This window comes from Cupressus sempervirens, chromosome 10, assembly GCF_028749045.1.
Source record: "Cupressus sempervirens isolate cs-2001-9-10 chromosome 10, ASM2874904v1, whole genome shotgun sequence".
Lineage (NCBI taxonomy): Eukaryota > Viridiplantae > Streptophyta > Pinopsida > Cupressales > Cupressaceae > Cupressus > Cupressus sempervirens.
Genome location: NC_143127.1, coordinates 586392585 through 586464673, shown reverse-complemented (window position 1 = coordinate 586464673; position 72089 = coordinate 586392585).

Genomic DNA, 72089 nt, shown 5'->3' with positions numbered 1-72089 from the left:
GTTGGGGGATACAAGATCAACCCGCAGAGAGTTCACATGGAAGAAGCCGAAAACAACAACTATTCTTCAAAAAAACATATAAGCAAATCCCTTAGGCCACAAGAGCAGTGCCAACCGAAAGGGGATCATTATGATCATTACAACCTCAAGAATCACTGAGATTGACAAGTAGACTAGGAACAGTCTAGCCACCAACGACATCCATTGAACACAATAATTCAAAAGTTGTTATTGATTATTCTCCCTTTATGTCACAATCGCTATCTCTTTCTCAAATTTTCTTTCCAATGGCTATAATTCCTCATAGCAATATTACAATATGAAGTATGCAACATAATGATTATGTGGGCTGAATATGCAAAGGCCACATGCCCACAACTTCTATGATTAGTCATTTTCTACTTCAGTGTGCCATGAAATGACATATATCAGTCCAGCTCTTTGCTTGTCGCTATAGCTGGACAAGGAGAGATGGCTAAATGTAAGAACCGAATTCTCTAACATTTCCACATGTGCAAAACAACCATAAAATGTGAAAAACTAAAATTGAAAAGTCAAATGTCAACTACTTTTGCATAAGCACTTATTCCCATTTCATCAAAGTTGAAGAAAATTAATTAGAATGATGTTTAAACAAGTCACAAAGAAGAAACATGTCATCATAAATATCATAATTTGGACATAATGTGAGGCCTCACCCAATCCATCGTAGTATAGATGACATAATTGCATTGTGGTACTTTTAATTTGATGTTTTGATATAGTTTTGAGACTATAGGGTTATGCCATTTTAATATCAACATTTTGATGATTCACACTTATTAGAACCTAATTGTTATATTTAATTATTTCATTTCATGTTCTAAGCTATTTCAATTGCTTTAATGGAAACTGAATTACATAAATACTTGAATGTCAAATTGTAATGTTCAAATGAAAATTAGCACCAAAGGATAGATTTAGATATGCAAATGAACCCAACTCACATGCCTTGTAACTTAATAGTCATGAATTTAATATTTCATCACTATGATAGAGAATAGGTTATGAGGTTGTTCAGAATGTTAATTTGATCATGTTACATAAGAACCTATTATTTTGTATGAAATGATTGAACACATATGGATACAGTTTTATGACCTGATACTATTAGATTTTGATGCGATGCGAAACGTTAATTATATTATGATGATTTATGATTTTTAGATAAACGTTAATTTGATTATGATGCTTTATAAGATGAAGGATTATGATATGCAGATAAATGTAAATGAGGAAAACAAGGCATATGGTTACATTTGAAAATTGGTTTTATATTATGATGACATAATTATGGAAACATTCTAATAGTCTAAGGAATTAACCCTAGAAACTCACACACAAACCCCTTGTTATGTGATGAAGCGATATTCCTAGGAATGTCATTATCCTTAACCTGATTGAAAAGATACCAGTAAACAAGTCTATATATTAGTGATTTCCATTTAAATACATATACTAGGATCCATTTATTTTCTTAAATGATTTAATAGTTATGACCTTAGTGTTCATGGTTATGATAGACAAGTATTATGATAGTGTATAGAATGGTAATTTCATTATGATAAGAAAGATAAATGTTGTGATATTGAAATTTTTTGAATAGTTTATGGAAATAATTAGATGGAAGTTAATTGAATAAGTTAGTGTGGATTAAGTGATATTGGATTATTCTGCACTTATCTACATGTATTTTTATATTATTTCATTGGACTACTGACATTGAGCTAAGTGTGCAGGAAAGTGGAACCATGGAAATTCTCGGGGAAACAAGTTCCAAACCTTGTGAACATAGTTTAACCAAGGCGAATCTTTGGAAGATTCAAAAGCCTCGTTGTGAAAGTATTTTTCTTCATAATTGTATGGTTGCTTGCTTGTGAATATGTTTAATCGTATATTAGATGCATTAAAGGCATGCCAAGGAAAATGTAATGTATTTTTATGTGTGTCACTTGACACTTGTATAGTCTATGTGTTGATGACATGTCACCTATAGTGTTGGTCTCAAGGTTACTCAATCTTGGTCCTCTTCCTTCTTTTCAAATTAATGCTTGAGTACACCCATTTGGGAGAGAGTGTTTGGATGGGTCACATCATGTTGCAATTCGAATTCAAACTTGACAAGGAGTTTAGGGAGTCTAAATGGGATCCTAAGGTGTTATTTTATTGTTAAAAAAGCCACCCTAATGGTAGTATAGTAGGTTAGGGGCCTAAATTTAAGTATTTTAATGTTTTCCTAGCTTTGGGAACCCCTTAAACAAAGCCAACTTGAACCAATTCGAAATTTGAGTTTTTCTATGATAGAACCCTCTCAACCCCAATTGGTCAACCTTCTTATTTTGGAGGAGCAACAATATAAGATAGGGAGGCTTGATGTTTCTTACTAAAAAGGGTTAGTGGAGAGTCTTTTAAGGGGGAAGTGACAAGTTAGTGGGTTGTTCACCCACTCTCTAATTTTAGAGACAACTAAGTTTTGGAGGGAGATTAAGGGGGCTCTACTACAACTATCCTTACCCTAGCTTGGACCAAGGTTGGTGGCTCAAACATGTTCTTTTGTTCTTTTCTTAGTATGGATAAGAAAATCTGAAAAGTGTGAAGAGTTATCTATGGATTATGCATTGCATTGTGAATCTAGTGTTATGATCTTTGTCATTGTGTTGTGGAGATGTGAATGTGTTTTGTGCCTTTGGAAATCCTTTCATGGTTTTGTTTTGTTGTTCTTCATTTGTTTTGTTGTTGTTTCTTGTTTGAATGTGAGAGTTGATTGTGATTATGGGTGTGAAGGCTTCACTCAACCTTGGGAGGGCAGAGAAGCCTTGGGTGAAGGGCACAAGTTGGGCTTGACATTGCAGGTGAGAAAATATTTTTTTTTTACCTCATAATGAGGTTTGTTATTATCATGGAGCATGGGCTCCATCATGGCCATTAATCTTGTTGTTTGGGAGGTATAAGGAGGTTTGGTGGATGAGGAGAAGATGGTTGTTTTTGAAGGCCTTGAGAGGCAATGTCGTGGCAATATGTTGTTTATGTTGTGGTGGCCTTGAGAGGCAAAATGCATTGGCAATATGATATTTATGTTGTTAGAATTTCTCCTCCTTGAAGAGCCCACCTTCACCCAACGTTTTATGATTCCAATGGTGAATCATTGTGCAAGCCATGGAAGGGTGTTGATTTGTGTTTGTGTTGTGTATTCATGCAAAATTTTGTAATGTATGTGTGTAACCTGTTTGGTTCTTGTTTCCCCTGCTCGGTGGGTGGCTTCACAAAAGCCTAGGTTGGGAGGTGAGCCTCCATGGTTCCCATTTTGTGTGTTTTGTGCAGGTTGTGAAGATTCATGCTATGAAGAAATAGGGTTTTACCTTTGTCAAAGTCGAGAAGATCCAAATGTGTTAAGAAGGCTCAATGTATATGTGTCTTTATATCCATGTTATGTTCAATGTTCATGTGTCTCAATATTCATGATTTCAATGATCATGTTGTTCAGCATTTATGCTACGCATTGTTCATGTCCTTTAATGTTCATGTTCCTTATGATTTTGGAAGGCTTCTTGGTTGTCTCATTGTGATGAAAGAAGATTGTGTCATTGTCACCATGTGAATAGGAGAGGAAGAATTTGAGTATAATGTATATGCATGTCTCTTTGTCAAAGAAATGATCATTCAAAGTTTATGAGTAGTGAAAGAGTTAATATGTAATGTAGAATGTAATGGCATCCTGATTACTATTTCAAGATTTTGGAAGGAGTGATGAAAACGTTGTATGCATATAGTGTTATTTGTATAAAATCTTCTATGTTAAGCTTCATTGTATTACAAATTAGATTTTTATGTTCTTTCTCTTCTCTGATGTAATAGAAAATATGTATTTCATAAATGACATGAAAAGGAATGTTATGAATAGAATGGATTGATTCAAAATGTATCAGATGCAATGAAAAAATATATATATATATATATACTATGCATTCATAACTCAAAATAAAATTTTGAAGTGATAATTTCATCATACAAGTATTATGCATTTAGTTCTTAAGTCCTAGGATGATAAAATCATACTACTAACCATTATGTACATTTAAAGAATAGAGAAAGTTCTTGAGGAATGAAATGGAGTTGTATATGAGTATAGAAATTGTGAAACTTCAAACTAGCTATAGCTCTACATTTTCCTCTCTAGAAAATCTATGAGGAAGGAAAATAAATCCTTTCCCTAATACAGAGTAATAAAATATTATAAGAATATTCTCCAGATTCTAGACCATCCCAAAAATAAAATTTAAAAAATAGCATATAGAAAACTAATGAATATCTTAGACTAATATTTCCTGACAATACCTATCCTAAGTGACATAATAGTACACATTAGAATCATGTGACCTCTAAGTCACATCCACACTCAAACATATAATAATAATTAAATAAATGAATTAAGACATATAAGTACTCTGGTTAGAAAGTATGGACAAACTTAACAATAAAAACGTTAAATCTCAAAATAAAAATAAAATAAAACTTACTATCTCCTTGGATTCCTAGCGTCTACACTCATGACATTGTAAGTTTTTTAAATTTAAAAAAAATAGGGGCCAAGATTCGACCTCTGACGCCCACTTACCTATTAACCCATCATTTCAACTTACCTCTTAACCCATCGTTTCTCCTTGGTGTATGGCCCTTAAAAGCTGACATTTTGTCATGTCAGAATCAGCTAACGCAAGACAAAACACATGCCTCCAGATTTGGATGGAGGGCTTACCTTCTTGTAAAAGGCACATAGGGAAGTGGGATATGTCCCATCTTCTAGCAAAGACTATAGGCGACCAATCCTAGTATTGGTGGAGTATTTAGAATAAGCACATGATTTCATGCATGGTCGACTTGGGAAAAAAAAAGAAAGAAAGAGTGGAAGTGGGTTAGTATTCCAATGTGGGATGTGACTTTTTAAGCAAACCATACTTATTATTAACTAGAACCATTTACATGAGATAGGTAATTTGGAGTATGATTTTTAAGAGATGTCCGAGGAATTGAATTAATCAAATATTCTGTTAACTCACGACCCACGTGAGACCTTGTGGGATCCACGTGTAAGAAGGAAAAGTGGCCCTAATGACAATTAGGGGATGTTGGGATTTAGTGTAGTTAGAAGATTCACTTTTCAATTTGTTCTTCCTAGCTAATTGTTAATTTATTTCCAAGTCTTGAGTATATGGTAATGGCACTTAGTGTATGGGAGCTTGTTACTACAACATGGTCATACGTAGGATTCATTAAGGGTATTATTTATATCAAGAGACTCAATTAAGAACGTGATTAACAATTAAACCATATGGTAGTGGAAAGGTTTAATATGAAAGAAATAGGAACTATGGTAAGATTAATGATATCAGATTGTAATATAATTAGGAAATAAAGAAAACGATATCAAACTAATTGTAATAAAATAGGTATTATTGAACAAGTCCATATATTGTATGAAGCCATATGTTGCATCTAAAAAAACAACTCTATTCCACATTATTAGGTGTATGAAATGAATACATCAAATTGTCAGGGAACACGTAGCATAAATTTTAAATGATGATTTTAATAATAATTCAAATATATATGTATATATGTATGTATGTATGTATGTATGTATGTATGTATATATATATATATATACATACATACATACATATATATATATATATATATATATGTATGTATGTATGTATGTATATATATATATATATATATATATATATATATATATATATATATATATATATATATATATATATATATATGTATGTATGTATATATATATATGTATGTATGTATGTATATATATATATATATATATATATATATATATATATATGTATGTATGTATGTATATATATATGTATGTATATATGTATGTATGTATGTATATATATATATATATGTGTATGTATATATATATATGTATGTATGTATGTGTGTGTGTGGATATATATATATAATAGGGATAATAAATAAAATAAGTAAATAAATAAATTTACAAAAATGCATATTAGCAATCAAGTCGTTTAATATTTAGAAAAGATGAAAGCATGAAATAAAGTACAATAGTCATGCAAGAATTCCTACTTATATTAGTTTTGTTAGAAATTAAAAATATATATTAAAAAAAAAAATTTGGTTGTGTTTTATCTCATAAATTTTAGGCATGACACATAATTAATGTCGTTTGTGTCTAATACAAGCCGACCACATGTGAAAACTACAAAAACATAAGATACGGATATATACATATAACACATCGATCTTATGTCATGACTATGTCGTGTAATGCCTACCCCTACTTGACTTTTCTAATTTTTTTTGAATAGATTCTTTTAGGCCTATTCTATTATTATGTTTTATGATTAGTAGTGTTGGATTATTAGAATTAATTAGTTGTATTTCATATTCAGTTGATATATATATATATATATATATATATATGTTGAGGTACTTAGTGCCAGTTATTTCAATTATTGAATGATGTTAGGTAGACGAACGATTTTTATGTGGTTTCTAGGGATACTCACCTCATACTTGCATGTGTATGGTGTGCGTGTATGTTTTCTTTATGTTTGATGTTTCTGATGTGGTTGAGGAAGGGAGTCATAGTCACTTGCTAGTCAGGATCCACACAATGAACCACTTCCTGCCATTGCTTGTTTAGTTTAGAATATGTGTTTGTATATGCATGGATTTTATGCAGATTGCAGGTACCGGGTATCAACTTCCCTGAATTGCCAGGATGAGCGTACCCTATTGCAATATTTAAGTGGTATAAGTGGGGAGATAACTCTTGAGTCCAAATCCTAAACCCTAAGCCAATTGTCCTAGAAAATAGGACAAGTATTTGAGTTAGTTTACCCATCTAAATTCATTAAGTGACATGAATATGTGATTTTGACCCTAGAGTTTGATTATGTTCTTTGCCTTCAGTTGAGTTGTCACTTTTGGTTTTGTGGGTGTGTGGTGATTTTCTATTATAATTAAATCAAATTAAAAGATAATTGAATGATTTAATTTAATAGAAATTCTATAAAGAAATCTGATATTTAATTATATTTAATTAATTGAGAAATTAATTAAATAAAAGAATTAAATTTAAAGATTTTATTAAAGTTTTATTTTGACATATTTATATTTATTTAATTTAATGATAATTATTTAGGAGTTTTACCTTAATAATAAACTCTAAATAATGTTATTAATTAAGTTAATAAATATATTATTATAAATGTCTCATGAATTAATTAAATAAAATAATTAAATTTAAAGATTTGATTAAAGTTCTACTTTTGACATATTTATATTTACTTAATTTAATGATTATTATTTAGAATTTTAATTTTAATAATAAACTCTCAATAATGCTATTAATTAAGTTAATAAATATATATCAAATTTTTTTGGTGAATTACTTAAATAAAAGAATAAAATTTAAAGATAAAGTTATAGTTCTAATTTTGGCATATTTATAATTATTTATTTTAATAATAATTTATTTAGGAGTTTTATTTTAATTAATAAACTCTAAATAATATTATTAGTTAAATTAATAAATATGATATTAAAAATATCTCATGATTAATTAAATTGAGAAAGAAAATTAAATTAATAAATATATTTTAATTTAAATTGCTTAAAGTTGCATGAAAATTGTATATAGAAAATTCAATATTTAATTATAATTAATTAATTGAAAATTAAATAAATAAAAGAATTAAATTTAAAAGATTAAATTAAAGTTCTAATTTTAGCATATTTATATTTATTTAATTTAATAATAATTATTTAAGGGTTTTATTTTAATAATAAATTTTAAATAATATTATTAGTTGAGTAAAAAATATTATTTGATCAAAAAAAAAATATTAAAATATGTGAATATTTGATTAATTAAAAACTAATTAAATTTATGCTTTAAACAAAAAGTCTAAGTTTAGAAGTCTAAATTAGAGGTCTAAATTTAGAAGATTGGTTAAAGAAATATTAGAATATGATGTTATTTAATTCATTAGAAATTAATTAAATACGTACTACACTTTAAAATATTTATTTTAAAAGTCTAATTTAAGAAGTTGGATAAAAATGAATTAAAATATTAAAAGATTAAAGATTTAATATTGTTTTATTATGATTATTTACATCATCTAAATTGTTGTGTTGGGACTTATAATTTCCCTTTCATGAATTGAAAATTTTCCACTATTTGAGTCATTTGTATAATATATATCCCAAATTTGACCATGGTTGTACTCCAAATATTCCAACACTATACCTAAATCTCATACTTCCCTTAACCATGTCCCTTATTTTAGTGTAACATTTAACCACTTATTAACCCTAACCATAACATCGAGTCTCATATAAATGAAATTTTAAACCTTGGATCCTAACTCTAACTCTTACTCTACATATAACCATACTAATCATTTATTAAATTATATAACTTAACCTAATCCTATATATACTAGTAATTAGAATATATATATATGCAAAGAGAGGGAGAGAGAGATAGAGAACATACCTGTAGACAAAAGTGAACTCATATTATGTTTCTTATAGAGACATGTTTTATGGAGAGAGATAGAGAGAGAGAGAGAGAGAGAGAGAGAGAGAGAGAGAGAGAGAGAGAGAGAGAGATTAGGAGTATCTAGAGAGTAGGGTAAGAGAGATAAGTGGTTGTATGTAGAGATTAGAGAGAGGGATTTGGGGGGCATATTTAGAGACTAGAGAGAGGGAGATTAGAGGGTATATTTAGACAGTGGGGGGAGATATTACTAGGTGTATATATATATATATATATATATATATATAGAGAGAGAGAGAGAGAGAGAGAGAGAGAGAGAGGGGGCGGGGGGGGGGGGAGGGATTACATTATTAAAAAGGTTAATAACTTGTATCACAATAGCACTAATCATGGGCACTATAATAGAACTAACCCACATTAAAATTAAACCTATCAGTTTTGCTAACACCATGGTAAAGTGTAATAATAACACTACCATAAGCTATAATATGATTAGCAACCCAAAACTAACATTAACCACAATAATAACACAAACCCTAACTCTAACTCTATCTCTAATTATAACCATAATCCTATTTCTAATTCTAACCCTAACCCTAACTCTAACTCTAATTCTCCCCTAACTTGAACTGTAATGTCCCTGGTTAGGACATTAGGATTACAAAACCCAACTGTGCATGTATTTCCATTTTTTCTCCCTCTTGATCCTTACAACAATGTTACTATTATGTATATATAAATTTTATAGTGTAAGAGTTACATCCCTTCAAAATAATTATATTATATTTATAATAATATAATTATATTAATTATATATTTATAAGCTTAGTTTATATTAAAATATATTATATTTATATTTATATTATAATATATATTAATTTAATAATATATCAACTATATTTATTATTAGATTATAATACTTTATTAATATAGCACGTTGCTACATTAAAATATATCTTAATCTTAATTATATTAGATTATTATTATTATTATACGATATATATGATATCATTATATGATTATAATATAATATTACTTTATAAAATATTATTATTTAATATCACTGTTAATATTACTATATATATAATATTTATTTATTATTTAAATTATATGCTAAAATGGGGATATCACAGTCCTCCCCTCTCAAATTTGCTTGTCCTCAAGCAATTGATTTGATCCTCATTAATTCATAGTCTAGATTCATTCTCTTTCTTGCATATGTGTTAGATACTTGCAAAGTAAATATGTTAGTATATAATAGCATTTACAAGAACATATGTATAAAGACACAAAGTAGACACATTAATGCATGAAGACGTGATGCAAACATGATGTAGACAAATGAATACAGGAAGATACAAAGCAAACACATTGATGCATGAAGACATGATGTAGACACATAGTATACATGTTAAAACCTTGCTTACAAATTGAAATAAGAAAAAGTAAGGATATGTTTTACCACCTTGATCATGAATGTCTTGCTCCTTTCCCTTGTCTCAAAATCAAAAGTTAGATTAGAAATGCATATTTTCTATAGCTAGTACTATAATAGGGTGTATCATTCCATAGTGGATGGAAGATTTATTGTGGCTCTGAGTTTGGACACGCTCAGCTTGGGGCTCCCTCAGATTTTTAATCCATATTGGGATTCTTGTGCCCCAACGCGACTGATTTACTCCTCCCCCTATGCACACTCCCTACCCACTAGGAACATACTTAATTTTTGATGTGGATGGAAGATTTATTGCTACTCTGAGTTTGGACATGTTCAGCTTGGGGCTCCCTTAGATCTTAAAATCCATATTAGGATTCTTGTGCCTCAACGCAACCAATTTACTCCTTCCCTTGTGCACACTCCCTACCCACTAGAAACATACTTAATTTTTGACGTGGATGGAAGGTTTACTACTGCTTTGAGTTTGGACACACTTAGCTTGGGGCTCCCTCAGATCTTAAAATCCATATTGGGATTCTTTCACCCTAATGCGACCGCTTTACTCCTCCCCTTGTTCACACTCCCTACCCACTATGAATTTAAACAAAAGAATTGAATAATATCCTATAATTCCAAATTTTTGTTCCTCAATGTCATAACTTATAACATTCCTTTAATTTGATCCTTGATTCAACTTCGCAATATTTGATGAATATTTTCTTAAGACAATATTCTTCCAATGAACCATTTTTGATAATGTGTTATTCACATTTTCAAATGTTACTCCTTTTTGTTTTCTTTTTCACTCTTGTGAAAACTAATGTTGATCTTATAAAGATGGGATACCATTATTTGTTTCTTTATTACCAAATTTTCTTTTTCCTTAATATTACAATGGTCTTTGTTATTATTATTAATGGTAGTCATTATTATACTTTGATGCTAAGCTTTATTATCTCAATGTAGTATTGGTCGACATTTATATGAATCTTTATAACCTCATGGATATTTTTTATCATATACTCTCATTCTTGTTAATTACCATAAACTACATTTGGATCTTTAGCCTCATAGGACTCAAAAACTCGCAGTATATGTTCTGCATGTCTTTATTACCAAATATTTTCTTTTTATTTCTATATCTCTCTTTATTTATGTGCATATCTAATATCTTTGTATCTGCCATAACTTCTATGTTGTTTTCTTTGGTATCTTCCATAAATTCTAGGCATCATATAATACTTCTTCTATCCAAACCTTTGTGGAGCTTCATCCAAAGAGGGTCGATAACTCTAGTCCATTGTCAATGATTGCATTTCCTTATAAATTGACCCAAAAGATTGAAAGATGCACTGGAAAAATGTCAGACAATCATTATAAAGCCCTGCAGTGTGCCCATTTAATAAATTCATTGATGGGCTTCACATTTCAAAAACTTTCTTATCAAATTGTTACAGTGGTATTGTCATATCAACTCAACGTCACTTTGGCATGGGCTGATTAGATAAAGATAGAATTTTACTTGAACAATTGATGCTTGAATTCATTCTCTACCCTTTGCTCTATCAAAAACATTTTGCATGAGGGACATCTTGCATTTTAATTCTTTGAGCAATACCATCTTTACCAATCATACTATGGTTGTGGCAACCAAGAATTGATTCTTTCTTTTATCACTGTTGATTTCAATAATTGGTATTGATTTATGACTTATGTAGATTCGTTTTCCTAACTAAAAATATTAACCACTACCACTAGGTTTTGAATTAGGGACATGACATAACAATTAGATGGCCTTCAATCATTGTTAAATGTAGACACTTGAATAATGTTTTGAGGTTTATTCTTAGATTTCCTATGCATGGAAAAAAAATTCTTTGCAAGTGACATGGAGGAGTCAGGCATAGTTGGATCAACAAAATACATAGGAATCTTCAACCTTCTTTTCCCTCTCATGGGTTCTTTCTTTTTCAATACCTATAAAGCTCATGGCTATCACATAGATAGAAAAAGTGAGTTTTCCAATCTTTTGGCAAAAGAAATAGAGGAAAAAATGTTGCTCATTGAACCTGCTCAAGCACATCATTTCATGACATTTCTGGCATCAATGAGGCCACAAAACGATGAAAGAGCATTAACAATCTCATACAACTCAAACATTGGAAATTTTGGAGGATTGCTTCTTATTCTCTACTCATTTCTTTGGAGAAGCCTAGAAAATCTCGGATATGGAAGCTCAATTCGAGTGATAGATTCTCCCTTCTCAATTTCATCTTTCAGTTTTGATTCATTGTCAATGTAAGCCAATCATGCACTAAAGTTCACCTACAATTGGATAATGTCACATGTGATGTGCTTCCATACAAGGAAATTAGGGTTTCTACTAGTAATATTGATTCAATTGAAAAACACTTTCCACCTAAGATCTATTTGCAATATTGTCCACATGATGGCAAGATTATGCTCTGATACCATTTATAATGTCCTTGGCTAGGACATTAGGATTTAAAAGCCCAATTGTGCATATATTTCCATTTTTTCTCCCTCTTGATCCTTACAACAATGTTACTATTATGTATATATAAATTTTATAGTGTAAGAGTCACATCCCTTCAAAATAATTATATTATATTTATAATTATATAATTATATTAATTTATATATTTATAAGCTTAGTTTATATTAAAATGTATTATATTTATATTTATATTATAATATATATTAATTTAATAATATCTCAACTATATTTATTATTAGATTATAATACTTTATTAATATAGCATGTTGCTACATTAAAATATATCTTAATCTTAATTATATTAGATTATTATTATTATTATATGATATATATGATATCATTATATGATTATAATATAATATTACTTTATAAAATATTATTATTTTATTATCACTATTAATGTTACTTTATATATAATATTTATTTATTATTTAAATTATATTCTAAAATGGGGATATCACATGAACCTTACCCCTTTATAACCGTAGCTCTAATGTCAACTCTTACCCTAACCCTAATTATAGCCCTAACTCTAAGCCTTACTATAACTCTAATCCTAACTCTAATTCTAACTCTAAGGCTAATTCTAAGCCTGAATCTAACCTTAATTTCAACCCATATTCTAACTCTAACCCTAACTCTAACTCCAACTCTATCTCTAACCCTAACCCCAACCCTACCCCTAATTCTAACCCTAACTCTAAATCTAACTCTCTAACCCTAACTATAAGTATAACTCTAATTGTAACCCTAACCCTAACCCTAACCCTAACTCTAACCCTAACTATACCCCTAATCCTAATCCTAACACTATATATAATGATAATCCTAACCTTAACACTATATGTAACTCTAACTCTAACCCTAACCCTAATTCTAATCCTAACTCTAACTCTAACTACAACCCTAATTCTAACCTTAACCCTAACTCTAACCCTAAATCCAACCCTAACCACAAATCTAACCCTGACCCCACCTCTATCTCCAACTTTAACTCTAAATCTAACTTGATCCCTAAGTCTAACTCTAATTCTAACCCTTACCCTAACCCTAGCCTCAATTCTAACCCCAATTCTAACCCTAACACTAACACTAACACTAACACTAATTATAACCCTAACCCTAATGCTAACCCTAACTCTTATTGTAATCCTTGTACTAACCCTAACCCTAACCCTAATTCTAACCCTAACTCTCTCTAACTCTTGTTCAGACTCCAATCCTAACTCTAACTTTGACTCAAATCCTTACCCTAAATCTAACCCTAACCATAATTCTAACCCTAACTATATTTGTAACCCTAATTCTAGCCCTAACCCTAATTTTTAACCCAATTTGTAACCCTAATTATATTTGTAACCCTAATTCTAACCCTAACCCTACTCCTAACTCTAACTCTAATTGTAACTCTAATTCTATCCCTAATCTTAACCCTAACCTATATAACCCTAACTCTAACCCTAATTCTAACCCTAGCCCCAATTCTAGTTCTAACCTTAACCTAATTCTAACCCTAACTATAACTCTAATCCTAACTCTAATTCTCACCCTAACCCTAACCATAACCATAACCCTAATTCTAACCCTAACTCTAACTCTAATGCCAATTATAATCCTAACTCTAATTCTAACCTTGATTCTTACCCTAAGTCTAGCTCTAACTCTAACTCCAACCCTAACTCTAACTCTAACTTTATCTCTAATTCTAACTCTAGCCCTAATTCTAACCCTAACTCTAACTCTAACTCTAATTGTAACCCTAACCCTAAGCTTAACCCTAACCTTAACTCTGACTATAAACCTACCCCTAATCCTAACTCTAACACTATATATAACTCTAACTCTAACCCTAACCCTAATTCTAATCCTAATCCCAACCCTAACTCTTACCCTAACCCTAAATCTAACCAAGTAACTTTAACCCTAACCCTAAATCTAACCCTAACCCCAATTCTATCTCTAACTTTAACTCTAACTCTTACTTGAACCCTAACTCTAACTCAAATTCTAACACTAACCCTAACCCTAATTCTATCCCCAATTGTGATCCTAACTCTAACTCTAATTCTAACTCTAACTCTCATACTAACACTAACACTAACACTAACACTAACACTACCTCTAATTTTAACTCTAACTCTAATTGTAACCCTAACCCTAATGCTAACCCTAACCATATCCCTGACATTAACCCTAATCCTAACTCTAACCCTAATTCTAATCCTAACCTTAATTCTAACCCTAAATATAACCCTAACTCTAAGTCTAACTCTAACCCTTTTTCTAACTCTGATTCTAACTCTAACTCTAACTCTAACTTTATCTCTAACTCTAACTCTAACTCTAACTCTATCTCTAACTCTAACTCTAACTCTTATTCTAAACCTAACCCTATCCCTAACTATATGTGTAACCCTAATTCTAACCCTCGCCCTAATTCTTACCCTTATCCTAACCCTAACTCTAACTCTAAGTATAACTATATTTGTAACCCTCATTCTAACCCTAACCCTAATCCTAACTTTAACTCTAATTCTAAACCTAACCCTAACACTAACCCTAATTGTAACTCTAACCCTGACCCTAACTCTAGCTCTAATTGTAAACCTAACTCTAACAATAACCCTAACTCTAATTCAAACCCTATCCCTCACCCTATTTTTCATCCTAATGCTAACCCTAACTCTAATTCAAACCCTAACATTAACACTAACCCTAACTCTAATTCTAACATTAACCTTGACCTTAACTCTAACTCTAACCCTAACCATAAACTTAACACTAACCTTAACCATAAACATAAATCTACCCCTAACTTTAGCCCTAAATCTAACTCTACCATAATTGGACTCTAACCATAACCCTAACCCTAACTTTAATCCTCACTCAAAACCTAACCCTAACCATAACTCCAACCTTAACCCTTACTCAAGCCCTACTATAACCCTAACCCTAACCCTAACCATAACTCTAACCCTAACCTTAACCATGAACATAACTCTAACCCTAACCTTAACCATAAACATAACTCTATCCCTAAATCTAACTCTACCATAATTAGACTCTAACCCTAACCCTAACCCTAACTTTAATCCTGACTCAAACCCTAACCCTAATCCTAACTCTAATCTTAACCATGACTCAACCCTAATCCTTTCCCTAACCCTAGCCCTACAATAACCTTAACCCTAACCCTAACTATAACCATAACTCTAACCCTAACATTAACCATGAGCAAATTCTAATCCTAAACTTAACCATAAACATAACTCTACCCTTAACTCTAACCCTAAATCTAACTCTACCATAACTGGACTCTAACCCTAACCCTAACCCTAACTTTAGTCCTGACTCAAACCATAACCCTAACTCTAACCTTAACCCTGACTCAAACCCTGACTCTAGCCTTACTATAACCCTAACCCTAACCATAACCATAACTCTAACCCTAACCTTAACCATGACCATAACTCTAACCCTGATCTTAACCATAAACATAACTCTAATCCGAACCTTAACCATATCTGTAACAATAACCATAACCACAACTCTAACCCTAACTCCAACCCTAACTATAATGCTAACCCTAACTCTTATTCTATCCCTAAGGTTAACATTAACTGTAATGGTAACTTTGTCCCTAACCATGTATCTATGTTTGACTATAACATTTTACATTACAATATCCCAAAAATAAAACTACTTTTTTTTTAATTAAAATTAAAATCCATGTATTAAATTTAAAAAAAAATGTTTTGAAGCATAATTTTATAGTAACTTTATACAACTCTAATTAACCATTTTATAATACCCTTATCAAAATACAAATAAAAAGAAAATGTTTTTCCTATTGTGCCATGACTGCCACTAGCTTTTATATATATATATATATATATATATATATATATATATATATATATATATATATATATATATAAAATGCCGAGAGTAATCGTTCTTGAGGCACCTATTTTTATTTTCATAAATCAAACCTGTGATTAAAATAACCTTGGGATTAAATAAAAATAGATGCCTCGAGAAGATTACTCTCGGCATAATATACATATAAGAGCTAGTTTTTAATTGATTTATATTTTTGTAAGTCTTATTTAATTGACCTAAACTAGATAAACTAAGAATTTTTTAATCTTAGTTTAGAACTGTACATATTCCTCAAATGTGAGAGTAACAGAGACAAATTTAAACTAAAAGGAAGCTTCTAGTATGAACAAGCCTTTCTACATCGGTGAGCCTGATTTTCTAAGCGATATTGGCTAAATGTCCCTTCCAAACTAATAAAAAATAGGGAAAAACAATAATGCACCATTGTCTAGTTTTAAAATGATTAAAATTTGTGGTCAAATGTACATTCTAATCATGCACAGACAGTGCACATATCAATATATAATCAATAGATTTCTTTATAAGATTTTAATTAAATTTAGCACCCAATGTTTAATAAAGTAAATATCGTGGACATGGAGTGGTATTACTAGTTTCCAGATTTAAAAAAAGTAAGATATGCAACTTGTGGTAGAGGAAGTCAAATCTTGAACCAGACAGTGTAACATGCCAACTAATACAGTTGTTTATCTGAGGGAGCCTAAGATGTTGTGCATAAAGTTAAAAGTCATGAAGGCAATCTATCTCCCCACTTAAATAGCTGCACATTAGGCTTTTGCACGTCAAAAACTCTCTAATCAAACCATTAAATCAGAGGGGTAGATAATATTGACTGGTCAAGACCCATTCCTTTTGAAACAAAAAATTAAAAAAATTGAAACATTAGGGAAGGATCTCTGAAGATTTATATAGGTGCTAAAATTGATACATACAAAGTTAAATTTACCTAGGTAGCAGTAGGAGAAGGGAGAAGGAGAAGCGAGAAGATGTATCCTCCAAAGGGTGGGCAAGAATATCATCAGAATAACTTTCCCTCTGTAAGATTTTCAGCTAAGTCTGAAAATAAAAAGAAGAATCTTGATAGAAGAAAGAAGACAAATTGTATAGATAAAAAGAAAAAATAGAGTTATTGTATTGAACAGAGCAAAGCTCAAAATTACATATACTGTACGTTTTCAGTAGCTCTTATTATTAAAACTAAAAACCAAACAAACCCCTGCATGTATGCTACAGTCAACAATGCACTGACAGTTTTCAAATAGTAAATCAACATGAGTTGGAATTAGTTGGAACTAATCATGCCACTGGAGTCCTATTCTACCGCAAGAGAATTAAAGTTGGAATTAATCACCAACACCCCCCCTTAATTCTAACTAAGAAAAAAAGAAAAATCTAAGAAGAGGAAAGAGGGAAAACCCAATACGAATAAAACCCCCCCTCAAAATAGATGCTAATAAAGCAATAAAACTACCATACTACAATTTCTTTGACCCCAAGAAGATCTCAAGAAAGTGAAATGGAAGAGAAGATAGATCCCTCCACAATGTGTAGTGTATGGTAGATGCTCGACACTGTGTGCAGAAGGTGGTAAATGATCTTCAAACAATGTTCTTCCCTTTAGGAAGAAACATAATTGAAGATGTATGAATGAAGTCTCCCCAATCCTGAAAGGAATATGAAGGAAGAGATCTAAAGATGTATGATGCCTCTGACAACTACTCCATGGTCTCTGTATAGATCTTGAAATGGCTATAATATTTTAGAAACTGTTGTAGAACATAATCAAAAGACACATTTTCACCTCAAAAGGCAAATAGATCTCCTCAAAATATTGCGCAAATGTATCCAAACTCGTATCAATTTGTGAAGAATGACTATGTAGAGAAGGAAGAAGAGGGCCATGAGGCTCCCTCACAACAAGTAAAGAAGAGTCACCTTCGTCAAAGAGAAGATGAATAAAATCAATGATATCATCTAGATTCAAAATGAGGGATTCTACAAACAAAAATGATATGTCTAGTAGAAATCTATCCCAATGAACTGGATCTGGAACACACAAATGATCCTATTGCAAAGAAACATTGGAAGCTTTCGATGAAGCAACTCTAATCTCTGAAGAAATAATAGAAGCACCAAGATCATCAATAAACTGATCATCTACAAAGGATGTGTTCACACAAGATGAGGCAACTAAAATCTTAGTATCACCCATAGAAGTCTGGTTATCCAAGGAATCATCACTTTCAGATGAAGAATCAACATCTCCATACAACTGTCGAATGATGGTCCAAGCAATGAAAGGGCACTCTGTGTGCTCTATATGATATAAAATATCCTTAGAAATAGTAAGACATATTAGTCCATAGACAATATCATTACTATTAAACCATTCAATTTTCTGTTCATACTCGCCTGGCTTAGAAATGTGTCCAAGGAGATAGGGCATTAGATCTTGCTCAATGCAATGATCCTTTATCCCTTTTTTCCAAGACAGATAATTTTTTGAGGTTAGCTTGACAATAGATGGATGAAAATATATACTAGACATCATTGATCTCCTTAAAAATGGAACTTTATCTCAGTTTGTGATTACAAATAGAAACACATTAACAACCTCCAATGTAATGAAATTTTTTTATTTTAAACAAGCTCTAATTTTCTATACTTGCAACCAAAAATAATACTTCTTCTACCCAACTAGGCTCTGATACCATGTAAGATTTTCAGCTAAGTCTGAAAATAAAAAGAAGAATCTTGATAGAAGAAAAAAGACAAATTGCACAGGGGTATGTGCAGGATCATGGTGTACCAAACTATGGCCTTAAGTGGCAGTGAAAAATCAACAAATCAAGTTTATGTCAACTTGACACATAATTTTGAAGTGGTTATGGATCTTATATCAAAAAGTTGTAAGAAAATAATCTGTAAGAAAATAATCTGTAAGAAATTGAATGTAGTTTCTAAAATACTAGGCCTTATTAGGAGAAAAAAATAATTAATTGGTCAAAAGTTTGAATTTTAATGCAGTACTAAGAAAATTTCAGAGCGAAAATAAAAAGTAGGTGTATGTCTGACCACCTTAATCAAAATCAAATCATAATATTTTTTTAATATAATTATAGATATGAAAATTAAACTCATGCTCGGATGTAACGCATATTTTTTGATATTTTTATTCCAAATAAATAATTAAATATGAATTTTCTACCAAAAATTTTTCGAAAAAAAAAAATCCCGTGTCTGACCACCCTAACTAATAGAAAATTTTACCAAATTAATTTTTTTTTCTTATACTAGCCGAAGTATAGAATGTGACGCAACTTTTAGATTTAAAAAATGCATACCGTTTGAAAGTTATAAGTATTTTTCAATCAATATGTCAATTAGCACTTTACAATTATCTTCATTGATAATTAACTAATAAATACTTATCGAACTCAGAATTTGATAGAAATTATATTGATGGAATCTAGAGAGTGATATTAATTTTTTTTTTGTTTTATTCAATTTCGATCAAAATAACATTGTCAAACGACTACTCGAAGTCTAAGTATCACTAAAACTCTCTATAAACACGTCTTTTGGGTTGATCGGGTAGGCTTGGTAAATACCAAGCCTAATCGGATATCCGATTGTAAATCCGATATCCGATATGTTGCGGGTGGAAAATTTAAAATCTCAACCCATTTTGGAGGGAAAATTGGGTTTAAACATCATAGCTTATTATTTATAAATTATTTCACTTATATTACTATGTAAATACGTATTTTAATATATTATATATATAATAACGTAATGTAAAGATATAAGATATAATCTAGCAATATATAATAATATATTATGTTAATCCTATTACAATCTATAAATATAATTTATATTATTATTATTTTTACTAAATATAATAACGTAATATATATATATATATATATATATATAATAACGTAATATTTTCATTAAATATAATATGTATTATATATTATTATATTAATATGTATAATAATATTATATTTATATATATAATAACCTAATATATTAAATATAAATATATAATATGTATTATATATATTATTATATTAATATGTATGTTATTAATATATATATATATAATAACATAATATTTTCATTAAATATAATAAAGTAATACATATATATGTGTTATTAATATATATAATAACGTAATATTGTATTAAATATAATAACGTAATATATATATTATTATATATTATTATATTAATATGTATGTTATTAATTGATATGTATATTATTAATATATATGAGTCAAAGGGGGTCATAGGTCAACCATTGACCCCCTTTGACGCATTAAATGACGACATATGTCCTTAGGGGTCCTAGGAGCCCTAAGGACATATTACAATGGTTAATATGGGTCAAAGGGGATCATAGGTCACCCTATGACCCTTTTTGACCCATTAAATGATGATATATGTCCCTATGGGTCCTAGGATCCCGATGGACATATTTGAATCGTTTATATGGGTCAAAGGGGGTCATAGGGTGACCTATGACCCCCTTTGACCCATTAAACGACGACATATGTCTTTAGGGGTCCGAGGACCCCTAGGGACATATTTGAATGGGTAATATGGGCCAAAGGGGGTCATAGGTCCCTTTCACCCATTAAATGATGACATATGTCCTTAGGGGTCCTAGAACCCCTAAGGACATATTCGAATGGGTAATATGGATCAAAAGGGGTCATAGGGTGACCTATGACTCTCTTTGACCCATTAAATGATGACATATGTCTCTAGAGGTCCTAGAACCCCTAAGGACATATTCGAATGGGTAATATGGGTCAAAGGGGTTCATAGGGTGACCTATGACCTTCTTTGACCAATTAAATGACGACATATGTCATTAGGGGTCCTCAGACCCCTAAGAACATATTCGAATAAGTCATATGGGTCAAAAGGGGTCATAGGGTGACCTATGACCCCGTTTGACCCATTAAATGATGACATATGTCTCTAGAGATCCTAGAACACCTAGAGACATTTCGAATTGTTCATATGGGTCGTTTGACCCATTAAACGATGACATATGTCTCTGGGAGTCCTATAACCCCTAGGGACATATTCAAATCATTCATATGGATCAAAAAGGGTCATAGGGTGACCTATGACACCCTTTGACCCATTAAACGATGACATATGTCCCTAGGGGTCCTCAGACCCCTGGGGACATATTCAAATCGTTCATATGAGTCAAAAAGGGTCATAGCGTGACCAATGACCCCTTTTGACCCATTAAATGATGACATATGTCCCTAGGGGTCATGGGACCCCCAAGGACCTATTCCAATAGTTCATATGGGTCAAAAGGGGTCATAGGGTGACCTATGACCCCCTTTGACCCATTAAATGACAACATATGTCCCTAGGAGTCCTAGGACTCCTAGAGACATATTCGAATAGGCCATATGCCCTTTGACCCATTGAACGATGACATATGTCCCTAAGGGTCCTAGGAATCCTAGGGACATATTCGAATTGTTCATATGAGTCAAAAGAGGTCATAGGGTGCCCTATGACCCCGTTTGACCCATTAAACGATGACATATGTTCTTAGGGGTCTTAGGACCCATAGCGACATATTCAAATCATTCATATGGGTTAAAAGGGGTCATAGGGTAACCTATGACCCCCTTTGACCCATTAAATGATGACATATGTCCCTAGGGGTCCTAGGACCAATAAGGACATATTCGAATCGTTCATATGGGTCAAAGGGGGTCATAGGGTGACCTATGACCCCCTTTGACCTATTAAATGACATGTCTCTAAGGGTCCTAAGACCCCTAAGGACATATTCGAATGGGTAATATGGGTCAAAGGGGGTCATAGGTCCTTTTGACCCATTAAATGATGATATATGTTCCTAAGGACATATTCGAATGGGTAATATGTGTCAAATGGGGTCATAGCGTGACCTATGACTCTCTTTGACCCATTAAATAATGACATATGTCTCTAGGGGTCTTAGAACCCCTAGGGACATATTCAAATGGGTAATATAGGTCAAAGGGAGTCATAGGGTGACCTATGAGCGTCTTTGACCCATTAAACAATGACATATGTCGCTAGGAGTCCTCAGACCCCTAGGAACATATTTGAATGGGTCATATGGGTTAAAGGGGGTCATAGGGTGACCTATGACCCCCTTGACCCATATGGGCGATTTGAATATGTCTCTAGGGGTCCTAGGACCCCTAGGGACATATTCGAAAAGGGGGTCATAAGTGACCTATGACCCCCTTTGACCCATTAAACGACGACATATGTCTCTTGAGGTCCTAGAACCCCTAAGGACATATTCGAATTGTTCATATAGATCACCCTATGACCCCCTTTGACTCATTAAACGACGACATATGTCTTTGGGGGTCTTATAATCTCTAGAAAAATATTCAAATCATTCATATATGTCAAAGGGGGTCATAGGGTGACCTATGACACCCTTTGACCTATTAAACAATGCTTATGTCCCTAAGGGATATTCGAATCATTCATATGGGTCAAAGGGGGTCATAGGTCACTTTGACCCATTAAACAATGACATATGTCCCCAGGATTTCTGAGACCCCTAAGGACATATTTGAATCGTTCATATGGGTCAAACGGGGTCATAAGGTGCCCTATGACCCCCTTTGACCTATTAAACGATGACATATGTCCCTAAGGGTCCTAGAGACATATTTGAATGACCCATATGGGTCAAAGCGAGTCATAGGGTGACCTATGACCCCCTTTGATCCATTAAACTACAACATATGTCCCTAGGGGTCCTAGGACCCCTAGGGACATATTTGAATCATTCATATAAGTCAAAGGGGGCCATAGGATGTCTTATGACACCCTTTGACCCATTAAACGACGACATATGTTCCTAGGGGTCATAGGACCCATAAGGACATATTTGAATCATTCATATGGGTCAAAGGGGGTCATAGGGTGACCTATGACCCCCTTTGACCCATCAAATGATGACATATGTCCCTAGGGGTCCTAGGACCCCTAGGGATATATTCGAATCGTTTATATGGGTCAAAAGGGGTCATAGGTCACTTTGATCTATTAAACGACGACATATGTCGTTAGGGGTCCTTGGACTCTTAGAGACTTATTCGAATGGGCCATATGGGTCAAAAGAGGTCATAGGGTGACTTATGACCTCTTTTGACCCATTAAACGATGACATATGTCCCTAGGGGTTCTAGTACTCTTAAGGACATATTCGAATCATTCATATGGGTCAAAGGGGGTCAGAGGGTGACCTATGACCCCCTTTGACCAATTAAATGATGACATATGTCCGTAAGAGTCCTAGGACACCTAGGGACATATTCGAATCATTCTTATGGGTTAAAAGGGGTCATAGGGTGACCTATGACTCCCTTTGACCCATTAAACGACGACAAATATTCCTAGGGGTTATAAGACCTCTAAGGACATATTTGAATCGTTCATATTGGTCAAAAGGGGTCATAGGGTGACTTATGTTCCCTTTTGACCCATTAAATGATGACATATGTCCCTAGGGGTCCTAGGACCCATAGGGACATATTCGAATCGTGCATATGGGTCAAAGGGAGTCATAGGGTGACCTATGACCCCCTTTGACCCATTAAACGATGACATATGTCTCTAAGGGTCCTAGAACCCCTAGGGACATATTCAAATGGGTAATATGGGTCAAAGGGGGTCATAGGATGACATATGTTACTAGGGGTCCCCGGACCCTTAGGAACATATTCGAATGGGTCATATGGGTCAAAAGGGGTCATAGGTCATAAGGTGACCAGTGACCCCCTTTGACCCATATGAACGATTCAAATATGTCTCTAGGGGTCCTAAGACCCCTAAGAATATATTTAAATCGTTCATATGGGTCAAGGCGGTCATAGGTGACCTATGACTCCCTTTGACCTATTATACGACGATATATGTCTCTAGGGTTTCTAGAACTCCTAGGGACATATTCGAATTGTTCATATGGGTCAAAGGGGGTCATAGGGTGACCTATGACCCCCTTTGACCCATTAAACAATGACATATGTCTCTAGAGGTCCTAGGACTCATACAGACATATTCGAATGGGTCAAAGGGGATCATAGGGTGACCTATGACACCTTTTGACTCATTAAATGACGACATATGTCCCTAGGGTTCCTAGAACCCCTAGGGACATATTCTAATCGTTCATATGGGTCAAAGGGGGTCATAGGGTGACCTATGACCCCCTTTGACCCATTAAATGATGACATATGTCCCTAGGGGTCCTAGGACCCTTACGGACATATTTGAATCGTTCATATGGGTCAAAAGGGGTCCTGTTTGACCCATTAAACAATGACATATGTCCCTAGGGGTCTTAGGACTCGTAGGGATATATTCGAATCATTCATATGGGTCAAAGGGGGTCATTGGGTTCCTTATGACACCTTTTGACCCATTAAATGATGACATATGTCCCTAGGGGTCCTAGGACCCCTACAGACATATTCGAATCGTTCATATGGGTCAAAGGGGGTCATAGGGTGACCTATGACCCTCTTTAACCCATTAAATGATGACATATGTCCGTAGGAGTCCTAGGACCCTCAAGGACATATTCGAATTGTTCATATGGGTCAAAGGGAGTCATAGGGTGACCTATGACTCCCTTTGACCCATTAAATGATGACATATGTCCCTAGTGGTCCTGGGACCCCTAAGGACATATTTGAATCATTCATATGGGTCAAAGGGGGTTATAGGGTGCCTTATGACCCCCTTTGACCCTTCAAACGATGACATATGTCCCTAGGGGTCCTAGGACCCATAGGGACATATTCAAATCGTTCATATGGGTCAAAGGGGGTCATAGGGTGACCTATGACCCTCTTTGACCCATTAAACAACGACATATGTCCCAAGGGGTCCTAGGACCCCTAGGGACATATTCAAATGATTCATATGGGTCAAAGGGGGTCATAGGGTGCCTTATGACACCCTTTGACCCATTAAACAATGACATATGTCCCTAGGGGTCCTTGGGCCCCTAAGAACATATTCGAATCGTTCATATGGGTGAAAGGGGGTCATAGGGTTCCTTGTGACACCTTTTTACCCATTAAACGATGAGATATGTCCCTAGGGGTCCTAAGACCCATATGGACATATTCAAATCATTCATATGGGTCAAAGGGGGTCATTGGGTGACCTATGACCCCCTTTGACCCATTAAACGATGACATATGTGCCTAGGGGTCCTAGGACCACTAGGTACATATTCAAATCGTTCATATGGGTCAAAGGGGATCATAGGGTGATCTATGACCCCCTTTGACCCTTTAAACGAGGACATATATCTCTAGAGGTCCTAGGACCCCTAGGGACATATTCGAATGGGTAATATGGGTCAAAAGGGATCATAGGGTGACCTATGACACCCTTTTACCCATTAAATAATGACATATGTCCCTAGGGGTCCTAGGACCCATAAGGACATATTCGAATCATTCATATGGGTCAAAGGGGGTCATAGGGTGACCTATGACCCCCTTTGACCCATTAAATGACGACATATGTCCCTAGGGGTCCTAGAACCCTTAGGGACATATTCAAATTGTTTATATGGGTCAAAAGGGGTCATAGAGTGACCTATGACCCCCTTTGACCTATTAAATGATGACATATGTCTCTAGGGGTCCTAAGATCCCTATGGACATATTCGAATGGGTAATATATGTCAAAGGGGATCATAGGGCGACCTATGACACCCTTTAATCCATTAAACGATGACATATGTCCCTAAGGGTCCTAGGACCCCTAGGGACATATTCGAATCGTTCATATGAGTCAAAGAGTGTCACAGGGTGACCTATGACCCTCTTTGACCCATTAAACAATGACATATGTCCCTAGGGGTCCTAAGACCCCTAGGGACATATTCGAATCATTCATATAGGTCAAAGGGGGTCATAGGGTGACATATGACCCTCTTTGACCTATTAAACGACAACATATGTCCCTAGGGGTCCTGGGACCCCTAAGGACATATTCGAATCATTCATATGGGTCAAAGGGGGTCATAGGGTGCCTTATGACTCCCTTTGATCCATTAAATGACGAAATATGTCCCTAGGGGTCCTAGGACCCCTAGGAACATATTCGAATAGTTCATATGGGTCAAAGGGGGTCATGGGGTGCCCTATGACACCTTTTGACCCATTAAACGACGACATATGTCCCTAATCGGTCCTGGGACCCCTAGAGACATATTCGAATCGTTCATATGGGTCAAAGGGGGTCATAGGGTGACCTATGACCCCTTTTGACCCATTAAACGATGACATATGTCCCTAGGGGTCTTGGGTCCCCTAAGGACATATTCAAATCGTTCATATGGGTCAAAGGGGGTCATATGTCTTTGACCAATTATACGACGACATATGTTCCTAGGGCTCCGGGACATATTCGAATCATTCATATGGGTCAAAGGGGTTCATAGGGTGACCTGTGACTCTTTTGACTCATTGAACGACGACATATGTCCCTAGGGGTTCTAGGATCCCTAAGGACATAGTCGAATTGTTCATATGGGTCAAAGGGGGTCATAGGGTGCCTTATGACCCCCTTTGACCTATTAAATGATGACATATGTCCCTAGGGGTCCTAGGACCCCTAGGGACATATTTGAATCTTTTATATAGGTCAAAGGGGGTCATAGGGTGCCTTATGACACCTTTTGACCTTTTAAACGAAGACATATGTCTTTAGGGGTCCTAGGACCCATAAGGACATATTCAAATCATTCATATGGGTCAAAAGGAGTCATAGGGTGACTTATGACCCCTTTTGACCAATTAAAGGATGACATATGTTCTTAGGGGTCTTAGGACCCCTAGGGACATATTTGAATTGTTCATATGGGTTAAAGGGGGTCATAGGGTTACCTATGAGCCCCTTTGACCCATTAAACGATGACATATGTCCCTAAGGGCCCTTGGACCCCTAGGGACATATTCGAATGAGATATATGGGTCAAAGGGGGTCATAGTGTGACTTATGACCCCCTTTGACCCATTAAACAACAACATATGTCCCTAGAGGTTCTAGTATCCCTAAGGACATATTCAAATCGTTCATATGGGTCAAAAGGGGGTCATAGGGTGACCTATGACCCCCTTTGACTCATTAAATGATGACATATGTCCCTAGGGGTCCTAAGAGTCCTAGGTACATATTCGAATCATTCCTATGGGTCAAAGGGGGTCATAGGGTGACCTATGACTCCCTTTGACCCATTAAATGATGACATATGTCCCTAGGGGTCATAGGACCCCTAAGAACATATTTGAATTGTTCAAATTGGTCAAAGGGGGTCATAGGGTGACTTATGACCCCCTTTGACCCATTAAACGATGACATATGTCTCTAGGGGTCCTAGGACCCCTAGGGACATATTCGAATGGGTAATATGGGTGAAAGGGGGTCATAGGTCCCTTTGACCCATTCAATGATGACATATGTCCCTAAGGGTCCTAGGACTCCTAGGGACATATTCGAATAGGTAATATGGGTCAAAGGGAGTCATAGGGTGACCTATGACTCTCTTTGACCCATTAAACGATGACATATGTCTCTAGGGGTCCTAGAACCCCTAGGGACATATTGGAATGGGTAATATGGGTCAAAGGGGTTCATAGGATGAGCTATGACCTTCTTTGATCTATTAAACGACGACATATGTCACTAGGGGTCCTTAGACCCCTAGGAACATATTCAAATGGGTCATATGGGTCAAAGGGGGTCATATGATGACTTATGATCCCTTTTGACGCATATGAACGATTCAAATATGTCTCTAGGGGTCCTAGGACCCCTAGGGACATATTCGAATCGTTCATATGGGTCAAGGGGGTCATAGGTGACCTATGACCCCCTTTGACCCATTAAATGATGACATATGTCTCTAGGGGTTCTAGAACCCCTAGGCATATTTTGAATTGTTCATATGGGTCAAAGGGAGTCATAGGGTGACCTATGACCTCCTTTGATGCATTAAATGACGACATATGTCCGTAGGGGTCCTAGGACCCCTACGGACATATTCGAATCGTTCGTATGTATATGGGTTAAAAAATGAAAGGATATATATATATATATATACATATATACTATACATACTATTTTATGATAATAATAATAATATAAATAAATATTAAATATTAATATTATTATATCTATAGTAATAATAATAATAATACTATTATAGCTATAATAATAATAATATAAATAAACACTAAATATTTACACTATTATATCTATATTAATAATATTAATGCTTTTATAGGTATAATAATAATATTGATACTATAGCGATATTAATACTATATATTAATATTACTATATATTAATACTATTATATATTAATACTATTGATACTTTATATTAATACTACTATACTATTAGTTTAGTAATAAACCAAAGTCAGTTTCTCTCCAATGATTTTCATAATATTAATATAATTATGGCAAAGGAGGGAAATTATAGCAAGCTTTTCTTCCAAAAATTCACTTTACAAAATTAGATATCCGATTTCAAATTGGATATCCGATCTAGGATTGGATATCCAATTTTATTGGCACCAATTCCCAATAATTCCCTGTCCCTACAGACTCAACAACATCACTTTTTCACTTCTTTTTTCACGGGTTCTCGAAAAAATCACATTTTGGAGCCCAACTAATCAAAAAAATTCGAAAATATAACCTTAGGTGTTCGAATTTGTCATCTGAATGGGGAGCAGCAGTTGTTGAAAGGATAAACGTAAAAGGAAGATATCCAATGAAGACATTGCGGCACATAGGGAAAGGGGAAAAATGGAACACCGAAGAAAAAGACAAGGTATGCTAAATATCAGTCAAGTTGACGATGAATTAATCGAAGGTGAAATCATAGAGTCAGATAATGAATATGTATAGTTGGGGAATGAAAATGTACCTATTGAAAACGATAATGCCAAAATTGAAAATTTGGAGAATGAAAAATTTGAAGAAGAAATGCCACCAAGTCATAATCCAAATTGCATAATTGACCATGTCGAAGATGATAATGTACAGGAACCTAATGCACAAGAACCTTACATACCTCCTAATTATAATCGACATGAAGGTTCTAAAACACTAAAATGGATAATTGAAATTGATGAAACGATTATTACTAGTTTGGAAGGAAAAAAATCAGAAAGAACCATTCGATTATGGGCTTCAAGACTATATCAGATGTTTTTTAGCAACAAGATAGTGGTAGAGCAATGTCAACTTTCATGCACTTATTAAAGATGCAAAAGATGAGACCTATGCTTTCCAAATTGAAGATTCGTGTCAATAAAAAGTTGGAAAGAAATGCCATTATTGTGAAAAATCTTTTTAGTGCTCTCAATAGCATTGGAAAAAATAGCAGAGAGAAGGATAATAGAGCTACTCGAAGGGTTATTACAACCTCTTTGGTAAGTTATCATTTGAGAAAGGGTAGATATATGAGACAAACTTGTATTGATTTGAATCTAAATCGTACTACTTTGAGAAGAGCACTTAGTTGACGAGAGAAAATTGATGATCCTCTTCAAAATGAAACATGGGCATTTGATGGGAGACTTCCACATTTTGATAAGAAGCTATCCGACGATTTGAAGAAAGAAATTACACAATTTTGGCACTCTAACTCATGAGTATCACCCAATGCTAAAGACGTCTCAAAGTTGATAATTGGCATCAGAGACCGCATGCCACATCTTAAACACCATTTAGAGGTAAGTCAAACTATGTTGTTCAAACAATTTAGAGAGATTCATCCAAGTCTTCATATATCACAAATGGCTTTTGAATCTTTGAAGCCATTTTATTGTGTGCCACTCAAAATTCGAAATACATGTTGTTGCAAATATCATGTTCAGTTTTCTATGCACCATGAACTATTACACTCCATCCATTCTACTTTGCATAGTAAAGAAATGTTGGAGGATTGTGGGGCTAGTGAGCTTCCAAAATCATCAAGAGACTTGCTAGATCAACTCTTATGTCGTAGAGTTGATGGTTGTTCCTTTTATAGAAATGCTTTCTTAAATGAGAAGTTTTTAGAATGTGGTGGCTTATCCAAGTTTGACACATGTTTCTATGAGGGGTGCGAACAAGATCTTGGAAAGACAATATTGAAAAAAAGGGTATATGAAATGGTGAAATACACATTGAAGAGTGGGAGTGAGAGCTCTAGATGTGAATTGGTTGGAAAAGATATCAGTGTGGCTAATTTTATTACACATTTCAAGGCAAATCTTTTTTACAAGTATGCAAGACATAGTCACAAGTCTCAGTGGTTGGATCAACAATTTAGAACATGTAAGGAGACTTTTTCCATTGGCACTATTATATCAGTTGTTGATTTTGATGAGAACTACACATTGCAACCTCAAAATGAGACACAATCTCAGTATTACAACTCCATTCAGATTGTAATTTTTGTTCGCATAACATATAGACATGCCCCTGATAGTGCAGAAGATAATTGAAAGATTATTAGAGAGTATCATTTTTTTATGAGTGATGATAGATCTCACTCTCATGAGTTTGTGCAACATTGTTTTGAGAATTTTTTTGATTTCTTACATGAGCATGCAATTGCTATGGATAGACATATCATTTGGTTAGATAACTATACAGGTCAATTCAAGAATGCTCGCATGTTTTATTGGTTGTGTAGGATGCATGTAAAGAGAGGGGTGCCTCATATTTTGAGTTTTTTTGAGTCTGGCCATGGAAAAGGGGAACATGATGGAGTAGGGGCATGTCTGAAGAGACCTCTAGTTAAGGAGCAACTGAAGATTTCAACAATAGAGCTTCTTGATGCTCGTAACATTGTTGATTGGTGTAGTTTAGCATTATCACAGGGGGGGACTCTTGATTCAATGGTACACAGGTTCTTTTGGTTGGTTGAGGAAGGGTCCATAGGTGATAGATCAGATTGTGCTACAGCAAGAGACTCATAAAAAATGCATTCATTTCGGAGCTCTGATTCTAGTACATGGACCATTTGGACACAACAACTAGCTTGTTTTTGTCGTATTTTTTTTTAGTGTGATTGAGATCACTGTGAGTCAAGTGAGCGGGTGGACACTTGGGCTCCACATTATCTTACTCCATTGTCTATCATACCCTCTATAAAAAATGATGACATGGAAAGTTCACTTGAGCATAACCATTTATCAGATCTACTTCAGCCAGGACATGTCTTTGCATTGGTTGCACCACAGGAGACTGATGAGAAATTTGATTATTGGTTAGCACGTTGTGTAAGAGGGAAACAAAAACTTGCACAACCGATCATAGATGATGATGGATTCACATATCCTACTGGTTCAGTGGTTGTTGCTGGAACATGGCTGCGGACATACATGCTTAGAAGGAACGAAATTCCTGCATTCAAAGACTATCAGAAGCACAAAGTAATTCATATATATTCGCATCTTATTATAGCAACAAATGTAAAGTTATTGAAGCATCAAGGAAGACCAAAAGTAAAAGAACTTTTTACTATTGCTAATGCTGATCATGAAGCCTTGTTGGAGACCCTAAAACAGAGAGAGGACCCTATTGGAATACTCGACTAGGTATATATACTTCTTATGTTATTTTCTTCATAATGATTTAATGAATTGATGATTATCTTGTTTAATACAATAAGTTATTATTTTTTTTATGGTATTGGAATGTAGGTACATCATGAAGAGTTGGAAGGGGGGTGGTATTGGGGAGAATTTCTAAAATTTATGATGTATTATGATGTAAAATGTGTACTTTTTTTGTATATGGTTTTTGTATTTTGGTAGGTTCTTTGTAAGGAATTATAAGAGGAAGATATTGAACAAGTTTTTGCAAATCATATTTGCATGTGTACAAGGATATAAGGACAATTTTAAGAGCATTTATAACTATATGAAAGATAATTGCATGCGGATATCTTATTACAAATTTAGTTTTTTCCTTATTTGACATAAAACTGACAATATGATTATTAAAACTATTTTTATCAAACTAATCAAATAAGAAAAATGTAGAAAGTATAGATGAACAATTAGAATACTTGATTTCTTCCATTTTGCAACCAATCATAGCATTTGAAAGCATAAAGAGTCATAATATTGTATAATGTTTTGAAAGACTTTCATATTGAAAATTTGTATGAAGCACATTTGGGATAAGCCATGAAATCCATGAAAGAAGATATCATGTAGGATAAGCAATTAAAACCAATAAGCAAGATAGCACATGCATAATGACATGATATGAAGTTGGATATGAAGGCTATGAGTGAATGAGAAAGTAAAATAGGGAATCTCATGGATAAGATAATGGTTTTCACCAAGGCACATTTTTTTATCTTCTTTTCTATATTTTTTTTAATTTTTTAGAAATAGGTCAACTATTTTCAAGTTAGATAGTGTTCCTAAAGGAAATATAAGTTATGATAAGCCAAGACCATAGATAAGCATGCTCAATGATGTTGATAGGGTGAAGGAAGTGAGATGATAGTAGGATGAGAGTTCATTCCTTGGAAGGATTGTATGAGTATGGATAGTAGGTAAGTGTAGCTTTGAAAACATTGCATAAGGGTAGGTGACAAAGTGGGGAAGATCAACATTTACACACACCTTGGAGAGTTTCGAAATGATGGAGGAATCATGGAGGAAATGGATCAAGGTTTAGATGTATGAGCTGGTAGGACAATGTTAGAAGAAGATTGAGTGGAATATTTGTAAGCTTTTGAGAAAGATGTTTGGAAGAAAATGGAGTGGAAGCCTTTGGAATATTGAATGTCAACTTAGATTTATGTTCAATATTAAAGTCTTTCAAGAGAGACTTTGAAGAGCTAGAAGTAGAAAGTGTAGGAGAAGGTTTGCAGACTTTAGATTAGATGGATAAGGACCAAGGATAGAATTACAAAATGCAAAGGGATAGTGACTAAGGATTTCAACATCTTTAGAGTGAGTAGCATGACCAAAGTCATCAATAGACTCATGAGTACCTTTTATAGGAGAAAGACCTTTGATAGAGTGTTTGAATCTGGAGCATAGTTTTGAAGTGGATATGGAGAAGTAGAACATGAGGGGACACTTTGATCTTGACATCTTTCTTTATATAGCATAGAAACATCACTTTTCCCATAAGTTTCAGTAAGCTCAATGGAGGTAGATGAAATGGTATCCTCATCATATGTAGGAGGCGAGTAACACACAGGATATAGAAAGGTGAAATTTTAGATGAGATGAAAAGGTGTTTGATCTTGATCTTTATTTATATATTTTTCTTTTTGAGAGTCATCTTGATATGGAGCACCTTCTAAGGACAAGGGAAAATGTGAGGTGTGCATGATAGAATCTTAAAGCAATAATGCAAGATTAGCTAAAGTGGGAATAGTAATTATAGTATTGCATGAATGTTGAAGGATCTTTAGTCTTAGTAGCATGGAAAAGGTTTGCAGACATGTGAAGGTTAGCTTGATTTTCTTTTAGTTGTAGCCCTCGAGGGTACGCATGGTCTATATGGAAAGAATTAGGTTCTTTGTTTGGTGGAGGCATTTTCAAAAGCTTTGACACTTTAGGAGGTTCATTACTGTTATAAGAAGTGAAGGTGTCAAGGAAATCATCACTTGACATAGGTTCATCAGCATGATCTTGTGACACATGAGTCATTAGAGGAATCAACAATCCCATCATAAATGAGATCTTCGATTTTATGTTTCAACACTATGGAATCTTTAGTTTTATGAAATTTTCTTCCATGGAAGTGGCAATAATGATAATTTCTCCACCATGGAGGTTTGATTTTGGGTTCATAAGGTCTAGAGTTGTCTAGTAATGTGATGGAATCATTATCAAGAAGTGTTTGCAAGATGTTATCATGAGAATCTTCCAATGGAGTAAAAGTTCTCTCAAAAATTTCTCCATGATAATTTTGTTGTTTCTTAAGTGAATAGAATGCATCCATGTCTTCATCACTATCTTGGTCAAAGATAGGTCCATAATGAAAGTTTGGCATAGGCTCAAAGGAGGTATCACTTGCTTGTTCTCTAAAGAGGTCTTTAGATCTAGAAGATGAAGATATTTGATGTCTTGGCATAGAATATGTAGACCTTGAAGAAGATGACCCATGTGCATGTAAAGGTCTTAAGGGAGATTAATTTAAGAATGCAATATTCTCCTCTAACCTTTTCTCAAGTTTAGAATTGATTTCTATCATGTGCTTAGAGAGATGAAGGTAAGAAAGATTATTTGTCTCTTCTAGCTCTTTGTATTGAACATATAGATCTTGAAACTCTTTAGTGGCATGGAGGATATCATGATCATCTAGATTTGGTTGAGGTTTGGTAGCACAAGGTTTGAATACCATAGTGGTAGATAGATAATAAAGCATGAAGGAGACTAGTGGAAGCTAATAAGGTGACACAAGATAACTTGATGTCCAAACTAGAGAGGTAGAGTGTTCACATGTCAAAGAGAGGTATAAATGAATGAGTGACTTGTCAAAAAAATTGTCCAAGCAGGTTACAACACTAGTGACTCAAGTCAAGAGCTATGAAAAATCCCAAATAGCAATGTAGATAAAGAAAGAGAGATGACAAGTGAACAAATTTAAGTGTAGTCAATAGATCAAGGAAACCATTTAGTGAAGGAAATTCTTAGTATGCATATCATAGACCATGAAGTTAGAAAATACCAATAGCTCTAAGACCAAAGAGCCATTTTAAGCATGTTCAAGCACTAGAGACATAGAAATTCAAAGTCAATTTGTGAAACTCCCCTTAGCAAAAAATGCAAACAAATATTTGCACTTGACGTTTTGACTTGGTTGAAAAAGTTTGACAATAATTGATAATATTGCAAGCTTGATGTTCAAAAGCAATTTTTTCTCCAAGAAAGATAGTGACACATGGAGTAGTCTTCAAACAATCAAGCAAGGCACAAAGCAACCTTTCATGATACAAGTCAAAGGGGTCAACCTTTCTTGACAACTTTTCAAAATCTAACTCTTAACGGCTACAAGTTAGTGCCATTAGCTCCGAGTGGGTTGCTGAACCGTAGTGACACCCTTGTTCCAACCATGGAGACCCTCTATTGTCCGTGGCCACCCTGTACCAAGGAGTCCCCAAGGTTCTCTAAGTGCATTTTGAGGTCAATCTTCTGAGGGTCATAACTCGGAGCTCGTGAGGGCTATTGATAAACTATCAAATGCTACAGGATTCTGATGTTGAGGTCTAAAATAACCTATCTCATTTTTGAGAGATCACATTCCGTTTGGATTCGGCACAATGATCTCGCTCGATGCCAAAACTCATAGTGTGCCTCAGTTCATAGGTGCACCACAACGTAACTTTGAAACCGTTGATCTTGGCATCGAATCGTCAGTGCCATTAGCTCTAGATGGGCGAGTGAACCCTAGTCACACCCTTGTTCCGGCCACGGAGACCATCCATCATTTGCAGTCACCCCGTACTGAGGAGTCCCCAAGGTTCTCTAAGTGCATTCTGAGGTTGATCTTTCGAGGGTCATAACTCAAAGCTCGTGAGGGCTATCGATGAACTATCAAATACTACAGGATGGTGATACTGAGGCCTAAAATAACCTATCTAATTTTTGAGAGATCACATTCTATTTGGATTCGGCATAATGATCTCGCTCGATGCCAAAACTCGCAGTGTGCCTCAGTTCATAGGTGCACCATAGCGTAACTTTGAAACCGCTAATCTTGGAATCGAATTGTCAGTGCCATTAGCTCCAGATGGGTGGGTGAACCCTAGTCACACCCTTGTTCTGGCCACGAAGACCATCCATCATTTGCGGCCACCCTGTACCGAGGAGTCTCCAAGGTGCTCTAAGTGCATTTTGAGGTCGATCCTTTGAGGGTCATAACTCAGAGCTCGTGAGGGCTATCAATGAACTGTTAGAGGAGACAAGTTTGTAAGGATGGAGTGGCTTAGTGTTTTTGCTAAAATAAGTTAGTGCGAAGGCTTTATTAGAGGGTCTTGGCCAAACTAGTGGGGTGTTTGCCCACTCTCTAATTTTAGAGACAATGAGGTTTTGGAGGGAGATTAGGGGAGCTCTACTACAACTATCCTTACCCTAGCTTGGACCAAGGTTGGTATTTCAAACTTGCTTCTTTTCCATTTCTTTCTTTTAGCATGGTTAAGCAAATATGCAAGCGTGGAGTTTATCAATGGAGTATGCATTGCATTGCATTGTGGAGTAGCATTCATGTGAGTGCTTGAATGGTGTTCATTCCATGTAGATTAGTGTGACACCATTGTGCATCTTGTTGTATTGTGTGGAGTATTGTGAGTATGAGGTTTGGATTTCATCTATTTCCTTGTTGTATTATGGGTGTTGATATTGTGTTGTGAAAATGTGATGTGCTCTTGAAAATTTCTTGTTTTATTTCTACTTGGTTTTGTTTTCTTGTTTTGTGCTTGAGTATTGTTATGGGCGTGGGACTTACACTCACCCTTGTGGGAAGGGAAGAGAAGTCCAGGGTGAAGGGCTTAAGTTGGGTTCAAAAAATATATTGAGAACCTTGGAGTATGGGCTCCATTGTATGCCATACCATTTCATATCTTGCTAGGGGTGATAAGGAAGGTATGGTGTAGAAAGGAAGTTTGAGGAGTTACAACTGATGGTAGTGGGTTTGGAGGAGGAAATGTGGAGGCCCTGAGAGGGCATTAAATTGTTGATTTATGATAGCCTCGAGAGGGAATGAAATTTGCTGAATTATGATAGCCCCGAGAGGGCATGAAAATTGTTTATTGCAGATATGGTTTGGTATGGCAAGTCTCCATTTTAGAACACACCTTCACCCTATGTTTATGGTTCCATCTATGAAGCCATTGTGAAATAGCCTTGGGGGGAAATTGTTCAAGTTTGAAATGTAATGTTTATGCATTGAAAGATTGTATGTGTATCTCAGTTTGAGCCTTGTTCCCTAGTGCGGGGATGGTCTCTTTGAGGCCTATGGTTGGGTGGAAAGCACCCATGGTCCTTGTTATTTTTTTTGTGTTGCATATGCATATTTGTGTCCAAGGGAGAAATGGAAATGGCTTTGAATGATCATCTTGCAGATTGATGTTGGATGAGAAAACTTGAAATTGTGCCCTCATTTGTGAAGGAGGATTCACTAGCTTATTCATGTTCTCAACGATGATGTTGGACAATGTTCATATTACTCATTGTCCATATATTTCAATGTCCATGTTCCTTATGATTTTGAAAAGTCCCTTATGTTGCCCCATTGTGATGAAAGGAGCTTGTATCATTGTTACCTAATGTACGTGTAGAGCAAATAATTGATAAGGTTGTATATGCATGTTTCATTTGGAGTTTATATTGTTATGAAAGCATTGGTATGAGTCACAGATTTGCTTTGACATCATTGTTATCATTTGAAAATGTGAAAGAAAGTTTTCTCCTTGTGGTATTGTAAATGACTAGTTGATAATAAAAATCCATAGATGTTATGTGATACCATTGATTGTATAAATTTAAAACTTAGTAGATTTCTTACAATCTTGTTGTGCACTCAATAATTTGGAAGGAAAATTTTATGTTCATATTACATGCATGGATAACATTGATTTTAATTACCAAGCTTAATGCAATTCTAAGCAAGGAAATCATCAAATTAATTTCATGATATAACAAAATGAAGTTTTTTCTAAGAGAAGAGATAATAAAATTTATGAGATACATTGCTGTAGGCATGCCTTTTCCTCTCTAGAAAATGTATGGTAAAGGCAAATAAATCCCTTCCTTAATACAGAGCAATAAAATATTAAAGAATATTCCCAGATTCTAGATTGCTATCCAATAAAAATAAAAATAATAATAGCATATAGAGACTAATGAGTGTCCTAGACTAATATATTTCCTAAGTGATAGAATGGTACACATTACAATCTTGTGACCTCTAAGTCACATCCAACACTCAAATAATAAATTAGTAATTAAATAAATAAAGGCATATTAGTGTGCATGTTAGAGAATATGACAAATTTAAATATTTAACTCAAAAATAAAATAAAAGCCAAGATTGATCTTGACCGCCCTTCTATAGTAGCCCCCAACATTTCCTAAGCCATCATAATGCAAAAAGTTTTTTGCACTCCCCAAGGCGTATTGTTAAATCTGACATTCATTCTGACATGTCATGTCAAAACTTTTATCCTTGAGCTTTCCTTCTTGAAAAGGGGTTTCATCCCCATTAATATACTTGGGTGCATAGGAGAAAGGGTTTATGTCACATCCTTGTCTTATGCACTAGTCATCCCCTACTTGCAACAGTGGTCACGTGTTCCCAAGCATAGGTAGTCGACTTGAAATTAAGGGGGAGTTGGATAGCAATCCCAAGGGATTTTTACTTAGGAGAATGTCAAGTTGACATTTAATATGACTTGTTCACATTAGGATTGTTGATTGGAGGTATGGGAAGAAGATGTTCTAAATCTTGGATTAGTCAAAATTCTGCACATGACCCATGTGGGACCTTGTGGGGACCACGTGTAGGAAGAAATGTGGCCTTTGTAAGAGTTAGGGAATGATGAGGATTTAAGATAGATAGGAGATTCACCCTTTATATTTGTTTTTATTTTTATCACATAATTATTTAATCATTTCAAGTCTTGAATAGAGGATAATGACACTTAGTGTATTTGACCTTAGTTTAAGGGTAATGTTTATATCAAGGGGCTCATTTAGAAACATGTAACAATTAAACCGTATGGTAATGGAAAATCTCAATATAGGAAAATAAATTAAATGAAATAAATAAGTTTACGAGAATGCATATATAATTGAACATGATGTTAAGTACAAAGGGTTTAATTAAATTAGTGTTAAGACTGTAAATTAGGATAGTTGGATGTACATATAATAGGGTTAATATGGAGTAAGTTGTCGGAATGATGGGATTGGAGAATCAAGGATAAGGATGGATGGTGGATTAAAATAATAACTCAAATGTAGTTTTATCTAGTCAATAAAGCACATTGATAGATAAGAGTTACTAGATAGAATTGAATGCATGACAAACCTGTGTAGATGTTGAATTTAATGTCAAGTGAATTTTATATTTGGCTTGAGGGAATGTTAGTTAGATAATGAATGTTGTGGATTTGATTGAAGATATTAGTAGAATATCAAAGTCGATAGAATATATATACCAATTTGAAAATGTAGTGTAGGAATAAAGCATTAGTTAGCTAGTATGTAATAAGGGTCAATAGGCATGTCATTAGAGGTAGCTCGTCAGCTCATGTACCCTATCTATAATTAATGATAATATGATTCATGTACACCACATTTTACTATGTTAGTTGCATGAAATGATGAATACATATATGTCAGAACGACAAGGTATGTTATATACAAACCTTATTTATATGCTTGCATGTAATCCTTGCATAAACAATTCATCTAACAAATTTAAATTGACACACTCAATAGGATGGTGTAGTAGGATGTGTTTAAATACAGATCGTGAATTATTATTGAGTTAAGTACTTTGAATTGGCCCTTAGACTTACTAAGATTTCCTCATTTTATGTGCTTACTAATTCATACTATGAAACTACTTTGAATCTTAACATGCTTTGATAATAATAATAGTGATAGTGAGAAAGTGAGCTTATGGTGAACAATTAGATGTAATAATGTAAAAAGTAAATGTAATAGTATAGTAATTATAGTAATTAAAATAGTAAATGTAAAAGCATGACAGTGTAGCTAGATTAGTTAGTAGTTGATGAGCTAGATAGTTAGTAATTGTCTTTTGTTAGAGTGAGTTTAATTTATGTATTGAAATAGTAATTTTTGTGTTTAGGAAACTGTAGTGAGTGCTAGTTTGGCAAGGAAGCAATGTTGATAGAATGCATAAGGATGACTAAATAGAGTAAAGAGGGAGAAAATGACTCAGTATTAGTCCAATCTTTGAGAGGACCTGTAACTAGTAAGATATGGATGCAAGCACATGATACACATTTGACACATAAAACAAATTGTTTATTCCATAAGTTGTGTAACTAATGTGTTGAATGATGGATACTATCAATGCAAGTGGCCCCTTCTCCATCATGTAGACTTTGAAGCTACCTTTGGGGCATATCTTTTCTAATTTCCAATGGTTAGATCTGATATAGTGTGGTAGATAAGTGCACATTTTCTTATTTGACTAAGGGTGCTCATGTGATGAGTACTAAATCTAAATTCTCTAGATACGTGTGTTTAATTGATTAAGATATACTACACTTCCACACCATATAGTAATTGTCACATTAATATATATTGTAATGATTAATGAATGTGTGTACATTGGTAATGAGGATAATAAGTAATTCTAATCCCCTTCCCTTACATGCTAGAATCACGACCTAGTCCATATGATACAACCGATAGACCCTAATAGAATATTAGTATCAGAGGCTTGTTAGGATATGAATTGTGTTATATCTTGAACTTTCTCGTTTGCCTCATGACGCTAACTTGAACTAGACTATCATCTAATCTATTTGAAAACTACCTGTGACTAAAATGTTACAACCGGATGACACTATCCACATGAGTCTTGAACTCCTATTCAATGATAACCTTGTTTTACAATATGTAATTTCTTATGTGACTTCATAAGCTACAAAAAAAATAAAAATTTGTTGTGTTTTTACTAGTAAAATTTAGGGCATGACAGATGATCCACGATAAATTGAACAATACTAGATACTAAATTAATATGTATATCATTGTGCACATAAATGAAAAAAATATATATCAAAATACATGTATCCATAGACAAAATTTTACACAAATATATATCAAAGATCATGTATCCATAGACAAAGTACTCAAATATATATCAAAATACATAGATCCATATACAAAATATGGCTGATCATGCCATTAGAATGTGTATAATATCAATGTTTCTGTATACAATGTGGCATATGCCATCTCAAAATGTCTCATGATGCATCCTATGAAAACTATACTGTCCTAGGGTGCTGGTGGATGATCAAAATGCATCCTCTTCGCTGCACTAGGTGGATCAAATGCCTCCTACATAAACAAAAAAGGAAAACCCAAAGTTAGACTACTAAATTTATATGATTCTACATATCTAACATTGAATTACTCAAATGCATAATGATCTTTTTCATAATGGAGATTAATACTATCAAAATTTCATAATAAATACCTCTCTCGTCGACCTCCTGCGCTGGTCAAGAGTCCTCTCGTATGCCCTTGGCAATGCTGGTATCTCTTTGATTATGGGCTATATATGTTCAAATACCTTTGTCAGATGAATCTACAATTTAAACTATAACATTATAATTCATAACATGCTAAATTTATAACATATTTAATCATGAATTCAAATAAAACTTACTATTGTAGGCTCCTCCTCAAGAGTGAGTGGCCGCGTCATCAAATCTACATAACTATCCTGTCGGACCACATGTGCACTAGGAGTCTCCTATGAGATACAAAATAGTAGTTGTTAATATCACAGAAATTAGTTTTGAATTTATTTATGAAGATAAGTGATGTAGGAGCATCCCATGCTCATTAGGGTAACATTGAAGATCCAAGGCATTACAGAGGTCATGGAGCATCTCTTGAAGTCAATTGGGCAATCCTTGCACCAATTATGGCTCATGGAAGCATACAAAGTTATAATGTTGGACTCATATGTGGAAAAAAGTTGTAATTGGGCATGCGATAGGATTTTAGGATTTCATATGGTAGATGAGTCATTTGATAGGTTCATGTAGGTTGTCATGATCATATCTTGTCATTAGAAAAGTCAAAATGTTCAATAAGCCCATTAAAAGCATAGTTTAATAGTTAGAAATTTGAATAGTAACAGTTATGTATTTTTTGGAGGGAAACTCCATAATTTAAATTTTATGAAGAGTTAACAAATGAAACTGATTGGAGGTGGTTGAGGGGGTTACTAACCATCCCTTGAAACTTATAAATTGTGATTGTATGGCCTGGAGAGTCAGATTTGTACGGATTGTCTCAGAAAATTGAATGAAAGTGCTTGGTTTTCAAGAGCAACTTGAAGAATCCTTTGTTTTGTAAGTGCTTTCTGATATTGGAATGAGTGGTAATATCATCTTAGATATGTAAATGCATGGTGAATGCTGAAGGAGAAGTTCTAGAATTGAGTTTTGGGGTTTGAACAAGCAGGCCCTGGTTTTTAAGCCATTTTAAGGAGGGTTTTGAAGTTTGGGTGTTTAGGAGTGTGACCAAGACCTATAATCTTTAAAATCCTTTGATTTAGATCATTAATAGAGATTATAAAAAAGGATTAAGTCATATTACAAGTTTGAAGGGTACTTGCTTTGTAAAAGTGGTCTAATTAGGCTTAATTCTGAGACAAACTGCCCTGTTCTGTACAATCTTTCCAAAGGAGTGATATCTAATTTTTGGATATGTTATAAAAATAAAAAAGGGTATTTGAAAAGATAGTTTATTTTCTTGGTGTTTTGGAAAGTTTGGGAGAAAAATTAAGAAAATAGGGTATGTTGATCCAAAGAAGAGAATAGCCTAGTAAAGGGCAAAACTGGTCTCTTTTGTATCTACTAAAGATTTGTGGGTTTGGAAACTATAGAAACATGTTGGTTGAAGTTTTTTAAGGTGTGTAGAGGTGGAGGGAACACTTGGTGAATGTAAATCCAAGTTTGGAGTCTTTGGTGGCATTGTGTGCATTTGGGAACACCATTGAAACATAGAGGTTGGGTCCATATTGTGCTTGAATTTGCAAGTTTGTGGTTAGATCCTCCATCCTCTACATCAAATGGTATTAGAGCATCAACAAGGTCTTTTGGGAGTAGATAAGTTGTAGGTTTCGTCATCATAGGAGTCTTTGTCATCCTAAGTGTGCTGGTCCCTTTGTTGAAGCCTTGGCATGTCTAATTCCTCCTTGTGTGTCCCAAAGTTGAAAGGTACATAAGTGGTGTCCAGAGATTTCTTGGTGAGGAAAGAAAGAGAATCAGTGAGTTGACCCTTGGGAAGGAAGAAAACTTGTTGTGAAAATGCCTCCTAAAAATCAAATGGCTAGAGAACTTGAAGAATTGAGAGAAGAGTTTACAAGAGAGAAAAGAGAGAGGAGAGAACTTGAAGCATCTAGAGTGAGGGAAGAAAGACAGATGAGAAGAGAGAGGCTGAAGCTTATTGCAAGGATAGAATCTTTAGAAAAGGAAAGGCAAGAATCTAGAGGAGAAGCGGTTAGAGGAAGAAATCATGGAGAGAACCATGAAGAAGAAGAGGTTGGTAATGCAAGGCAAGAGCATGAGACAACAGATGATCCTGAACAAAGGAGATTTATGAGAATCATTAAGGTAGTACAAGGTAATGGTGGGAAGAACCATATTGATTTTCCAATATACCAGGGTAAAATGGATAGTGAAGAAGTGCTAGGGTGGATAGAGGCCCTTGAGAACTACTTTGATCTTGAAGACATAGAGGCAGATAAGAAGGTAAAAGTAGCAAAAGAAAGACTAAGAGGAACAACACTCACTTGGTGGACTAGTGTTCAGAATGAGAGAGAGGAAAGGTGGTGTAGGGCACCTAACCTATGTGGCAGGGGGGAACATGTATCTATGTTGCCGGACACCTTGCCACTCCATGAAAGCGAGGATTCAAGTAGATTAGGAAGTTGGAATAAAGGTTTGGTCCATATTTTACAAGTTGGTCTATGTTTTGTAATAAAGGCACATGTAAGGCCCACAAGAATTTTGGTGTGGTTATAAACCAAGTGACTCCATGGGACCAAAAGGCCTTAGAATAGGGTATTTAGAGTCTAAACAGTATTAGCAAAAAGTGGTTGTTTGTTTGTTTTATGGTTGGGAATGCCTATATGGTTGTTCCAATGGTCATGTAGACCTTTATATATGCCATATGTGATCTCAGTTGAAAGGGGGAGATTAAAGTGTACGGTGGTTTGGAGAAAAATAAATAAAAACTTCAATTTTTTGGAAATTTATTTGTAATCGCTCGGCTGTTACACTGGTATGGATCTGTATGGAACTTTTATGATTGCTAAGTGTATGAAATAGTTGTAGGGGTGAGTTAGGAAACTTTTGGTTTTGGTTTGACTCAAAAAGGAGTTGGGGTTTCAAAGTTATTTTCATTTTAGTAGAAGGTGGTCTGAAAAGCCTTGTTTCCTAGACCCTTCCACAAATGCATCCCTAACTTGCATTCCCACCGGTGGCACCCTCTAAAACTGAGGGATATGCAAGTTAGGAGACTAGGCAACATAATGCCAGAGGTTGGAGACCTGGAGAGAAGGGCAACTATTTTTCCAAGTCGGCCCTAGGTCAAGCAAGCCCATGTGCTTGACCAATTTTTGCAAGGTAATTGGTGACAATCATGGTTGTAGGCACTTCTGATCAATTTGAGTGCTGGAGTTGGATGCATTGACTGTGTTGGAGATTGCCTTAAGTGTTTTGGGTCTTGGGAACCCACCTTGCCCATTCTTCCTTGAAGCCCTAGCCTAACTTGATCAACTAGGCCTAGGTACCAAGAAGTAGTTTGGAGGGTGCTGGAGCAAGATCAGCCCAAAAGCTTTTGGATTCTTAGTAGGTGCTAAGAAGGGTGTTTGGACCTATGGAGAAGTCCCTATGCTGTTAAGGGATACTAGGAGAAAAGTGCAAAGAAGCTAATTGGAAGGCTACAAGGTTTGTAGGCCTAGAAGTGCAAAGGTGTGTTGAGAGTTTGGTGGAACCAAAAAAATTAATGATTTTGGGTTGGAACAATATGTCCATGATTGTCTCCATTTCTGGTGACAGTTGGTGAGGCTTTTGAAGTGGGATTGCCTTGTTTGGCTTGGAGGTTGAGTATACCTGGAGTGGGTAAGATGACTTGTGAGAAGTCCTAGAATCCTAAGTTGGATTGTGACAGCCATTTATTGTCTTGTGGAAGGTAGTTGTTGCAGACTCTGCATCAAAAGGGGATTGAATAAGATTTCAGATTGGGAGAGAATGAAGAACATGGTGAGAAATCAATTCTTGCCATCTGATTTAGCAATCCAAATAAAGATAAGAAGGAACAATTTGAAACAGAGGGATATGGATGTCATGTCCTATACTGAGCAATTCCATACCCTGAGTATTAGGGGAGGACTGGAAGATGAAGATGAGAAGGTGGCTAGATACATTAATGGCCTCAAGTACAATATTCAAGATGAAATAGGATTGAATGTACCAAGGACACTTGGAGAATGTTTTCAGTTGGCAATCCGAGCAGAGGAGAAGTTGAAAAGAAAGAATGAGAGGCAAGCAAATCAGAGAGGAGGTGGAACAATGAGAGGAAGAGGTGTAAGAAGTCAATTTGACACTTCAAACAATCAAGACAAAGATAAAGGAAAAGATATTACATCTGAGACAAGAGGAAGTTTTAGGGGAGGAAGATTTGGAAGTGGAAGAGGTAATAGTGTTTTCATAGGTAAATGCTTCACATGTGGAGGAGTAGGTAATCAATCCTACAAGTGCCCTGAGAAAGGTGTGGATTTAAGGAAGGAGGAGAGGAGAGTCACCTTGACCCAAGGAGAAGAGGAAGAAAAGAAGTATGATAATGTAGACCCTGAACTTGAAGGAGAATCTTTGATGGTGAGAAGAGGACCACAAATGTAGCAGCAAAAGGAGACCAGACCATCCATTTTCAGGACAAATTGCATGAGCCATGGTAAGATTTGTAAGATAATAATAGACTCTGGTTCCTTTGATGATTTAGTGTCTTATGAAATGGTAAATAAACTAGGATGTTGGATTCCCTTCACATTGCCAGCTGTTGGATGTTCATTGCAGGAGATGTACCTTTATCATTCTTATTTCTTATCTCATAGACTTCTTTTCAGATGATGTATATATGTTATCATGTATTCTGATGTATTATATCTATTCTCACATACCTTGCAACATGTGCAGTGGATGTTATTTAGTGGATGTACTTTCATTGTATTGTTATACTTATGCATTTGCTTATGCGACTATGTATCTGTTATTCCTTTATGATCTTGAGACATTGTACTTGGGACTTAAACTAATTAATTAAAAAATTATTAAATGTGACTCAACGTAAAGGAATCCTTGAGGAATTGAAACTGTATCGGTAATTGCAAATGTGTATTTGATATGTATGTTCTTATTGCTTCCGCATTAATGTTATCTGGATGTTGTTTAAACTTTTAAAAAACAAAAAATAGTTCAGTAAACATTGTAACATGTTAGGTTAAATTCTCTTGGGTTCTCGAACGGGGTGTTACACTTTCTTTTATTATATGCTAATGCAGGAAATGTTGTGTGATTGTAGGTTGCCTCATGTGCTTCTGCCCCTGCATCACTTTTGGCCAGATAGCGGAGATTTTTGGTGAGGGTTCTTCACGTAAGAGTTGTCTAAAATGAATTCTAAGGTAGGAATCAAAAGGGAGGGGCTTGGGCTCTATTTTTGTGGAGCTGGTGGTTCCATGGTAATTTTTTAGAGGGGGCTAAAGATTTAACTAGAACCTTTTCCTACAATATAGGAGCCTTGAATTTTTAGCCCTCTCAATTTGAGCGGGTGAAAATGGGGTGGGGCTAGATTTAGCCCCACTAGCTTAGGGAAGATTTCAGCCATTTGTCAACAACATTTTCCCACTAAACAAATTTATGAAGAAATATTTTTTTTTATTTTCTAAATTCATGACACAATCATCTTTCTTGAATTTAGGAGCTATTTTTTAAAGTGATTCAAATATATATGCATAAGACCGCTTCTCTTTTTAAATATGCCTAAAAAATCTCAGTAGCACCCACTCTACTTTTAAGGAAGTGGGTGCCCATGGGACCCCAGCCTAAGTAGAGGTTTTTTCATTTTTATAATTGAATGTAATTATTGTATGGAAATGCTGAGTGGTTGAATTGATTGCAAAATGTGCACTAAGCGGAGAGATTTATGGTGCGCTTTGCTATTTTATGGGGCTTGGGTGTTGTTATTCGTGCACATACCAGACTAAGATGCAGGCCAAGTTTAACTTAGTGGAGACCTGCCCAGATTGTATTATGCATTGTTGTTGCGAGCAATGCACTCTTTGATAGGAATACAGAGAGCTCAAACACGGGGGATACGATCTTGCTCTTGGTAATATATGCATACATTTGTGATTTTACATCTTAGGCTTTGGAGTTTTTCAATTGATTTGTTTTTTCAGTGTCATATTGTAGGTTGGATTGGGAATGAGCAAAGGCAATAGCAAGGGATCACCATGATGACACCTCCTCTCAATCCAAGCATGGCAAGATGATCCCATTTCTCTCTCATCTCAGTATTTTGGAACTTCACCTGCTATTTTCAATAACTTTTCCTCCTTTTATCACTACTGTGAGGAATTGTGTGCTAATGTAACTAAATGTTGTTAGCAGTTTTCTTTTAGGTTTTATCCATCCTCGAGGCCTAGCCCATTTTGAAGCTTGTGAGATATTAAAACAGTTGATGGTGTTGTTTACTTTTCTTCTAAAAATCATGGTGAATTTGTATACCCATGCTTGCTTTCTTTTTATTTTCAAACAATATCTTGTAAGCCATATCCTTTTAATAAGAATTTTTATTTTATTTTTTAAAGATATTAGTTATTATATAAAATTACAAAATTGCATGTTGATTTCTTTTAGTTTCGAGGGGTATTTATTCTACTAGAATCTTGTGAATGGTCAAGTAGCATCTAAAATATACTATTCTCTATTATTATTAATTAATTGATTATTATATAAAATTGTACATTTGTACATTTTGACTTCTATAATAGTGAAATAACCTTAATCTTATTTTTTGTGATCTCTCCTTAAATTTCAAATGAGTAGAGAAACAAAATAAGAACCAAATAAAGAAGAGGAAAGACAATATTTGTAGTGGTTCCACAGTATTCTATGTCCACTCTCAAACAATGAATTATTATATTAATTCAATCCACAATATGATTACAGTACATGAGTGCACATTATAAATTCACATACAATCTTTAAGTGAAGAGCTATGACATGTTGAATAGTCAGTATGACCATTAGACTTCATATCCCAACAATCTCCCTTGTGAAGTCTAATTGGCACGACTTTCCAGAGTGACATCACCTAATTCCTATTTTGTATCTCAAGGAACAATGTGATTCTAGAAAGATCTCAAGATTGCCAAATTCTATTCTAGTATAAACTGAATGAATCTTCTCCAAATTAAATCAAAATTAAAACATCTTCTCTCAATATGAAATAGACAACTTCGTGCACACATGCCAAAAATATTTCTAATTCATCTACATAAATCTTTATATCATATAAGCATTGGGCAATCAGAAATGATGTCTTCATTTCCAAAACTCAAAATGAAATGTTATTTTCCAAACTTTGAAGGTTGTTTTCTGATTGGGCTAGTCTAATATTTGGACACCTCTTCTTAGAATGACTTGTGATTTCCCTTAGATGGCATGGACCCCTGATCTGATGACTTGCCCCACGCTGTAAGATAAAGCTCATTTGCATTCCTGACTGAGTGAAAACCATTCTCAACCATATCAAATAATTCAAAATGATTCTTAATAGCTCTCAGAAAATCATTTGATGATAAGGTATCTCCTTCCATATGCTCTAAAATATGGATACACTCATTGTCTTGGTCTTCAATAGATAGAACATCCAACTCCCTTTTCAGAGCTCTGGATGCAACACAATGGAGAGTTACTGCCCATGCATCATCATCCTCATCTTTATCGAAGAGCTTGAACTTTCTGTGCAATCTTCCAGCGGTCCAGTATCTCTCACAACAGCACATGCTATCTCCATCTCTATACGTTCTTCTACGTCTCTTTCTCTAGATGACTCATCATCGTCCCCCATTTCACCTTCAAAGCCAATAACACTATCTCTGCCAATAACAAATTACAATGAACATTTTTATTGTTTATGGATCTCTGTGCTATCTACCATGATTCTTATGCTTGATCCTTTTCGGTCCTTCTGATGCCAAGTGTGCAGAGGACAGTCTCTCTTAACCCCAGAACTGGGAGTGTCTGAAAGATTATCCACATACATGCAGAATACCAAGTTGTGCCATGGATGAACCAATTTATCCAGCCTAGGTTATATTATACCTTTCGCACTTTGTAATGGAGTCACCATAGTTTGTAAAGGAGTGAATGTAGTTTGTTCGTTGAGAGATTCAATATTTTGTAGACAACCATGACCCATCGTGAGCCACATAATCACAGATGTATTGTATACTATATGTTCGTTCCTTTAATGAATTCTCTTTCCCTTCTGTCACAAGAAACTTCTGATCTAAATCACAGACTTCCATTCTCGAGGGGCATGTACTGCAGAGTAATCTGGCTGCATCTTATGAAATTTGGAAGCAAAACCATTTGGATCATCAAGTCTGAAGCCAGAAGTATGAGAAGTCATTTCATAAATGGTCAATACTAAGTCTTTTATGGAGTTGCTAGTCTTGCTCTCTTTTGTCCTATTTCTCAATTCTTCTATGATGGCTCTCCTATGTTGCGCAACACGCCTACACTCAAGAATTGCACTAAGTTCAAATTTGAGAGTTTTATTATCTCCTTCTGTTTTAGCTTCAGGCTTATTTTTCCGACAGTTTCACCAATGCATATGATGAATTCTTCTGGTCTTTATAGGCACAACATCACTCTCTACTGAGCTTAAATTTTCAAGAATTTTTTCAATGATAGTATCGATTTCATCTTCTTACCTCTCTTCCCCAACCTCACCTTAGATTTGATACCAATTATAAATTTCAAATGAAAAGAGAAACAACATAAAACATGAAAAAGAAGACAAAACACAATAAACATAATTTTTTATAGTGATTTTACAATTGCCTATGTCCACTCTAAAGAGGGGAATTATTATATTAGTTAAAATCGACAATATGATTACAATGTATGAGTACACACATTCATTTATCTATTCACATGTACAACCTTAAAGTGAAGAGCCATGAGAAGTTGATCAGTAAGTGTGACCATTGGGCTTTTGACACAATCAAGATGAGAGAATTCTCAAATGAGATGTCTAACCTTGTAGCTAAATTAAACCACAACAAAAATGCCTTCAAAGACACAAAGGATGAGGAAAAATGACTCCCTTAACCACCATGAAGTATGAAAAACATACATGAGACTCTCAAAGTCAAGAAAAATTTCATGGCTATGCTCAATGTGTGAATAACTCAAACTGATCGAGAGAGTTCAAGAATGGCCACAAGAATGAATAATCAAGAAAGAATGCCAAATAGAGATAAAGGAGGGGTTTTAAATGCATGTAAGTTGGATGCCACACAAGTGGGTGCTAGAATAAGGTGTAATAAATGCAAGTTGGTAGTTCAAAATGTTTCAACAAGAAACTACAAGTCTTCAAATATTTTTAGGCTAATGCATTTCATAGACATCTTCATGGTGCACATATATCTTGCACCATTCAAGCCACATGGTCAGGATTGTTAAGTGAGTCGTGACATGACATAACAAACAAATGTGTGTGGATTTTGATTTATAGGCCAAGGTGAGGGTGATGCAAAATGACAATTTACATAAGGGTAAAATTTTAGTACATTACTCATGTATACATTTGTGCTTCAAAATTGCATTTGAGTTGATTTTGAAGAACTTTACCAAAGAGTATGGATGCGAGAGGGAAAAAGAGAGAGGCTTGTTTTCTTTAAAACATTTGGTTGCACTAAATATAGTGTACCCCATATATGACACAAACTATATAAGTTTGGTGTATCAAAGCCTAGGGCTTGGCATGCCAGACCATAAGGTACACTAGATATATAATATGGTGAGAACACTACCTTTTTCGAGGTACCAAAAAAGTGAGTTGAAAATTTTTGGTACTTCTTTGTGTAGTTACCCTTAGAAATCAATCAAGACTAGTTGAAAATCAAATCTTTCTTTTTTCAAGTGTGTAGACTGGAGTCTAGTTTTCAAAAAACTAAATTGTTGCAAAATTTGATGAACAACCTAAAATCTAACCCCCAAATAATATACATTGGTGTTAAAGGAAAAATGGACATGCATTCAAAAGAAATTATAGTTGAAAGGCTTTAAAAAAGTCTAAATTCAAAATAAATCATATGGTTAAATAATTAAGAAAGAGATATACAATATCACGTTACTTGATTTTATCAATATTCAATCACAAAAAATACTAATGGGATGCACAAAAGAAAAATAAAGAATTTTGGCATGCTTACAGATTAACACGTTTCAGGCATGTTTGAGACCACCAAACCTTTGGGTTGGATATCCAAGGAAAATCCAAGCCTTAGGTTTGGTGATTCCAGTGCATTGCAAAAGTGTGATTGCTCAATAGTGCGATCACACTACTAAAATGTAGTCACTTACATAGTGCACATGCACTATAGAGTGACCACACTATTTAAATATAGTGCCAAGCCCTAGTTTGCATTCAATTATTATTGCCAAACTCTTTTAGGCCAGTTTATGCTTGATGATTAGTAGCATTATCTTTCAGATTATCATATATTGTTTCATATTCAATTGATTTTATGATGAGACTTCTTGGTACTATTTACTTCTTGTATGCATGATTATACCTTGATGATGATTATTAAGTAATTTTAATTATTTGATGATGTTACTTGGATTATTATGTGTTTTCTTATGGATACTTACCCCATACTACATGTGTATAGTGTGTGTGTATGTTTTCTTTATGTATGATGTTTTTGATGTGGTTAAGGAAGGGAGTCATAGTCATCTACTAGTCGGGATCTACACAATGCACCACTTCTTGCCATTGCCTATTTAGTTTAAAATATATGTGTTTGTACATGCATGGATTTTATATAGATTGCAGGTACCAAGTATCAACTTTCTTGAATTTTCAGGATGAGCATACTCTATTGCAATATCTCAATGGTAAGAGAGGGGAGATAAATTCTTGAGTCCAAATCTTAACATTTAAACCAATTGTCTTAGAAAATTAGAACAAGTATCTAAGATGTTTACCCCTCTAAATGCATTGTATGACATAAATTTGTGATTATAACCCTTGAGTTTGATTTTGTATGTTGTATTTTATAATGGGTTTTCATATTTCGTCTTATAGGTCTTTGGTGATTTTTTTGTTAATTAAGTCAAATTAAAAGATTAATTAATGATTTAAATTAATGAAAAATTATTAAGATAATTTATGAGATGGATCTTATGACATATTTGACTTAACTTTTTTGAGTCTTCAATTAGTATTTTTGGGATGCTTTCCAGTTGCTTGTAAATAATTGATAGGTTATTGTGATTTATCTTTTGATGATTTCGAGTCACTTGTATAGGACTGAGGGAAATACTATGATTCTTTGATTTGTGATTTTATGAGCTTAGGGTAGGTTATATATATGTAATGCTGAGAAGTGGCTTACAATGGAGGCCAGGGCCCTAAGTGGCTGCCAGGCTAACCCATTGTAAGTTGTTTAATAAGTGAAAACGTTACACTAAATGAGAGTAAAATGAACCTAATAAGATTCTTTGTATGTTCTTGCCCATGCCTCAAGTGCTAGTATAGACTAGGATGGGAGTAGAAAGAATGCTTGGTTGTGACCATGCATCATTAGTATGCCTTGTAAGTATGAAAGGATACTAGTGTCGTATAGAGTCACTAGGGGGTTGAGGTCAAATTAGACTGCGAGGGTAACTCTAGCATTGATTCATGCGATGACACTTGCCCACTTGCATAGTAGATTCCCTATGTGTCTATATTTTCCTCTAGGTCTAGATGTCGATTTATCTTGGAACCTTTGAGTTAGATTACTTTTAGGGTTTCCTTGACATAGATATTACTTTTGATTTTGGGATTGATATCATGTTTGGGACTTGAGACTATCTCCTCAGTGCAATGCGAGTGGGCCTTTTTGGGTTACCACGCGGTCAGATGGTAGTGCTCTTTACTCTTACCATTGAGATCTATCTATTGATGTTGTGGCTGAAGTTCCTTGTCTTCCTTTTCCTTTCATTCTATCTTTGTGTATTATGATGGATGGATTATATCTTTATGGTGGATGATCTTTACTTGTTGTATTGTACTTTTTTTCATGGATCTAAAAGGGATGATGTAACCTATTTTTATAAATGCATGTTCTTTTAGCCTTTCATACCTTGTGACATGTATAGTGGATGATTGTGCATTCTGAATTTTATTGCCAAGTGGCATTTGGAACAAATGTATATTATTCAAATGGACTTGGACTTGTAATTATTCTTTCATGTGGATGTGCTATTTATTAGACTTAATATTAATTAAATTTAAATATGACTCAACGTCTTGTGATCCTTAGGGAATGTAATTTGTTATGTTTGCTTATGTATGATTGTATGTTATTGCTTTCGCTACCTTATGATTGATGTGTATGTTATTCTTTCTTTAAAAAAAAATATTTGGCAAACTTAGTAAAACTTTAGGTTAGTTCTTTTGGATCCCTTAGTGGGGCGTTACATTTGGTATCAGAGCCCAAGTTCTACATTGGGAGCTTTGAGCATATTGAATGCCACTATTTGTTAACTAGTTGAACTAAAACGAAAAATTAAACTATTACGTATATCTATTTCAAATTAAAACTTGAACTAGTTGAACTGAAATAGAACTTAAACTATTAGTTGTATATTTTCAAACTTAAACACTTAGACTTCAAAACTAAATTATACGTAAACCTAAAATTAGGAAAAATTGAAAATTGAATTATTATTGTTTTCAAAACATGTGTCTTTTATATATGCCTTATAGTAGTAGGTTTTATGGTTATTATAGCATCTTGTATCTTGGATATTATCTTAGGATGGTATCTAGGATGAGATCTTCTATTAGAGATCATAGCCTAGGCCATGGTAGAGTCTATGGACGAGCCAAAAATATCAATGTACATGAGTTTGTCCATAAAGGCCCTAATCAAGAAGAGGATAGGGGATTTCATGTTAGTGAGCATCAGGAAGAGAACCATAGAGAGTAGCAGGCTGACTTAGAAGAGGTTGACCTGAGGAAAATGATGAAAACCATCATTGATCATGTACCTCCTATTAATGGCTAGGATGGAGCACATCAAGTAGGACATGAGCATAGACCTAGGTCTAGGAGTCCTCGGAGGGACCCTCGAAGATCCATTGTAGCTACTCAAATGAAGGATCTTCAGAGGTCCAAGGTCAAGCCCTTTAATGGTCATGGTTTGGGTTATGTAGCTGAGTAGTGGCTTATTGCTCTTGACATGGTTTTTGCTATTCAGGACTTTGACACTAATGTCAAAGCAAGATTTTCTATTACCAACTTAGAACTCTTTGGAGCAACTTGGTGGACTATCAAAGAGAAGAAACTGGGCATAAACATGAACAATGTCACATGGGAGTTATTTCTAGAAAATGTCTATGACTGATTCCTACTAGAGGAATGGAACCAACATAGAGCAGATGAATTCCACAACCTGAGATAGTTCACAATGACCGTAGTAGATTATAAGAGCAAGTTCTATGAGTTCATGCCCTATGTGGGAATTAGTGATAAACCAACACAATTGGCTCAACATTTCATTAGAGGCTTGAACAACTATCTAGTTGGGGGTGTTAAGGTATTTGAACCTAAAACCCTCAAAGATACGGTACATCAAGCCATACTTGTATAACAATGTGTTAACCTAGGACAGGGGGGCTTTGTGGGAGCACCTTCAATATTAGGATCTAAGGGTAATCAGGGAGTAGGGAGTAGTAGGAAACCTCCTTCTAGAGGTAATTAGCAGCAAGGAGGTACTTATCCTCCAACATAGAGTGGTGGTGGCGGTTTGAGTCCTAGGAACTATTGTAACACTCAGCACAATAGGAAAAGTCAATACACTTGGCCTACGCAAAGGAACCAGTCTTATGCTAGTGGGGGTAGTGTTTAGCTACCTAGTGCACCTAGAGTGTAGAGGAGTTTCAATAGAGAGTTTTTTTCATGTGAACAACATGGACACAAGTCATCCCATTGCCCACAATGGAAATCAAAATTCTCAAAAAAGAAACCTGCAGCTTTAGAACCTATGGTTGAAGACATGGGTAGGTCTAAGAGAGTGTTCTCAGTGGAGTCATATTCTCCTACAAGGGGAATGGGTCCAATGGGACCCGCATAGTGAATTCTTTAGTTTAACCATTCTTGTAGGCTTTTAGGAGTAAGCCTAAGTCTAGGGGGTGGATGTAGTGCCTGCCCCTAGTTTACATGTAGTTATTATTGCCAAACTCTTTTAGGCCTATTTATGCTTGATGATTAGTAGCATTATCTTTCAGATTATCATATATTGTTTCAAATTTAGTTGATTTTATGATGAGACTACTTGGTACTATTTACTTCTTGTATGTATGATTATCCCTTGATGATGATTATTATAGTAATTTCAGTTATTTGACAATGTTAATTAGATGGATTATTATACGTGTTTTCTTATGGATACTTACCCCATACTACATGTGTATGGTGTGTGTGTGTGTATATTTTCTTTATGTATGACATGTCTGATGTGGTTAAGGAAGGGAGTCATAGTCACCTGCTAGTTGAGATCTACACGATGCACCACTTCCTACCATTGCCTATTTAGTTTAGAATATATGTGTTTGTACATGCGTGAATTTTATGCATATTGCAAGTACTAGTTATCGACTTCCCTGAGTTGCCAGGATGAGTGTACCCTATCACAATATCTCAGTGGTAAGAGAGGGGAGATATATTCTTGAGTCCAAATCCTAACCTTTAAACCAATTGTCCTAAAAAATTAGGACAAGTATATGAGGTGTTTACACCTCCAAATGCATTGTATGACATAAATTCATGATTATAACCCTTGAGGTTGATTTTGTATGTTGTATTTTATGATGGGTTTTCATATTTGGTCTTATAGGTCTTTGGTATTTTTTTGTTAGTTAAGTCAAATTAAAAGATTAATTAATGATTTAAATTAATGGAAAATTATTAAGATAATTTCAATATTTTATTTTATTTAATTAATTAGAAAATTAATTAAATAAAGAGAATTAAATTTAAAGAGGAAATTATAGTTCTATTTTGGGAGCGTAATAATATTTAAGTAATTTAATAATAATATATTTAGGTGAATGTTTTTAAATAAATGCTAAATAATATTATTACTTAAGTTAATAAATAATATATTAGTAATGCTTTGAAAATTATTAAGAAAGAGTAAGCAATTATTTAATAAAGTTTATTAAATTGCATAAAGCTTCTGCATGAGACTAAAATATAATAAATTAATTAAAAAGATAAAGCAAGTAAATTTAATAAAGATATTTTAATTGCATAAAGCATGCTTGAAAACATAAAAGAAAAGATAATAAAGAGTTAAAAAGTTGTGATCAAAGAGTTCCTTCGAGTGATCGCACAATCAGTGCCCTGAATTCAGGAGAGAACTCTTTATCAACATTTGAGGGTCCATTTTCCATGGACCGAAAATTTTGGAGAAGGAGTTTTCAAAGAGAAAGTTTTGAGAGAAGAGATTTCTCTCACAATCTTTGGGTGTTTGCTAAATTTTGCATTAGAACCAAGTAGATTCTTATGTTTTGTTTACCCAATTAAATTATGTTATATTCTTATCTTCTTTGTGCTTGTGAATTTGTTTATCTAAATTTCATTGTGATGAATCTTTCAATATTTTATTTTGAAATTACTAGTATGCATGTTGATTTCTTCTGTATACATGAGGATTAAAAAGATCAGTAAAACCCTCGTTTTGTAGATTTAAAGTTACAAATTAATTCAGAAAGGGTTTTTGAAAGAAATGGGAATTGTAGATTGAAAATTAGATTGGTTTGTCGTATTTTCCCTATCAGGCTAAATTTGCAAATGTTTATATATATATATATATATATATATATATATATATATATATATATATATATATATATATATATATATATATATATATATATATATATATATATCTGAAGGGGGAAAATTGGTTTATTTTATTTCTTTTGAAAACAAAATACATTAAAAAAAAATTGAATTTCATATTATCCGTAGGGGGGAATAGAGTTATATATATATAAAATATATATATAATATATTGATGAGTGGGAAGCAGGCCACCACACCCCACCTCCCCCTCTTCCCTTTACCCCTGTTGCAGCAAGTTATTGCTACAACAACAATACTACTGTGACAACAAGTACTGTTGACGCAACAATACTGTGTTGCGATAGTCTACCTATCGGCTGTGTAGGCCTTAAACACATTGTAAATGCGATTTTTTTCAAAGTTGTTTTTTTAATCATATTATATTTAATTATATTTAATTATTAATTATTTTATTAATAGTATTATCATTATTTATTAAATTAATTAATGATTAATAAATATTAATTATTGAAGAGTTTTAATTAATAACTAATAATATTTAATATAATTTCTTTTACAATTGTTAATCAAATTTAATTAAATGAAGTTTAATTAAAAATTTTATTAATGATAAATATTATTGGATAAAGTTTTAAGTGATTCATTATGTTATTATTTAATGATTTTTTATTATTAAAATAATGTTTTAAAATAATTTATTTTTTGAATTATTAAAATAATGAATTATTGATTATCTCATAAGATAAGGGCATTTGCGCATTTTATTCAAATTCAAGTAATGGGTTATATAGTTAAGGGTAAAATGTAAAAAATTATATGTTTGAAAACCTACATTGAACAAAAATTCAAACTTTACTGTTAACTTAACTATGCGTTTTCAAAATCAAACCAAACCATGAAACTACTCTATTATCTGTATGTTGTCTATGTTTTAGGTTTGGGTTGACTAGAGCATTGACCAGTTTTAGGATGTCTACTAGAGGCTTGGGAGTTCTGTGTTTGTGATATTATGATTTGATCTTGATCTTTTAAACTCAACCATGGTAATGTGTCTGGTATGCTCTATGATGAGTTTGGATTCAATGTTTGTTATTTCTTTTAGTGTTATTGTGGAATAATGAGACAAATGTTATAACATATTTGACTTAACCTTTTTGAGTCTTTGATCAGTATTTTTGGGATGCTTTCTAGTTGATTTTAAAGAACTGATGGGTTACTGTGATTTTTCTTTTGATGATTTCTAGTCACTTGTATAGGACTAAGGGAAATACTATGATTCTTTGATTTGTAATTTTATGAGCTTAGGGTAGGTTATCTATATGTAATGTTGGGAAGTGGCTTGCAATGGAGGTTGGGGCCCTAAGTGGCTGCCGGGGTAACCCATTGTAAGTTGTTTAATAAGTGAAAATACTACACTAAATAAGAGTAAAATAAACCTAATAAGATTCTTTGTATGTTCTCGCCCATGCCTCAAGTGCTAATATAGACTAGTATGAGAGTAGAGAGAATGCTTGGTTGTGACCATGCATTGTTAGTATGCCTTGTCAATATGAAAGGATACTAGTGCCGCATAGAGTCACTATGGGGTTAGGGTCAAGTTAGACTGCCAGGGTAACTCTAGCATTGATTCATGTGATGACACTTGCTCACTTGCATAGTAGATTCCCTAAGTGTCTGTGTTTGCCTCTGGGTCTAGATGTCGATTTATCTTGGAACCTTTAAGTTAGATTACTTTTAGGGTTTCCTTGACTTAGATATTACTTTTGATTTTGTGATTGATATCCTATTTGGAACTTGAGTCTATCTCCTTAGCACAGTGGGAGTGGGTCTTTTTGGGTTACCACACAGTTGATGGTAGTGATTTTTACTCTTACCATTGAGATCTATCTATTGATGTTGTGGCTAGAGTTCCTTGTCTACTTTTTCCTTTCATTCTATCTTTGTGTATTATGATGGATGGATTATATCTTTATGGTGGATGGGCTTTACTTGTTGTATTTTACTTTGTTCCATGGATCCGAAAGGGATGATGTAACCTATTTTTATAAATGTATATTCTTTTAGCCTTTCATACCCTGTGACATTTATAGTGGATGATTGTGCATTCCAAATTTTATTGCCAAGTGACATTCGAAACAAATGTATATTATTTAAATGGACTTGGACTTGAAATTATTCATTCATGTGGATGTGCTATTTATTAGACTTAGTATTAATTAAATTTAAATATGACTCAATGTCTTGGGATCCTTAAGGAATGTAACCTATTATGTTTGTTTATGTATGATTGTATGTTATTGCTTCTGCTATCTAATGATTGATGTGTATGTTATTTTTTCTTTAAAAAAAATGTTTGGCAAACTTAGTAAAACTTTAGGTTAGTTCTTTTGGATGCCTTTTGATGGTTTATATTTTCTAAGTGGTTTTAATTGATTCTTATATGTATGAATATGTTGTAAGGGGTCCTAATGGATCGTAAGGTATCATAGGATCACTTAGATAATACTAGAACCCATTAAGACATATTGTAACCTGTTAGTGTATATCATATGTCCATTGAGATGGTCTACAGGGTATAAATAAGTTTTAATTGGTCCTAATGCATATTAAGGGGTCTTAATAGATTGTAATGGATCATTCTATAGTACCCTATTACCCCTTTCAACCTATTTTATGATAACATATGTCCCTACGATTTGTGGGACCCCTAGGAGTTCATATTTTGTCATGAAAGGGTCGAAAGAGGTAATAGGGTACCTTATGACCCATTTCAATAAATTCTACAATAATATATGTTCCTAGGGGTCGTAGGACACCTAAGATTTCATATGTTGTTATAGAATGGGTCAAAATCAGTCATAGGATACCCTATGACCCCTTTTAACCCATTCTATGTTAACATATGTCCCTAGGGGACCTAGGAACCCTAAGGATATATTATATCTATTTTAATCAGTCAAAAGGGGTCATAGGATACTCTATGGCTCACTTTGACCCATTGTATGATAGCATATGTCCCTCATGGTCGTAGGACCCCTAGGAGTTCATCTATTGTCATAAAATGGGTCAAAATGGGTCATAGAGTCATAAGGCATCCTATAACCCATTTTGACCCATTTTATGATAACATATGTCCTTAGGGGACCTAAGACTCATAAGGACATATTATATATATTCTGATCGATCAAAATGGCTCATAGGATACACTATGACCCCTTTCGCCCATTTCACAACAACATATGTCCCTAGGGGTCCTACAAGCCCTAGAAGTTCATACCTTGTCATGGAATGAGTTGAAAGGGTTCATAGGGTACTCTATGACCCATTTTGACCCATTCTATGAAAACATATGTCCCTAGTAGTTGTATAACCTCGAATAGTTCATATGCTGTCATGAAATGGGTCGAAAGGGGTCACAGGGTACCCTATGACCGCTTTATACTCAAGGACATATATTATTTTCCCTTAGTGTACATCCTATTTATACTTGAGGACATATTATATATATTCTGATTGGTTGAAAGGGGTCATAGGATACCCTATGATCCATTTTGTTATATCCCAATTTTAAGATATAATTTTAACAATAATTAGATAATACAATGTTAAATAAATAATGAAAATAAAGTTTTATTAGAACTAATACTAAAATATAAAACTAGGAAATACTATATTATCAATGAAATAATATTTAGTATGATATTTTAAATTTAAAAAAAAAAAAAATCAATGAGTAAATAAAGAAATAAAATTAAATACAAGAAACAATATTCTAGAAAGTATGTTATCTTTCTAAATAGAATTTAATAATAAATCATAATAAACACAAATAAGTAAGTAAATAAATAACATAACATAGAATTATATAAATTAACTAAATCTAATGAAAATTCAAGAGATGTTTAATAAATAGACATGATTCCTTAAAATTAAGATATAAAATGGAGAAGAGTTTACTTTAGAGAGGAGAAAAGCAAGAGGAGAAGGTAGGAGTTCAAAAAGGAAAAATGGAAGAGGAAAATAATATGAAGAAAATAAGAATGTGACTTTCTAAAAAGGTATTAGTGATATTGAAAGGATATGAGTCTTTGAAAAGGTCATAATTATGAATAGTTGTGACTCTTCAAAAATTTTGTGATTATAAAGTATTGAGACTTTTCCAAAGAATTTTACTTATTAAGTGTTCTTACTTTTCAAAAAGATTATAACTATGAAGTGTTCTAACTTTTCAAATGATTTTTATTATGAAAGGTTGTGACTCTTCGAAAAGAAGAAAAAATAAATAAATCTTTTCCTTTTCTTATAATTAGAAAAGGAAGAATTTTAGAAAGTAAATATAGAGGTGAGATAACTCTAAAAGGACTAATTCATTGAAGGCCAACTAAGGATAGAGCCACATGGACCAAGAAAAGAAGGTAAGAAAGGTATGTTTATGGATTATATTTGGTTAATTATATTTATGAATTTATTTATATTAATGAATCATAATTGTATGGGGTTAGCACCATAAATATTAATGAGACTCAAAACATGGAGCATGTGAGATATTAAGATCTCCATAATCCACCATGGCCAAGATTTAATGTGCTAGCATATTTTGATGTTGTTAACATATGCATATGTGATTAGCCTTGGACAGAGGATGGCCATCCAAGAAGAATCTTAAGGGATATGCTCTCGGGAAAATAATGAGGTAGCTATGAGCTAGGAAGCCCGAGCTTGAGATGTCCTTAAGATTGGGGTTAAATTAGATGGTAGAATAATATAATTAGTTTTTTTTATTATTGTGATTCTAACCATTATTTTTTTGGTATTACTTGTCACAAACTAACCCTATTAATGGGACGATTACACATTTCAACCCATTCTATAATAATATGTGTCTGTAGTGATTGTAGGACCCCTAGGAGTTCATATGTTATCATTAAATGGGTTGAAAGGGGTCATAGGATACCCTATGACCCCTTTTAGCTTATTCTATGATAACATATGTCCGTGGGGGTTCTAGGACTCTAGGGACATATTATATATATTCTAATTGTTTGAAAGTAGTCATAGGATACCCTATGACCCCTTTCATCTATTTCATGACAACATATGTCCCTAGGGGTCCTACGAACCATAAGAGTTTATATGTTGTCATGAAATGGGTTGAAAGAGGTCATAGGGTACCCATGACCCTTTTCAGCCTATTTTATGATAACATATGTCCCTAGCGATCTTAGGACCCCTAGGGACATATTATATATATTCTAATTGTTCAAAAAGGGTCATAGGATACCCTATGACCCCTTTCACCCATTTCATTACAATATATGTCCCTAGGGGTCCTATGAGCCCTATGAGTTCATACATTGTCATGAAATGAGTTGAAAGGGGTCATAGGGACCCTATGACCCATTTTTACTCATTCTATGATAACATATGTCCCTAGGAGTCATAGGACCCCTAGGAGTTCATATGTTGTCATAAAATGGGTATAAAGGGGTCATATGTATCATATGACCCCTTTATACCCATTTTATGACAACATATGAACTCCTAGGCGTCCTTTATACTCAAGGACATATTATTTCACCTTAGTGTACATCCTAAGTCAATTGCATTAGAGTAATTAAATATTTTCTAATTAACTCTAGTTTTCTTAAGCTAAACTTTAGGTATATAGTAATTAACTCTTTTATTAATTATTATTATGCAACCTAGGTTAGACCTTTTTAGAATTTTGATCTCCTTTATAAGGATGACCACTCTTTGTAATAAACCAACTCATTGTTGATAATAGAAATATCTTTTTTTGCTCATCAAGAATCTCTCATCTATTAATTTGGCAATTTTAGCCTCCATAGCCTTTTTCTTCTCTCTTTTATGACAGGTGTTTGAATGCAAGTAATTCTTGGGAGCTATGGGGTTTATCTTTCATCAACTTCAACATGGTATTAGAGCTTCAGATCTTCATGCCCCTATTTTGCTCATTAGAGATTTGGCATTGATTTTTAAGTCTGAGTTTTTAGTGTGTTTTTTTATTGGATCTAGGTGGTCATTGATTTTTGAGGCACTTTGAGCATAAATGGACATCTTCATTGAGCTCAGAGTGCTCCAAAAACCCCATTTCAATATAAAATATGTCCAATTTAGACACTATTGAAATTTGAGGAAAAAATATTTTTTCCACCCATGCCGTATTGACTTGGATTCAAAATCAAGATGGTGTAATTTTTTATTTTTTTGTCAAATATTTTTGCAAATTTCTATTTTTGCAAAAATTCAAGCATGATTGGGAGATGTGACTTTCTTTGGTACATGCAATTTTTTATGGGGTGAGTATATTTCTTCAAAGCCCCATGCTTTTTTATGTATGTCCACGACTTCGAGATCCACTCCATCAGATTTCTTGTTGTGTTCAAATTTTGTGCGGCTGCATGACTTTGGGTATTGACTACATTTTTGTATGGAGGCATTCTGTACTTGCTCACATGAAGGTCCATTTTTGGCTTTTCATGCCCACCAATTACCATCTCATATTTTCCAAGTAGGCCCTAACTCTCTATGATCTTCCATGGCCTTAAAAGAATGCTAAAATTTGGGTTCCAACTGACATCAATTTACAATCTAAGCTCCTTGTGCTAATAAATCCTATCCAGATACAAATTCCATAGGACCATGGGCTCGATCTCGAGCCCTTTCTTCTTCTTCAAAGAAATTGTATCAAGAACATTAATCTCTGCAGTTATAGCAACCTAAGTTCCACTCACAAGATGACCATTTTTTAACACTTATAATGTCAAGTTTTGAAATCTTGGGCAAAATCCTCTGACTGGAAAGGAAACTACTTTTTCCATAGGTTGTTGTCTAGGCTTCCCTACATAATTTGAGATAGAGAATTTTTTGGGCCATCATTGTTGTTCTCAAGACTAACGAGACTCAATCCACTAATGACCAACTGATTTGATAGGAATTTGAGATTATTGTGCCATCCTGTATGTCCTCATGGCAAGATATTTGTCATTTCATGACTTCAATCTTATCGTCATGTACAAGAAGATTTTATCGGGAATGAAAGTTAATTGGAGAAGATGTTGGTTGTCAATTGGTAACTCCCACAATTCGATTTTGCCACCCTCCATCTTGTCAAGACTCTACATAGATTCACCATGAATGGCTCTATCCCCTCTTCCAAGTACTCAGCTCCTCATGCACAATCAAGCCTCGGATCATGCCTTTTTCAATGCCAAGCATTTACCATGCCTACAAGCCCAATTTACATGTTGATTGGTAGTTTTTTTTGGCTATTTTGATATGTGGTTTTAGGAATTTTCAAGTGGTTTTTTATGTTTTAAGGTGGATGATTTGGCCAATTTTTAGTGTATCTCGTGCTATAGTGTTTTGTGGATGTGCTTAAGTGATTATTGGACATGTGTGTTTGAAGACACACTCCCTCTTTGACGTAGGCCCCACCTTTTGCTACTTAGCACATGAGATTCCTTGGATTCCATGGCGGGTTCATTTTTTCTCCAAGTATTTGGCAGTTTTATCACCCATGATAGTGGTTTCAAATTGAAGATTATTTTTGCCTCACTGATGGTGTTTTTCCAACCTTTCTTGGTGGTATTGTATTTGTTACATGAAAATTTGGTGTTCAATATTTTAAACACATGCTATTTTTGGCCACTGGATTTTTACTTTGTCATCAATTCTTTTACTAGTGATAGTATTTTCATCTCTGTCTTATTTCCAATGGCTAGATTTTTTTTCCAGAAGGGGTCATTTTTTAGAAATTTTTTTCCTCAATGGTTAGTTGACTGTCAAATTTATGCTTGTCACTTTCTAGCATCAGCATTGCATCAACATTCCTATCACCTCTTCAAGCTCTATTTGGACCTATCTTCATGTTTTTTCTCATATCTCGGGCATACAAACTCTATTTTTTGTAAACAAGATATTGTTAGAAAGCTAGTTTCGAGCTCGTCATAGTGGTATAGTTAGCTTTCAGTTTTGATGCCTTTTTATTGGAATTTTATGCTATCAAAGTCAAGGGTATAATTTTTTTACTTTGAGAGACATATCTTGAGCATCTGATCTCTGATTTGCGAATTCTTTATATCGTTGGAAAGGTCTTTCTGAGATCTTTTTAGTGATGCTGGTTGTTTTTCAAGATTATGCTCTAGGAATATTCTATTCAATCTTTTGCATTTTTTCATTATGATGGATATCTTGGTTGTTTTAGGTCTAAGGATCAATTTTGTTCCTTTAGATGATTTTTCATGACTTGTACTATCTATTGCATTAGTTTTATGTCTCTTCTGGTCTATTTAGACATCATTTGTATGCATTCTCGCAAACAGATTGAGATAAAGTGCCATATTTCATCTGTATTTTTGTTTTAGTAGTTTTGCCTTATTTCAGCTTCTGTTTTGAGTAGTTTCATCTGAGGACACTTGTGCATATTATTGTATTATTGGGATTCACCATATCTTATGCCTTATTATACATGCACAATTCATGATTAAACTGCCATGGGGGGATGATGTTTTGCCTTTATTTTCCATCTCCCTTTGTCTAGTAAGTGTCCCTTCCATGACATTAGGCTAATTACGTGTCTGAGATTGATCACCTCAGTACACACATATGTACTCTTTTGTGCATCTTGATTGTAGTTCCTTAACATGTAGTTCTTTTGGCCCATTTTTCTAGTTTCTTTTCACCTAACCCTTGTCTACATTAGGTGGGTTATTTTGATATTTCTTATTCTTCCTTGGTTCAATTGATTAGCTCTTCAGGATTTGGTGTCATGCCATCTGTATCTTCGAGTTCAATTTTTTGCCTTTGTGTGCCTCTTGATTCAATGCAGATTATAGTCTTCTCTACCTAATAAGGTTCTATTTTAGTGGAGGGTCTTCAGATCAACAATTACTTTTGACATAGCTTTGCAGCTTCTACATGCTTTAATGATGTTCTTCATGATCATCTTTTGTTCTTATCTTTTGGAACATTCACTAGTTTAGAGACTTCTTTAGTCATTCACTAGTTTCTTTCAACATTATTTCTATCTCTTTTTGGAGGAGGGTTTTTCCCATGTGGTTTTCTCTATTTTTCTTTTTTGTAGAGATTTGGTTGTGCTTAAGTACCTCATTAGGCCTTGTTGTCAAGACTTATTTCTAATTTCAGTTGTAGTTTCTAATTTTTTTAGCTACTCTTTAAGTTTATCTTAAGGGTGGGGGGTGTGTTTGAGTAATTAGCTATTTTCTAATTAACTCTAGTTTGCTTAAGCTAAACTTTAGACATATAATAACTAATTCTTTTATTAATTATTATTATGCAACCTAGGTTAGACCTTTCTAGGGTTTTTATCTCCTCTATAAGAATTATCTCTATTTGTAATAAACTAATTCATTATTGATTAAAAGAAATATTTATTTTTTCTCCTCATGAATTTCTCATCTATGGATCTGACAATTTCAACCTCCATAGCCTTTTGTTTCTCTCTTTTGTGATAGGTGTTTGCATGCAAGTGATTCTTGGGAGCTATGGGGTTGATATTTCATCAAGTTCAACAAATTGAGGTGGTGTTAGGGATACTAATTGTATGCTATGGAATCTAGTAGCTAAGAACATTAATAACTAGTCTAACATTCACAGACTAAGTAACTAGAAACAAATATGATTAGATGAAGGGAACATTGTGGAGGAAGGCAAACCAAGAATGGTAAGCTCCCCAAGTGTAGCCTTGATACTATGATTTGTCCAATGATGAGGGATGCATTATCATGTTTGCTCAAGCTTCAAGTGGTGGGTATTGTGGTCAAGCATGGAGATGGGTGAAGGATTCAACAATGGAGGTCTAGATGCATTTTGACATGGTAAGGATGCAATAGCTATGCAACAGTGGTCAATAGAGTATTATAAGTTTGTATTAAAAGTTGATGATTTGTGAGAGGGGAATAGTCCAATTTATAGGCGAAGGGGTATTGAGATGGAGGGTTAGGATGCAAGGATGAGAGATTGGTGAGGAAGGGCTAGGAAGTAAGGAAGGGGAAACACACAGATTGTGCTTTTTCAAAGCTCTAGCCTTGTGAAAAGTGTCACAAGGGGATTGGATGGTCATAATGGAGGGTCAATGGGAGTAATGAGGGAGGAATAGTGTGGAAGAGGGGTGTAAGAGGCATTTAAGGGCATTTAAGGCATGTAAGAGCCATTAATGCTCTTGGATAGGAATGTAAGAGGGTGAGGGAAGACTTTTGACTTTGGTTTGGGTTAGAAAGTCTTAACCCTTGCTTAAAGTTGTGCACATGTTTAGGAGGATGATTAGGCTTAGTTTAGGAGGGGATTAAGAGGTGAGTGACTTAGCATTGATGGGATGGGTTAGTTAGTTGGCTAAGTGAGGTTAGTACAGGTGAATGAGTTGGTTTAGGGTTTTGGGATTGATTTATTAAATATTTTATTTAATAAATGGGGATGTTGGATTAAATTAAATAGATTTTTTCATTTATTTAATTTAATAAAGGAGTAGAGATTTAATTGATAAATTAATTTTGGGTTATCATTGGATTTTATCAATTGGACTATAGTTAATTAAATTAATTAATTAACTAGGGGATGCCAATAATTAATTGAATATAAAATATTTAATCAATATGCCCTTTAAGATGACTAAATAAGACTCTTAGTGATGCAATCAAATTTAGGTCTATACATTAATGGGTTCTAATGTTCTATATTAATGTCATAGGACACATCAAATCCCATAAGGATGCATAAGACACCAAATTATTGTCCTAGAATATTTAACATGCTTGGAGGGGTCTTAAAATGTGTCATAATTGGTTATAATACTCATTTTAATGAGCTGTAAAGGTATGGGATAGGAATAAGAATAGGGGACAAGGTGGAGAGAGAGTGTGAGAGATAGACAAGAAAGGAGATAAATTTGCATTCATATAGTGTGATCACACTATATGAAAATACACAAAATGGTAATAAGGCATTTTGTTGTTGAGTTAGGCTCATATTCTTTGTTTTGTGGTGCGTTTATGACATAAATGCACTTTTCATGGTGTTGAAAGTACCAAAATTAATCATTTACCTTGACTATTTTAATTTTCAATTAACATTCCAATGTATTTGAGGTTAGCTCCTAATATTTTAAATGTTCAATGTGATTGTAGAGATCTTATTTGTTTTTATTTGACAATTTTTAATATATTATTCATAAAAATTATTGTAATGTGTGTGTTTGAATGGTTTGATTTTTAGAAATCATTGTAATTTATATATTTCATTTATTTTTCATGTAGAATTCACCATCATACCAAGGAAGGAACCGAAAATTCAAACAACAAAAGAGAATGAGAGAGAATTGGAAAATAAAAGGGGTAAAATGAGAGTATTACATGAACAAATAAAATTACAAGCCAGTAATGATAATTTATCTTTGAAAGAAATAAGAGAAAGAAACAAAGATGTAGAATTGGAAAGACTAAGAGAATGAATGCAACTCTTACGCTCAACTAGACAACTGAATTTTGAAGGTACACCATCCTCCAATATTGGAGCCACAACATCATCTCATGTTGAAGGGACATCTTGTTCTATGTTTGATAGTATATGCACTCGATCATGTCATGTTGTAGGAACAACATCAACATACCAAGTAGGTGATATTCCTTCTTTCACATCTTATTGCCAAGGCACACCATCTTTGAACTTCAAAGGTACACAATTCACTCAAAATAATGTTGATGTTCATAATGTTGAGTCTATTGAAGATATTAGAACACCTCCAACAATTTGTTTTATAAAGCCAAGATATTTGATTGATATTGATACTAACATATTACAATCAATGCTTGACAAGATTTCAAAGCATACTTGTCAAAGAAAAGTTATTCAAATATAGAGATTGTTATTTAAAGAACTAAATATGATAGGAAGATGCCAATTATTTTTGAAATGATGAGAAATTTAAATTTCAGGCCCATCATGAAGATTCGTGGACTAAGAATGATGGATAAGTCAAATGAAAAAAATATTGTAAAGAATTGAATGAGTGCATATGACAAAGTGGGTTGTAAGACACACACCAAAGATAGTAATATCACAAGATGCATACTAACATCAACATTAATTAGTAAGAACTCAAAAGAATAAATCTTGACTCATTAGAAACACAAGAAAATCATTGAAGATAACTAGTAAGACATGAAAGAGTGGAAGATCTAACAAACAATGAGTTATGAAAATTTAGTGGTAGACTACTATGGAAGGATAAAGAAATTACTAAAGCTTTGAAATCATTGATTCAAGGTTTTTGGAAGAAATAAAAATGTGTATCCACTAATCAAAGAGACGTTCTAAGAAGGATGATTGCTAGTCAAATCAACAATCCATATGAAATACAATTTTTGGATTCAAGTTAGACTCAATTTTTTGTAAAATTTATTGGTGTGTATCCTCAAATTCAAATTAGTTAAAGATATTTTGAAATAGAGTAAACTTTAAGGAATCCCACTCTAGAAAAATATATAAATTATTAGCAAATCTTTCATTATTTTGAAAAAACAAGTTATTTTTATCGGCGAATCTCTCAATTTTTTTATTTGAAATATTATTTACATTGGCGATTATTTTAGAATCATAATTGGAAAATTTCAATAATAATAGGAACTTCGCTAATCGTCATGGACTATTACAAATAAAAGTTGAACATCTTTTATCTCATGAAATTATGAGGATAATTATGTTATATTTTAAATTAATAGTGAAAACTAAATATTGGTAATATATCCCTAAAATAACTAATAATTATTATAATTATTGGTGAATTAATTTTAATTTCTTTGATAACATATAATATTTAGGAGAATCAAATCTAATAATGTATAGAATATTGTGGCAAATCTTTGAGTCTAAATTTTTTTAATAAAATAAATTATTGAGCAATTTAAAATATTTTAGAACTAAATTTAATAAAAATGTGGCAATTTAGGCTCCATTAAATCTTAAATTATTAGCCAAATTACTAGCAAACAATTTTGAAAATTCACAAAATTATGAATATTCACCACTAAAAAAAAACCTTATTTTGAAATGTGTAAACCTTTTTATGTGAAGATGAATCACACATGTACAACTTGTTATTGTAGGGTACATATTGAATTTTTTAACCATTTTGATATTTTTAGGCATATATGTGCATTTTTATATTCTAAGTTTGTTTTGCAGGTTTGTAACATAAAGGAGCCACCTGGATCTTCAAGGGAATTTATTTCTACCATCTTATGTGAAAGAGGAGATGGTCATTAATTTTATAGGTTGTCATGTTTGAATTGTGCATGCCTAATTTGTGGTAGTTTATAACTTTTATCAACTTGCAAACATGTGGATAGTACACATGCAATTGGAAATGAAATTGTAGTTTTTTGGAAAATATAACACTGTGACATATGCTCTAAAAGATGGGAAAGAGGGTAAAAGATGTGATTTAGTGATTGAAAACATTCTAGTATATGAGTTCATGAAGAATTTTTGTGAAAAAACTCATTTATGAGTATACAAGGCATGCACACGGGATATGATGGTTGGATTTACATTTCAAGTTGTGTAAGGACATATTTTCACTAGATACCATTGTTTTGGTTGTGGAATTTGTAGAGAACTACACACTACAACCACAAAATGAGGTGCAAGAAAAGCATTATACTTCTCAATATTTTTTCATATAGCATTCATGCATTCACCTACAAGTAGAGAGGAGGATAGGAAGATATTGAGGGAGTACCATTTTTACATTAGTGATGATTGATCACATTCTACAAAGTTTGTGCAAGGTTTCTTTCAACTATTCTATGGCGATTTGGCTAACAAGGGAATTTCATATCATCAACATGTCATCATTTGGTCAGACAATTGTGCATCTCAATTCAAGAATGCTTGAATGTTTTATTGGTTGAGTAGGATGCATAGGTGCACTAGTATTTAGTATATGTAGAATTTCACAAAGGTTGGTTGTTGAAAGGGAGAGCACAATTGTGCAGGCACATGTATCAAAAGAGCCTTAGCTTGTAAATAATTAAAGTATAAAGATAGTACAACATTGACAAATGCAGACAATATTATGAAGTGGTGTAACACTACAATGGGTCTAAGGAAGGTGATTCTATGGTACATAGATTTTTTGGGTTGATAGATAACACTAATATTGCAATATGAGAATCGTTGTACACTAGAAAGATCAAGTGAGCTACACTCTTTTAGAAGCATTGATGCAAGTTCATGGAGTATCCACACATGACAAGTAACATTCTACTATTTGTCATGTATAGAGGAAGATTGGGATGTGTTGAGTTGTGTTATTTTGCATGATATTGAATGATAGAGATCCTTTTGAATCTCTCTTGAAAAGTTGATTAATGACCAACTCAAAGGTTTTAGATGGCTATTTTTCAACCTTTTGGGTAACCCAATTGAAGATAAATGTGTAGGTTCATGAGGTGGCCCTTGTTGGTTCCAACTAATCTACACACTTGTTGTTGAAATGTAATGACAAAGAGATATATTTTTGTATTTTGTATTTTATGACAAATTTAATTTATCAATGCAGCTATATGAATCCCTATTTTAACCAAGTGTTTAAAAAGAAAATA